The sequence below is a fragment of the Tasmannia lanceolata genome, unplaced genomic scaffold, assembly GCF_043159265.1.
Source record: "Tasmannia lanceolata isolate RefF3 unplaced genomic scaffold, GAP_Taslan_0.1 ptg000013l, whole genome shotgun sequence".
Lineage (NCBI taxonomy): Eukaryota > Viridiplantae > Streptophyta > Magnoliopsida > Canellales > Winteraceae > Tasmannia > Tasmannia lanceolata.
Genome location: NW_027518690.1, coordinates 45,827,783 through 45,899,871, shown reverse-complemented (window position 1 = coordinate 45,899,871; position 72,089 = coordinate 45,827,783). Strand labels below are relative to the sequence as shown.

The following is a 72,089-nucleotide window of genomic DNA, read 5'->3' as shown; positions in this document are numbered from 1 at the left end:
ACTATTCAAAAATACTATTCATAATTACTATTTATAGGTACTATTCAAAACTACTATTCATAATTACTATTTATAAGTACTATTCAAAACTACTATTCATAATTACTATTCAAAACTACTATTCATAGTAGGACCCGCTGATGTGGGACCCGCTGTTGTGGGACCCGCTGATGTGTGACCTGCTGTGGGACCCGCCGATGTGGGACCCACTGCGGGACCCGCTGGGACCCGCTGTGGGACCCGCGGATGTGGGACCCTCTGTGGGACCCGCGGATGTGGGACCCTCTGTGGGACCCGCTTTGGGACCCGCGGATGTGGGACCCGCTGTGGGACCCGCGGATGGACCCCGCGGATGTGGGACCCGCTGTGGGACCCGCTGTGGGACCCGCTGTGGGACCCGTTGTGGGACCCGCTGATGTGGGACCCGCGGATGTGGGACCCTCTGTGGGACCCGCTTTGGGACCCACTGTGGGACCCGCGGATGTGGGACCCGCTGTGGGACCCGCTGTGGGACCCGCGGACGTGGGACCCGCTGTGGGACCCGCGGATGTGGGACCCGCTGTGGGACCCGCTGTGGGACCCGCGGATGTGGGACCCGCTGTGGGACCTACTGATGTGGGATCCGCTGTGGGACCCGTGTAGTGCAAAGAATGAATAATTAAAAAATAAAAAAAATGAACTTACACCACAAGAGATCCAGGAAGGTGTTGACAGAGTCGTGCTTGTGTGGGGCCCGCTGATGTGGGGCCCGCTGGAGGTGGGGCCCGCTGGAGGTGGGGTGGAGGAGATGGGGATGATGGTGGAGAAAATAGGGGAGAATGATGGTGGAGGAAATGGTTTTGGGAGATGATCTCAAAGATCTGTAAAAAAAGATGGATCTAATGGTGAAGATGTGAAGGTAGGTGCAGGGTGACGGTTAGATCTCCGGCAAGATCGCCGGTGAAGGAGATTAAGAACCCCTCTCTCTCTCTCTGCCTCTCTCTCTCTCTCTCTCTCTCTCTCCAGATCTCCCCTTTTCTTTTCTTTTTTTCTTTTCTGCTCGAGAGGGTGAGAGAGAGTGGGAGCTGAAAACAAAGAGAGGATGAGGCCGAGAGAGCTCTGGAGCAGAGTCCCCCCAAACTTCTAATATTTGCCCAAAAGTCATCATTCCACCTTGGATCCCAAAATAATGATGATGTCTTCTCTTTGAAGATAGAATAATTCGGTGGGAAACTTTGACCACCGAATAATTCGGTGGGAAACTTCAATTGCATAGGAGTGGGCCCCACTAACCACTTAATTAGAAAAAACACAATTATATTTAATGGGCACACCCTCACCTGGTAATTGCACACCCATAAACAAAGGGGTTGATATTGACACACTCATTTTGCTCTTTTCTCATTCTCTCACGACGCAAATAAAATGGAAGTTGATATCCACACACCCATATTTGACAAAAGCACAAACTCTGCTTGTCCTTTCCTCAAATTTTTGTCCGAATTAATTATAATTTTGCAAAGGCGCTCTTGGGAATAGGAACAACTTCCCGGGAATTTCGCACCCAAGAATGGGCACTGGGTAAGTAATCATTCGGGTTTTCTTCGTATTTGGTTCTTGAACTTTTCGGGATCGGTTTTAGACACTTCGGGAACTTGATACTGACACTGATTCTTAGGGACTTCGAATTTGGCTCCGAGACTCAGATTTTAGGATTTATTCAATTTTGGGGATTTTAGGGCCTTGTCAAAATGGGGTGTCTACAGACCAGCCTGTGGACCCCGATCCGTGGCGGGCGTGAGGGGACGGGCCCCCGCGCGAGTCTCTCTAGATCGTCCACGTGAAGGAGAGCCCCACCAAGGAACTCTCGAAAGAGTGCCCCTCACAGCATGAGCGGCGATGTAAAGTGAGATACCTCTCGATTCGGGGACTAGCCCAGATTCGAGGCGTACCTTAAACAAAGAAGAGTCGCCATCCAAGGAAGTGGGCCCTGGATCCCATGCTGTGCTCTGTTGCAACGGATAACCAGAGATATAAAATAGGGTTCGTGCCTGATGACGAATGGGGAAGGGATTAGGCGCCCCCAATTCGCCCAAGTGCTAGCACCTGGTCTCTTATGCCATTTATTATTAATTTTGAAGAGTTTTGGGCGAAAATCATGCGAAATGGGAACGAATATCTCCGAGATAACGTCTAGCTAATCATGCATGTCTCGGAGATGAATAAGAAGCACACACAAAAGAAATGAAAGATATGTCGCCTAAGAATAGCTAGGTTATGAGTGCCATGCCTAATTGGTGTCTAAGTTCTGGTGGACAAGCACATGCATGCTACAGCTAAAGGTATAGGATCTGAACATGAAAATAAGAAAACACAGCAAAATACGCAACACACGACTCAACAAGACAAATCCTAAAATTCTAATGTAGGACTTGACTCGGACCAGGATGGCCATCCATCCTAGCTGCACTACGTATCCCGGCCTCGGGAAGAATCAGAGCCAACGTAGTTCGGTGTCCTATGCTAAACTACAATGCCTAAACCTCTAGGACCGCTATCCTAGACTCGATCAACTAGACTCGACTAGTTTTTAAAGCTTTTTGTGCGATTGCTTAAATTCAAGTGGATTGTAATTTTTAGGACCCTATATGCCCTAAATAATGCAAGTTGATTAGCCTTAGGCTAATGCAGGTGGGCCCTACATCCTATGTGTACCTAGGCTGTGCATTCTAAGGAAAACCATGGGTTGACTATATGCTTCCTAGTCTAGCCATCGATTCGACTAAATGTCTAACCGATCGACTTGAGGCCTCCTAACTCTAGGGACACTCACACGACAGGACACACCATATCAATACAAATCAGGACCGACTCCTAACTCTAAAACACCCTAAATATCTAGGACAGACTCCTAACTCTAGGGGAAGATCTTTTTGAAAAGGTTTTGAAGTTTTTTGTATTTTTGGGAGGTTTTGAAGTTATGAAAAATGGTGAAAGTTGTGAGAAATATTTACAAAAATGGTGACTGAAAATGGTGAAAGGGTGTAAAAATGGTGACTGAACTCAGGGTGCCAGCAGCACGCCTGAGCTGCCTACGTACCCCTCAGCTAGGGATCAAGCCATCCGTAGTTCGGACCAGAATTCCTAACTACTCTGCACATGACTCAAGATTTTTTGAGATTTTTGATTTTTAAAATGTTTTTGGATTTTGAATTGTTTTTGAGATGTTTTTGAATTTTCAAGTGTTTTTTGGAATGTTTTTGTTGTTTTCAAGTATTTTTGAAATGTTTTTATTGTTTTTTTGACACCAGAGAATAAAATCCTATCATCATACGGGTAGGGAGACTTCTGGAATCCCGCAAAGGTTGGATAGCATCCTATGCTTTGCGGGGGAACGAACAGGAAAATAACTCGGCAAGGGTTGGACAGCATCCTATACCTTGCAGGAGCGGGTAAAGATCACAACTTGATGGGAGGATGGACAGAATCCTAACCCCTATGATGACAGGAAAAATTCCTGGACTGACTGAAGGACTGACTCCTGTGCTGAAGACTGTTATAATTACTATACAAGATTACTATTCAAAAATACTATTCATAATTACTATTTATAGGTACTATTCAAAACTACTATTCATAATTACTATTTATAAGTACTATTCAAAACTACTATTCATAATTACTATTTATAAGTACTATTCAAAACTACTATTCATAGTAGGACCCGCTGATGTGGGACCCGCTGTTGTGGGACCCGCTGTTGTGGGACCCGCTGTGGGACCCGCTGTGGGACCCGCCGATGTGGGGCCCATTGATGTGGGACCCGCTGTGGGACCCACTGATGTGGGACCCGCTGTGGGACCCGCTGTTGTGGGACCCGCTGTGGGACCCGCTGTTGTGGGACCCGCTGTGGGACCCGCTGATGTCTCTCTCTGCAGATCTCTCTCTCTCTCTCCCTCTCTGCAGATCTCTCTCTCTCTCTCTCTTTTTTCTCTCTGCAGATCTCTCTCTCCCTCCCTCTCAGATCTTTCTCTCTCTCTTTCTCTTTTTTTTCTCTCTGCAGATCTCTCTCTCCCTCCCTCTCAGATTTTTTTTTTTTTTTTTTTTTTTTGGATTTTTGAAAATGATACTCACAAAGATAACATGGTGTGTAGACACCCCATTTTGACCGTGCCCTAAACCCTTCCAATTTTATGCAAAACCCCATCAAACCAATGCTTTAGGACTCCAAATTTCTCCCCAAGGTAAGTTAGGGTCCCAGCTAGGTCCCCGCAAAATTTCGTCAAAATCCGAGTACGTTTGCCTAGCGAACGAGCAGAGAAAGGACCGTAGTGTAAACCAGAAAAGGGGGGTGAATTATCCTGGAACGGTGCAGAGCAGATTTTGAATAAGACACGATTGGATGGTGCGCCCATCAATTTTTCCGCCAATAGTGCGCCCATCAATATTGGTAGTGCCAATATCACCACCCTGTTTTTATAAAATAAAAAAATAATAATAATAAAATAAAAATCGATTTTACAGAGAGAGAGAGGAGAATCGTCGGTTTCTTTTACATATATAAATATATATATATAATATAAAATAAAAACCCATCATGATTGTCCCCCCTTTTTTTCTTTTCTTGAGCCCGCACCTCCCATTTGACGAAAAAAAAAAAAAAACAAAAAACCATCATCACTGTCCCCCCCTCCCTTTCCTTTTTTTCTTCATTTCCCCCTCATTTTCTTCACCTACCACCCCTCTTTCGTCAAACCAGAATAATATAAAAAAAAAAAAAAAACCATTGGAGGAGTTCTTCTGGTCGCCAACCCTCTGCAGACAGAAAAAAAGAAAAGAAAAGAAGAAACGACAGTAGAAGAAAAACCAGAGGGGAGAGAGAGAGAGAGATCTGCAGAGGGGAGGGGGAGAGAGAGAGATCACCAGAGGGGAGAGAGAGAGAGAGAGAGAGAGAGAGGAGAGATCTGTAGAGAGAGAGAGAGAGGGAGAGAAAGAGAGAGAGAGAGTCTTCTCCTCCGGCAACCCAGCCGGAATCCGGCGAGGCCAAACCCATTTCCGACCGACCATCCACCGATCACCTCCACCGGCATCCACATCTCCTCCACCCCACCTCCAGCGGGCCCCACCTCCAGCGGGTCCCACATCAGCGGGTCCTACATCAGCGGGTCCCACATCAGCGGGCCCCACACAAGCACGACTCTGTCAATACCTTCCTGGATCTCTTGTTCCTCCTATAGCTGGCGTAAGTTCAATTTTTTTATTTTATAATTATTCATTCTTTGCACTACACGGGTCCCACATCAGCGGGTCCCACAGCGGGTCCCACAGCGGGTCCCACATCAGCGGGTCCCACATCAGTAGGTCCCACAGCCGTGGGTCCCACAGCGGGTCCCACAGCGGGTCCCACAAGCGGGTCCCACAAGCGGGTCCCACAGCGGGTCCCACATCAGCGGGTCCCACAGCGGGTCCCACAACAGCGGGTCCCACAGCGGGTCCCACAACAGCGGGTCCCACAGCGGGTCCCACGTCAGTGGGTCCCACAGCGGGTCCCACATCAATGGGTCCCACATCGGCGGGTCCCACAGCAGGTCACACATCAGCGGGTCCCACAGCGGGTCCCACAACAGCGGGTCCCACATCAGCGGGTCCTACTATGAATAGTAGTTTTGAATAGTACTTATAAATAGTAATTATGAATAGTAGTTTTGAATAGTACTTATAAATAGTAATTATGAATAGTAGTTTTGAATAGTACCTATAAATAGTAATTATGAATAGTATTTTTGAATAGTAATCTTGTATAGTAATTATAACAGTCTTCAGCACAGGAGTCAGTCCTTCAGTCAGTCCAGGAATTTTTCCTGTCATCATAGGGGTTAGGATTCTGTCCATCCTCCCATCAAGTTGTGATCTTTACCCGCTCCTGCAAGGTATAGGATGTTGTCCAACCCTTGCCGAGTTATTTTCCTGTTCGTTCCCCCGCAAAGTATAGGATGATGTCCAACCTTTGCGGGATTCCAGAAGTCTCCCTACCCTTATGATGATAGGATTTTATTCTCTGATGTCAAAAAACAACAAAAAAAACATTTCAAAAATACTTGAAAACAACAAAAACATTCCAAAAACACTTGAAAATTCAAAAACATCTCAAAACAATTCAAAATCCAAAAACATTTTAAAAATCAAAAATCTCAAAAAATCTTGAGTCATGTGCAGAGTAGTTAGGAATTCTGGTCCGAACTACGGATGGCTTGATCCCTAGCTGAGGGGTACGTAGGCAGCTCAGGCGTGCTGCTGGCACCCTGAGTTCAGTCACCATTTTTAGACACCATTTTTACACCCTTTCACCATTTTCAGTCACCATTTTTTGTAAATATTTCTCACAACTTTCACCATTTTTCATAACTTCAAAACCTCCAAAAAATATAAAAAACTTCAAAACCTTTTCAAAAAGATCTTCCCCTAGAGTTAGGAGTCTGTCCTAGATATTTAGGGTGTTTTAGAGTTAGGAGTCGGTCTTGATTTGTATTGATGTGGTGTGTCCTGTCGTGTGAGTGTCCCTAGAGTTAGGAGGCCTCGAGTCGATCGGTCAGACACTTAGTCGAACCGATGGCTAGACTAGGAAGCATATAGTCAGCCCATGGTTTTCTTTATGTTGCACAGCCTAGATACACATAGGATGTAGGGCCCACCTGCATTAGCTTAAGGCTAAACAACCTGCATTAGTTAGGACATATAGAGAGTCCTAAAAATCACAATCCACTTGAATTTAAGCAATCGCACAAAAAGCTTTAAAAACTAGTCGAGTCTAGTTGATCGAGTCTAGGATAGCGGTCCTAGAGGTTTAGGCATTGTAGTTTAGCATAGGACACCGAACTACGTTGGCTCTGATTCTTCCCGAGGCCGGGATACGTAGTGCAGCTAGGATGGATGGCCATCCTGGTCCGAGTCAAGTCCTACATTAGAATTTTAGGATTTGTCTTGTTGAGTCGTGTGTTGCGTATTTTGCTGTGTTTTCTTATTTTCATGTTCAGATCCTATACCTTTAGCTGTAGCATGCATGTGCTTGTCCACCAGAACTTAGACACCAATTAGGCATGTCACATATAATCTAACTATTCTTAGGCGACATATCTTTCATTTCTTTTGTGTGTGCTTCTTATTCATCTCCGAGACATGCATGATTAGCTAGACGTTATCTCGGAGATATTCGTTCCCATTTCACATGATTTTCTCCCAAAACTCTTCAAAATTAATAATAAATGGCATAAGAGACCAGGTGCTAGCACTTGGGCGAATTGGGGGCGCCTAATCCCTTCCCCATTCGTCATCAGGCACGAACCCTTTGTATCTCTGGTTATCTGTTGCGACAGAGCACAGCATGGGATCCAGGGCCCACTTCCTTGGATGGCGACTCTTTCTTTGCTTAAGGTGCGTCTCGAATCCGGGCTAGTCCCCGAATCGAGAGGTATCTCACTTTACATCGCCGCTCATGCTGTGAGGGGCACTCTTTCGAGAGTTCCTTGGTGGGGCTCTCCTTCACGTGGACGATCTAGAGAGACTCGCGCGGGGGCACGTCCTCCACGCCCGTCCCGGATCTGGTTCCACACTATCATAATTTGTAATAATATAAATATGATATTCATTTAACAAACTAATAAATATTAGAATTAATCAACTATAATCTAAAACAAATATGTGATAATCAAATAATAACGCATTTATCAATTTAATCTAGTTCTCTTCCATCTCCAATATACAACGAGAAAGGGAGACCAATATGATACAATGAATTTTGGTGAAATATTAAATTAATTAAAAAAAACAGATTTTTTGAGTCAAATTTTGGAAAAACTGAAATTTCGACCGAAATTCCGAAATTTCGGCCGAAATAAATGACCATTTCGGTTTTGGGTGGTTTCGGTGTCGGTCTCCACCGAAATCCGAAATTTCGGATTTCGGATTTCGGTTCAAATTTAAAACCATGGCCGTGGCACATGTTCATGTACTCGATGTTATCTTGAAGGCCACATCGTGGATTACTGTTATGATCTTCATCTTGAGTGACAACCCCCTCGGATTGCGGGCCAGGCTTCAGTTGTTTCTTCCAATGGCAGCGAGCGTTCCTCCCTCCATTGCCTCTGCCGAGCATGCCGATCCCTTAGTTGTTTCTAAGGCCAATTGCCTGATTATGATGAGTTCTTATGGTATGAGGACAAAGGGACTACCTCTCTTGTTTTCATTCTAACTTTGCGGCTTCCAATCATATGACGTAAGTCTGGCATTCTCTCTTCCTTCCAGCCTTCTCTTTTATCTCCCGTTTCTGTAACTTTATCTAATGTGACTAACTCTCCTACTCAGCCTATTGGTGGCCCATCCAATGTTAGCAGTCAGATCGATTCTCACCCCTGGCCCTGAGAAGTGGACAACGCCGCTTTGCCCTGGCTTTGGAAACCCCATCGAAGTAGAATTCCCATCCCATCTCAAAAGTAGGGCAGCCTCTCTCTCCTCTGGTCTTTCTTTATCCTCAGTATTATGTGTTCCTCCATTTCCTTTTAATTTACTTCCTATTAGCTAGTTAAAAAAATCAGCCAGTGACGAACAAATTATATTGCCTCACCATCGAAGGTGCATATAATCGGATTTGTAAGTGTATCAGCTCAAAGAGGAACATGAAACAAAAGGTAGAAGCATGACAGATAAACAAATATTGTACACCTAGAAAAGTAGAATCCACCTGCAGAGTACGAAAAGAAACAATGTTATCTCATGAAACATGAAAAAATAACAAACAGTTATCAAAATTTGACATACCAATTGCAAAGGGGAATGTACGAAATAATCCCAAGCATTTAGCACAGTGAATCAAGATCAATTAAAAAGAAGGTCAGGTGCCTTTACTTCTATAGAGAGCATGAAAAAAGAAAAATCAAGCAGAAGAAAAAACTACCAAGAAGCAAAAACTCTAACTGAGGACTGCGAATACTGAGAAGGCATCCCTCAGCCATCCCAATGCCGCCTGAAAAAGTGTTCGGCATGTAATAAAAACCCTTACCACCGGCCCCAATGCTGCCTGAAAAAGTGCTCGGCATGTAATAATAACCCGTACCACGGGCCCATTGCGGCCTGAAAAAGTGCTTGGCATGTAATAATAACCCATACCACCGGCCCCAATGCCGCCTGAAAAAGTGCTTGGCATGTAATAATAACCCGTACCACCGGCCCCAATGACACCTGAAAAACTGCCCGGCATGTAATAACCCGTACCTCCGGCTCCACTGATGTTTCTACCGGAAGACTTCATATTGTCGCTCTGGTTCAAGAACAACAATCCTCTGTCATTGAAAGGAAATTTGGAAGAATTTGCTATGGAAAGTGGATCAGAGATGAGACAGATAAACAAATGCAGAACCCACCAACAAAAATTTCGAAAAGAAACAATGTTATCTCATGAAACATGAAAAAAATAACAAACAGTAATCAAAATCCGACAAATAAAACTACCAATCGCAATGGCGAACGTACGAAATAATCCCACCGCAAGCATATCAATTAAAAAAAGAAGGTCAAGTGCCTTTACTTTTATAGAGAGCATGAAAAAGAAAACAGTAATAAGAAGCCAAAACCCTAACCGTGATCTGAAAATACTGAGAAGGCGCTCCAATGATGTTGCTGCTGGAAATCCTCATACTGTCGCTCTGGTTCAGGACAGCCAAGTTGGAAGAATCTGTTGTGGAAACTGAAACAGAGCTGAGATTTCTTGGAGAGGGCAAGTTGGAAGAATCTGTTGTGGAAAGTGGAACAGAGGTGAGATTTCTTGGAGAGGGCAAGTTGGAATAATCTGTTGTGGAAAGTGGAACAGAGCTGAGATTTCTTGAAGGGGGAAAGATGGAAGGATCTGTTGTGGAAAGTGGAACAGAGCTGAGATTTCTTGAAGGGGGGAAGTTGGAAGAATCTGTTGTGGAAGCGACTGGAGGAGGGTTGCTCCCTTCGTTATGAGGGTTAGGGTTTTGTGCAGAATTCTTGTTCCCCATGAAGAAGAATCGAGAGAAGACGAAAAGAAAACGAAGAAATGGGAGATGGGAGAAATGCCCGCGAGAACGAGAGAGCGGGAGAAAAGTTCGTTGGGGGTTTTTTTTTAAAGAAAAAAAAGTAAAAAGAGCCTTACAAAGTATGAAAATTATACTAAAGTCCCTCTCTAATACGAAATTTTCGCAACGGTCCATAACTGTACATTAAAAGGGAGGCGCATCATCCTACAGTGGGGGCGAAAAAAATCAATGCCCTAATTTAAATCACCAGGGGCAATGTTTATCTAGAACCGTCCATTTGATCCCAACACTCCGACCTATAAAGTTTTTCATAATATGCAGTTTCTCATAGATTGTAGGGCTATGATAATCCTATGGAAATTACTTTTGGGGCACAACCTATGCACGTCGTGGCCCATCAGATGGACAATTTGGATCATCCTATGGTGTGGCCCGTACAATACTATTTGGAAAAAAATGGACTATACAGGCTTAAATCATATAAAATCTCTCATTTATAATGATATGCCTCTAAATAAGTTATAATCGTATTATTCCTGTGCCCATTTCTTCCATTCTCATTCGCCCATTGCAATTTACCAATTTACCAAACCATCCTGTTAAAGCTTTGACTTACATGATTCTACATTCAGCCATAAAACCGATTTCCCTAGCACAACTATAAAACGTAGGACCACTCTTAAATTGAGGGTTTAATTTTAATAAACTCCTGAAAAATAGAATGGGGACTTTTCCTTGTGGAAAACACTTCAAAAATAGGATCCTTTGATGACATAGGCTATCCCCGGCCCAATTTTTAGGCCGGGACTATTCCATACGGATGCGCGCAATCACCCGTAAACCGCGCACATCGGGTAAGCCCGGGGTATTTGAACTCGCGACAATGGGGAGAAAACCCATGACTTTAATCCAAAGAGCCACACCCGCAATGAGGAGCAAACCCATGATTATTCAAAAGATAAAGACATGGGGAAAATGACCGAAGATTTCTACATTTTCACCTTATTTTTGAATTTCGTGGGATGTGAGCTCACATTCTTTTCTACTTCAAAAAAAGTAAAAAGCTGATTTGTATTTATATGTCTTCAACCCAAATAATAGAAATTTCGATGCTGATCATTTAACCACGCGACAAAAGCTCTAGTTTTATGCAAGGTTTTAAATTCCGGTTTCAGGGGTAATTTTGGTCCTTGCCGAAACCGAAATTTTGGCCGAAATTCGGTAGAAGCGCTCGAAATGTCAGTATCTTGGGCCGAAATTTCAGCCGCAATTATCGAAATTTTGGCTGAAATTCTGTAAATAAATTAAAAATTAATATTTTATCAAAAATTTCCCTGAAATTTCAACCGAAATTTAGCAATTTCGGATTCGAGATGTTTCGGTTTCGGAGAACAATTTCCAGCTAAAAATTATCCAAGGAAGTGAAAATTCCATCACTTTTTTGAATTTTGTAGCTTGGAGATCATCGAAGGACACCGGAATGTGATTGGAATTATAGTTGAATTTTTTTCCAAAAGGCTCTGTTCACTCGCGTTCCCGGGAGACAAAATCCCGGGAAAACACCCCTTTTTCCCGAGAAAGCTAAAATTCGCTTGTTCACTTGTCTTCACGGGATTTTGAAGGAGCCTAGGTGGATAATGTCACATCTAACATGGAAATTGGGAAAAATGATGTGGGAATGAGTTTTTTCTCACAAGTGTGACATTCCTTTTCCCTTTATTTTGGTCGGATTTGCTTTCCTAGGAAAACTAGTGAAAAAAGTGGGCAAGCAGTTTCTCGGGAAACCTTTTCCTGCACAATTCCTGCGCAAGTGAATAGGTGCGGGAAACCTTTTCTTGCACAGTTTCCCTGGATTTCTTTTCCTAATGCCACATCAGATTCCTGGGAAACCTTTTCTTTTCCTTTCTCGGGAAAACAAGTGAACAGAAAGAGAAGTTGTGATGGATAAGGAATTTTTTTTTGATGACACAAGGTATCCCCACCCCAATTTTTAGGGCAGGACTATTCCCTATGGATGCGCTCAATCACCCGGAAACCGCACGCATTGCACAAGCCCGAGGGAGCATACCCATGACTTTAAGCCAAAGAGCCACACCCGAACGAGTTTAGATAAAGATTTTCCGGCCTCTTCTGACGCATTTCCGACTAGACTACCAGAAAGATCAAGCTGTGGAATCGGAGCGGCACCCCTCAGATGTTCGAAGACAGTCGACTTTAGAAGTACTCTTTTGTTCTTTTCTCTATAAATTTTACTAGTTCTTTCTCTGATTAACAAAAGGATAAAGACCCTAAATTCCAAGGCCTTCCATAAGTTAATTAGGATTAGGAATTAGGCTTTATTTTCACGTTTAATATATTTAAATTCCAACTCTTCTCTTAGATTTCTTTTTCTAAGATTGTGAGAATTAGGGATGAAAATCCTTAATTCCCATGATAGATATAGGGAAAGAAATCCACAATTAATAAAATTGATTAGAATTAATATTTTCCTGAAAGGAATCTATCAAAAACAATCTGAAACAAACAGGGTGGATTTTGAGTCCAAAACTGACTATTGGACTCAAAATTACATTTATGCCATGTTCATTTTGGATTTTGATAATTGATTTTATCCATAACTGATTATTGGAGTCAAAATTTTGTCCAATAATCAGTTATGGACTCAAAATCCAAAACAAAAGGGCCCAATCTTTCCTCTCACTTCATAGGAGATCTACACTCGAGATAAGAACTTGAGACTTCCTATGACTGTATTTTGGTCACTGCATTTCAGTCCACATTGTTCTTAATCTGATTTTAGTTTGCCCGCAATTGCAATCACATTATGCAGTTCTTATGAAAATAATCACGACTCAATCTCAGTTTATCCGAGGGCGATCAAACAAGTTAGATGATCCAAACCAGCTTTTGGCCAACAGAAAATAACAAGTGAAAACTCATGGACCTTATACTGTTGTTGTGTCTTGTGTGGCTAGCTTATGTGTCTTTTTACTCTCCTACAATGATCCCTTGCAATGTAGTCTTGGCTATCACTTATCCACGGCGTGGGTGATAAAACCTGCATCTGGGGCCACGATTGCATGTGCCATTATTCCTGTAGGAGATACATAATGGTTGACCCTGGAACACAATCTCACAATCAATCTTCCTAATAATCACTAATAATATGACCCAGAACTATAACTATATTGTGATTCAACTTGTAAGAAAATGATATCACTAATAATCAATAATAAATTATCTACAAGTCTTATGCAATATTACAAGAGAAGTAGGGAGGAATGCTACAACTGGAAGCAAGCTTATTGTAATGAGATGAGGCATGCCCATTATTACATAGTAGACACTACCTTTTGTTGTTATGGACCTTCCATCTGATAGGAACCATGTTGGATCTCCAATGGACCAAAAATCACACCAATCTAAAAACCCAAACAATTGAATGTGGACAGTGAAAAAATATGCATAGGCAATGGTTCACATTCAACAGCAGAAAATACATATTATTAGATATTAGGATAGCCAATTGGCTTGGGATCCTGCATAGGTCCTAACAGATGGGCAGAACGGATGAACCAAAGGTGGGTCATAGGCATACGTCATTCAATCACAATGGCCTCTCTAGTGAAGCATTCCTTAAAGAATAGGAATAGCTTACTGTAATATTTTTTAAAATTATATAAATGCATTGTTGAGAATACATGCCTCTCTTCTTGGAAGGCCTGCAAGAGTAAGTTCCACATTGTGTTGAGAGGGTTGAATCGGCATTGATGGTGTTGGTGTCGAACGATCAATGGAGTGATGGAACTTGCAGCTTGTACCATGCCTGCACTGTCCATTTCTCTCATAGAACTGGTCAAATCAAATCAAATTAAAATAAGAAAGAAAATATAGCCATGAAAAAAAAATATACGGATAGAGATCATTGATAAAAAAGAAGCATAAATGCTCTGGGAGCTTGTTTACAAAAGAACTTGAATGAGAAACAAGGCTTCACAGAAATGAAGGAAAAATCCCCACTATTAAGTAGCTAATAACCTAATAGATTATAGATTCAAAATTTATACATGGTTTTGAATTTTCACAAAATGAATGTAAGAACAATGCAGAACGAATTTCCCAAAACCATATGGTTGATGCCATATGAACTAGTAGGCTCTCAATTTTTATGAATGTGTACTGCAGTCTCTAAACAAAAATTTTCTAAAGGATTCATTAGCCGACCCCAACTAGTTTGGGACAAAGGCTTAGTTGAGTTGAGGTGAGTTTTTTCTGCAGTCTCTAAACAAAATTCCATGACTTATTTTTTGCCTAGGCATCGTGTAAAAGTCTGATGGCACTTCCAAATGAGTTATTTCTCCAAATTACATGATGCTAGTTATAATAAACTTGAATATCTGACCTAAACATGTGAAACAAATATTGGATATCAAATTGAGCACTATAATACACAGATGTCTTCATACATACATCACATTCCTTCTGTCCTTGCCACTGAGGGTGGACTGCTTGCTCTAATCCCAGCTGCAACAGCAAAAGGAGATAATTTAAATTGGCAATCCAAGATAAAATTGTTATAATGTCAGTTGAGACTCTTGAAATTCTAAACATTTCATTATTGACATATCCGTAAGAAATAAAGCTTGAACAGTTGTTCTATCTCTCAAATAAAAATGTTTAGGGTTAGGTGTGGGAGGTGATGGGGTAGAATAAAAATGACAGGAACACCAAATAAAAATGTTTGAATTTTACAATTTACCAGTGTTTGAGCTTAAAGGGGATCATTGTTAGGAAGAATAAAGGCAGCAGGATTTATGGCTCCAATGGGAAGATTAGTGGTTGGAGAAGAAACAATTGCTTGCTCTAGAACAGCAGCAATTGGCAGATTCATAGCTGGAAAAGTTTCCAACGAAGAAATTTTAACAATAAAGGTTACAGAAAATAAGATCGGTAAGATCGGTCTCATGATCCCCAATAATATAGTTAGTTAGTCACATTGGACACAAAAAGCATACCCGGTCATCCTGTCCAGATGATTATAACTGAATGTAGTGTTATATTTGCATATGAAAATTAAAAAACTGAAATCAAAGTTTTAATATAATTAAATGGTTGAGAAATTGTCTAGGCAATGACAAACAATGCACATTTCGTTGTTACTCTTGCAGAAAGGGCATGAGTTTAACCTGCCAGTGTTGAGGTCGAACTGGCAATCCACTACAACGTACAAAATGTAACAACCAGTGGATGAGAAACAAAGATACTTGCATCTTAGTGATTCACGCCGCTAATCATTAAGGAAGAAAAACTAATTATTAAAATCAGCATTTTCAGGATCAATTGCCATGGCCAATGCTTTTTCTTAACCAAAATGGCCTCAATAACAAACAAATTAGCAGCATGATATAATGATTTCCCAAACTAGCTGGAAAGAGTAACATTTGAGATTTAAAATGAGAAAGAACGGGAGGATAATCAGACAAGTACAGTGCGACAGAAACAAATGACTACTAGATACATGTTACAATGTTCTGGAAATGTTGCGCATGACTGCTTTAGAAATATAGGCAAGTAACTAAGATACAGATTGCATACTGGTAAAAAATTTGAGGAATTGTTTACTAGTCTTATAGGCAATTCCTTAGAATTATGCAACAATGTCGAGGTGGAAGGAACAGGCAGAGGTGTTTCGGTCGAAATTTAAAACCATGGTCACGGGGAACAAAGGTGATTCAAATAGTTCTACTTCCTGCTTGAGCACACCCTCCCTAGTTAACCTGTCTGCTATCCCATTAGCTGACCTTCTGTCATGCAAAATTGAAATAGAGGAACCTTCTATTCTATCTTTGATCTCGTAAAAAAAAGCGGTAAATCTTCATGGAGGAACTAAAGATCCCTTTAGCCACCTAATAACATTGAGGGAATCACCCTCAACTATCAATCGATCAATTCTACTTCTTTCCATTGTGATGTTACCGTTATGAACCAGCCTTACCTCCGCTTCAATAGCATCCGCTATCCCTATAGCCCCTGAAAAGGCTCATGATACCCTCCCTCCCTCCCCCCGAGTCCTAAAACACCTCCAATTCCTGCACAGGATTTCCCATACTCGACCCCATCAAAGTTGAATTTCAACATCCCATCGGGCGGGGCCTGCCATTGCTGCACCGCCATTGGACGAAATTCATTAGTATTGCATATTACCATCAACCCTCCCAAAGCTCAAATGCCGAAACAAAACGGAATGATGGTAGAAATTTAGCCCAAGCAATCGTCAAAGCAATGATTTTGATGAACATAAATTAGGATGACTTGGCCACTCCCTCAAAAACTCTATCATTTCTTTCTTTCCAAAGTACCCGCACAGTAGCTAGAAGAGATAGCGACCATAGAATATTCTCTTTTTTCCTCCATGGAACCAAGGACCATCCTTCCAGTAAGTCTTGGATATTGTGGGAAGACCAAATGTATTCCAAACCTTGACAAGATACCACCCCACACCTCTCTAGCAAGTCTACATACAAATATGATCCACTGATTCACTTGCCTCGATGCACAGTGCGCAATGATCTGCAACCCCCATGTTTCGTTCCCTCAGAAAGTCCACGGTTGGATCCGACCGCGAAGAGCCGCCCAACTAAAAGTGCATACCCGGAGGGAGCTTTGATCTTCCAAACTTTTGCTTCTATTGGGAACACAAAACAAGGAGCCAATTGGTTGTTAAAGGATTTGACAGTGAATACCCCGGTAGAATCCCAAATCCACACCCTTGTATCTGCCCCGGAGGAACTGATGTAAGTACTTTCAAGTAATTCAAGTAGTCTGACCATAGATAGAATTTCTCTGTCAAAGAAGTTTCTTCTAAAAGTTGGTTTCCATATCCTGTCTTTTATGCTCTCAAAACAGTCCTTCATCATAGCCTCCTTATTTGCTACAACTGAGAATAGATCAGGGAACATCTCTCTTAAAGGAGATAAGAAAAACCAACTCATATCCCATAATTTAATCATGTCTCAAGAATAGATTCTGTATCTTATACCTCGGTTGAAACTATAACTCATACGCATAATATCCCACCATACATTGACCCGTGGTTTTTTAAAACAGTATGTTGTCTTCCAATGACTAGGTTATGCTCCGTACTTATTTCCTCTCACCTTAGTCCATAAATGCGCCTATTCCTCGACAAACCTCACTTACCCAAGAGAGAATGGTTTACTTCCTTTATTTCCGTGATGCCTAATCCTCCTCCTTTGGTTGGTTTACACACATCGTGCCAACTTACTAATGCAATACCCCTCTTTCCGTCCGATCCCCCCATAAGAACCTCCTTTGAATTTATTCGATGCGATTGACCACACTCATAAGGCACTTAAACAAAGACAAATAATAAGTGGGGATATTAGCCAAAATAGCCTTAATAAGGATACCCTGCCTCCCCTCACTACAAGGTTCCTTTTCCAAGTCTCTTCACTGCTAACATTTTGGACTTTGTGAAATTAGATCTTTGACCAGTAGCTAATTCATAGCATCTTAGAATCGCTTTAAGGTACATTACTCTCGACGGATGGGGAGAGCAAAATAATCAAGTGTCATCCGCAAACTGCAAGTGAGAAACCTCTACTCCATTCTGACCAATTCCGAATCCATCAATCAATCCTTGCAATCTACCTTTCTCCATAAGGAGGCTCAAAGCCTCAGCTCCTATAACAAAAAGAAAGGGAGATAACGGGTCACCCTGGAGGAGTTAAAAAAACCTTTTGTAGAGCCATTAATGAGAATAGAAAACCAGGCAGAAGACACACAACTTCTTATCCACCGTCGCCATCTAGCACCAAAACTCATCTTCCCAAGCATGTGACCAAGAATTCCATTCTACCCTGTCGTAGGCTTTTTCCATATCTAATTTACAGACAATACCCCTTACCCCTGTTCTATAAAGAAAGCCCACTGCTTCGTTTGCTACCAAGGAGCAGTCCAGAATCTGTCTCTAGCTAACAAAAGCATTCTGTGAGAGATAATGGATGGAAGAACTACACTTTTAATCGCTTGGCAAGAACCTTTGCCAGAATCTCATATAGGCACCCAACCAGGCTAATTGGCCTGAAATCTGAAACCTTCACTGGCCCATTCACTTTTGGATAAGGGTTATAAAAGGAGCGCCAGTGCCTCTGTGCAAATCCTGCCTCTATGCAAATCCATCCCCTCGTGAAACTTCTAAAAGAATCTCAAAATATCCTCCTTGACAAAACCCCAACAACTCTGGAAGAAAGCGAGGCAGAAACCATTTGGACCTAAAGCCTTATCTCGGGCCAAAGAGAACACCCCCTTTTCCACTTCTTCCGAGAAGGGATTCTCCAAAGTCCTTCTATCATTCTCTCCTAGGACTTTAAAATTCACATCTTCTAACAAAGGTTGAACTATCCTCTCCGAAGAGTATAACGATCTGAAGAAGTTCAAGATTTCACCAGTAGTCTCCTCTTTGTTATAAGAAAGGCTTCCATGTATTTTTATGGCCTCAATTCGATTCCTCATTCTCCTTGCTCTAGCAATACCGTAGAAGTAAGCCGTATTTTTGTCACCCTCTTTCAACCATTTTACCCTGGACTTTTGGCGGCAAGAAATTTCTTCCTGAAGGAATAGTCGTTAATGTTCTTCTTTAACTCTCCCCATATCTGAAGCCAACCCTCTCTCTTCAGCCTCTGATATTTCCTTATTATATTATGTAGCCATACCTTCCTTTTTCAAAATCTCACATCCTCCTTGAATTCTAGTCCTTTAGTCTTCCTTTGACAAAACAAAGTTTCTTACCAATCACTACATCCGCTAGTCCATCTACAACACGAGACACCCACCATTCCCCCATCATATCCTCTATCTTCAGCTCTTCCAAGAATCTGAAAGGGTATGGACCCCATGATTCCAGACGAGGATCAAGCAACAATGGGCAATCATCCGAGACTGAATGGGCAAACGCCTTTTGACACACTTCAGGGAAGAGGGATAACCAAAGAGGGCATACTGGGAACCGATCAATTCGACTCCTCTGCTAAGATTCCTGGCCCAAGTGAATTTTTGCCCCGATCAAGGGGATATCAATCTGAAAAGGCCACCAAGTTCTGGCTCGATCTACTACTCCCGAGTCATTCCCCAGTGGATCTTATTTCATTGAAGTCCTCCCCTAACCACCACGGATGAGACCATTTATTTCTGACCTCCACAAGAACCTCCCATAAATATCTTATCTCCTCCCTGGTTTCCCAATCTTCTGAAGTACAATTGATCCTCTCTCTCGATGGGATTTACTAACCGAACTATCATAGTTAACATCCGATTTTACTCTGGCTAGTTCTCGTAGCATCTTCCTAATGCCCTCAATGCTTAATCTTCCTGTGTTGCTTCTCTTTGTATTGTTACCGGCATGGTTTCAAATTTCGGTTTCGGTAGGACCGAAACCGAATTTTTGGCCAAAATCCAACGAAATCCAATAAAATAATATTTAATCTCATACAAAATTCCAGCCGAAATTTCATGATAACATTAAATAAAGAAAAAAATTGAGATTTTTGGGTGAAATCCCTTAAATTTCGGATGTAATTTCAGGATAGTGTCGAAATTTAGGAATTTTGGTCGAAATAAGGTAACAATTCGGGTATCCGAAATTTCGGATTTCGGTCGAAATTTGAAACCATGGTTACCGGCTAAATACTGGACAGATGAATATTATTCCAGCCTGAACGAAAATGTGTACCTCATTCAATCACAATGGTGTCTCTAGTGAATCATTCCTTAAAGAGGAGGAATAGCTTACTTTGATCTTTTTAAAAATTATATAAATGCACTGTTGAGAATACATACCTTTCTTCTTGGTGTCCAACGATAAATGGCGTGATCGTACTTGCAGTTTGTACCATAGCTGCACTGTCCAGTTCTCTTATAGTGCTGGACAAATCAAATTAAAATAAGAATGAAAATATTGCGATGAAAAAATATACGGAAAGTTGATAAAAAGAAAGCATAAATGCTCTGGGAGCTTGTTGACAAAAGAACTTGAATGAGAAAAAAGGCTTCATAGAAATGAAAGAAAAATCCCTATTAAGTAGCTAATAACCTCAATAGCTTACAGATTCAAAATTTATACATGGTTTTGAATTTTCACAAGATGAATGTAAGAACAATGCAGAACGAATTTCCCAAAACCATATGGCTGATGCCATATGAACTAGTAGGCTCTCAATTTTTATGAATGTGTACTGCAGTCTCTAAACAAAAATTTTCTAAAGGATTCATTAGCCGACCCCAACTAGTTTGGGACAAAGGCTTAGTTGGTTGAGTTGAGTTTTTACTGCAGTCTCTAAACAAAAATCCATGACTTATTTTTTGCCTTAGACATCGTGTAAAAGTCTGATGGCACTTCCAAATGTGTTATTTCTCCAGATTATATGATGCTAGTTATAATAAACTAGTATATCTGACCCTAAACATGTGAAACAAATATTGGATATCAAATTTAGCACTATAATACACAGATGTCTTCATACATACAGCACATTCCTGCTGTTTTTGCCGCTGAGAGTAGTCTGCTTGCCCTAATCTCAGCTGCAACAGGAAAAGAAGATAATTTAAATCGGCAATCCAAGATAAAATTGTTATGATGTCAGTTGAGACTTTTGAAATTCTTAACATTCCATTATCGACATATCCATTAGAAAGAAAACTTGAACAGTTGTTCTATCTGTCAATGGAACACCAAAGAAAAATGTTTGAAGTTTTCAACTTACCGATGTCTTAGCTAAAAGAGGATCAGTGTTAGGAAGAATAGAGGCAGCAGGATTTATGGCTCCAGCAGGTACTCCTGGTCTATCTGAAAGAGATTCACTGGTAAGGTTAAGAGGGTCCTGCAAAAACAAGAACCCAATCAGGATAATATCCTAAAAATGATTGTGCAGACCAGATAATGCCCGATAAGGATGGTTATATTTGGAACAGACCAACTGCTTCAAGAAAAAAGTATATGAAATACAGAACAAAACATAATTAACAGAAGCAGGAGCAGAGATAAGAATGGGGATGAATGGTCTCAGCAAGATTCAGATCACCTTTCTAATCAATTATGGAGAAGAAAAACTACTATTGCGCAGAGTATTTAGAAGAAAAAAAATCAAATATAATACAAAAAACAAATTTACAACTGATAAATATGAGATGCAAGATTATAAAACAATGGTAATATTGACAAGTTAATGGATCATGTTTAGTACATGAACAGGAAAGAAGACTCAAAAGAAATTAAAGAGGATAATAAACTGAAATAAAAATATATATATAAATACACATTATTATTTTTTCTATTACACAATTGTTTCTTGGGTTTTGCTTCTTGCACATTGATCTCATTTTTTCAACAATAAAACTACCAATTGATATGCATATAGTACAAAATAATCCGAAACATTTAGCACAACGAATCAAGATCAATTAAAAAAGTCAGGTGCCTTTACTACTATAGAGAGCATGAAAAAGAAAGATCAAGCAGAAGAAGAAAAAAACTAATAAGAAGCCAAAAGCCTAACCTCTAACCGCCTTTTGACACCGTGAACGGTGTGGTCTCCATTGCCGCTCCGGGCAGGACATCGACGCCAGACCCCGATGTCTGCGAATACTGAGAAGTTGTCCTCGCAGCAACTCCAATACCGCCTGAAAAATTGCTCGGCATGTAATTACTCACACCACCTCCTCCACCGATGTTAATGCTGGAAAATCTCATACTGTTGCTTTCGTTCAAGAACGACGATCCTCTGTCAAGAAGAGAAAAGTTGGAAGAATCTATTGTGGAAAGTGGAACAGAACTGGGATATCTTGAAGAAGAAAAGTTGGAAGAATCTGTTGTGGAAATTGGAACAGAAGTGGGATATCTTGAAGAAGAGAAATTGGAAGAATGTGCTGTGGAAAGTGGACCAGATCTGAGAGTTCTTTCATCAACAAAAGAGCTGAGATATGTTGAAGAAGACAAGTTGGGATTATGAAGCGGATCGGAGCTTGAAGAATAAAGGTTAGAAGAATGTAATCTGGAAATTGGATCAGATCTTTGATTGCTTGAAGAAGGAAAGTCGGAAGAATATATTGCGGAGAGTAGATCAGGACCAATCATTGAGTCCTCATATGCATGTAGATCTGCCATGAAAGCATTGTTGGGTCTTGGGTTAGGGTTTGTGCCAGAATTCTGGTTCTCCATGAGAGGGAGAATCGAGAGAAGAGGAAGAAGAAAGCCAAGAAATGGGAAAGGGGAGAAATGCCCGCGGAAAAACAAGAGAGCGCGGGGGGGAAGTCCGTTGGGGGAGTTTAAATGGACGTTATGATTCACTGTCCTAAAAGGAGCTTTACAAGAAAGACCCTTACAAAGTATATAAATTATAATAAAGTCCCTCTTTAATACTAAAATTTCGCAACAGTCCTCGATTGTACATTTGCACTCTCTCTCTCTCTCTCTCTCTCTCTCTCTCTCTCGGGAAGTTTGGAAAGAAATTTATTTTCATAATGTATTGCTTTTCCATTGTTTAATTACATATGAAAAAGAAAAGTAATTTAAATCACCAAGTGCAATATTTATCTATGGAGAGCCTTTCATTTATAATGATATTCCAGTGAATTATAAGCATATTATTTCCCTCTAAATTATGGAAATGAAAAAAAAAACTGGGAAAAAAAATTCTGAAAGAAATATTTTTCCATCCTCCTTTGCCCATTTCAATTTACCAAACCACCCTGTTAAAGACACGGTTTTAAATTTCAGTTTCGGAATGTGTTTCAGTCTCACCAAAACCGAAATTTCGGCGAAATCTGACAATATCTTTCTACGGCTATTTTCTAGGGTACAGAATTTCGACCGAAATTTCAGTAATTTAGGCCTAAATTTCAGGATAATATTAAATAATCATCAAGAAATGAGATTTTTGGGTTAAATCCCATAAATTTCTGACAAAATTTCGCGATAAGCAAAATTTCGACCGAAAAAGTCGAAATTTCAAATTTTCGATCGAAATAAAGAACCATTTCAAGTATGGGGCATTCCGATTTCGGTTTGAACCAAAACCTGAAATTTCAGATTTCAGTCGAAATTTAAAACCTTATACGAAGATCCTGTTCGTTTCAGAATGTGGCCGCCAATTGTTAGGCCCAAACCAATTATTGGAATCAAAATAAAACATGATTGAGTCCAATAATCGGTTTGGGGCTAACGATCAGTCCTCATAATCTCAAGCGAACAGGGCCAAAGTGTCCACCTGTGATTTACTTGGTTCTACATTCAGGCACAAAACTGAGTTCCCCATCACAGCTAAAAATGTAAGGATTTTGTTACGTGCTTAGATTGGCCCACTTAGGTAGAATAAAATATTTTATATTTTTTGGATTTATCTCTCTAGTTGTTGCTATGGATAAGAGTCTTAGAGATTAGGTTTATCTAGATTAGCTTGGGTAGGAGTTTTAAGGGAAGTGGTAAGTGGGTATTCTATTTACTTGGTTCTACGTTCAGGCATAAAACTGAGTTCCCCATCACACAGCTACAAATGTAAGGATTTCTTCCATCCTTAAATTGAGAGTTTAATTTTAATAATATCATGAAAAATAGAATGGGGACTTTTCCTTATATTTAGAATAGATAAGGAGAAATGATACTTGCATACACACAATCAAAAACCTCATCTCAAACATGCATGTATATATACATGAAAAGAGTGGAAATGTCTTTGAAAGTTTTTATACGAAGAATTGAGGGAGGCTAAAGTCACAAGCCCCACACATGACATTTGAAATGTCTTTGAAAGTTTTTTTAATATAAGTGGGATGCAATTGGAATCTATCCATTCCAGATTTTGGGTGCCCCTCTAATCTTCAATAGTAACAATAAATACAATTGGGGCTCTAATAAGTAATGCTCCATAAATTTATAATCTCTTATATCATATTGCTAAGTAAGGAATCAACAATGTTGGGATTGAGCCTCTAGCTTAACGGTCAACCAACCATTTTCCTATGTTGTTACCATGTACTTTTTTATTTCTATTACTTAATACTAAAATTCAGTGATATATAAGTTTTAGTGATGCCTTGTTAGGAAACATTGCCTAATGTGTACATGGGTAAATATTACATGTTATTCAAATAGATATAATATGTAGACGCATAGAAAACCTTCTTTAATCTCTTCAATGATCATGCACTCTAGTGTGGTAGTGGCAACGATATTAATGGCATATGCAAGTAGGGAGACTCCAGACTAGTAGTGGCAGTAGAAGGTCATTGGGTTTTCTTCTTGCTAGAATGGCAGGTATGAGACATGGGTGAGCAGGCAAAGACAGAGAGTTGAACGAAGGAACTGCCATGTCGCTAGGGATAGAATGAAAAACAACACCTATTTCATAATTAATTTTCTCTAATATTGTATATGAATGCAGCCACTAGCAATATTAATTATTGGAGCTTTAATGTAACTCACTTCCAATTGCAGCAATCCCCCATTTATATCACACTTTATATCGTAAGGTACAATCTTCAAAACCATAAACACCCAATGCCCCTATGTGGAGCATGCCCCAAAAACTGAAAATTCCATGGGTAATAGGAGCCCTCGAGTGGAAATAGAAAAATGGGGTAAATGATATTTTGAAAAAAAAAAAGGATGCTAGTAAATGGAAAGTACTTGAGAATATAAAGAACGGAAGGGACTAAAAAGATAGGGCAAGTTTGTGTGTGTGTGTGTGTGAGAGAGAGAGAGAGAGAGAGAGAGACCAAAAATATATATGAGACTGATAGGAACCAAAAAAAATCTGTTTGTAAGGTTTTAATTAACCGTAGCCAGGCAAGTCTTTCTATATTTCGACACATCCTCATCGCATTGTCGAAAAAAGTGCCAAGTAAAATGGTAAAAAGAAAGTCACTTGTATAAAATGGTGAAAAGAAAGTCACTTGTATCTATTATCTGTTACTTATATATAAAGCTGGATGTGGTATGTTGAGGGTGTGCCACGTGGCACCCCCTCTGCAAACCACATCCAGCTAACGCAAACCGTCCTTTTTTAAAACACAAAAAACCCAAACCGTGGTGCTGCGGTGTTGCCACGTGGCACCCCCTCTATAATAGATGTGGTACGCTGAGGGTGTGCCACGTGGCACCCCCTCTGCAAACTCATCCCGCCCTTTTTTCTTTTTAACGCAAAAAACCCAAACCGTCCTTTTTTTTTAAACGCAAAAAACCCAAACCGTGGTGCTGCCACATAGCACCCCCTCTATAAGCGAATTTTTTTAACCAGATTTTTTAAGAATTTTTTTTTTGTAGGAATTTGCTACCCACCATCGCCGAGGCTACAACTCGCATGTGCTTACTTAGAGGTGCAAAGATTGGCCGAAGTACTATTTGTGCAAAGGTGGCTAGCAATAAATCTAGCAAAAAATAATAATCATTACGGCTATGTGAAAAAAGATTGGCAGAATACCGAGTTTAAAATGAAAAATTACGGACAAATGGAAGCAAAGTTGAAAATTTACGGAAAAAAATACCAAAACAATGTAGTAAAATATGACAATTACGGAAGAAAAACTACAAATAAAATCTACACGCATTCCAAGATATATCTTTCAATCATATCATATGTCCTATTTATTTAATTAATATTAATAAATATGTAAACAGCATTCCAATCACCATTCAACAAAAAAGTCTATACCGATGCGAATACCAATCGATGCGAATAGGTAGCTATCATTTAATCAAACATTACGTCTTTTCAAAAATGCCTCTTCCCCTCCACCAAATTAAATACATTTCAGCAATGCATCCTTCTATTCCAACTTCAATATTCCAATCTTAGAAACTTCAATATTCCAATCTATAGTCCTCCACACCATCTTCTCCTTGCCTCTGCCTTTCGTCAATCCCATATCTGTTTCTTCTAATTTATTTTGCTTCGGATCTAAGATTATTATCAGACACAGGTACTCTTTTATTGTGCTAATTTATGTGCAAAAATATTTCAGAAATATTTCAGAAAATTCTTATTCCAACTTCAATATTTCAATCTAGAAACTTCAATATTCCAATCTATAGTCCTCCACACCATCTTCTCCTTGCCTCTGCCCTTCGTCAATCCCATATCTGTTTCTTCTAATTTAGTTTGCTTCGGATCTAAGATTATTATCAGACACAGGTACTCTTTTATTGTGCTAATTTATGTGCAAAAATATTTCAGAAATATTTCAGAAAATTCTTATTCCAATCTAAAAACTTCAATATTCCAATCTATAGTCCTCCACACCATCTTCTCCTTGCCTCTGCCCTTCGTCAATCCCATATCTGTTTCTTCTAATTTATTTTGCTTCGGATCTAAGATTATTATCAGACACAGGTACTCTTTTATTGTGCTAATTTATGTGCAAAAATATTTCAGAAATATTTCAGAAAATTCTTATTCCAACTTCAATATTCCAATCTAGAAACTTCAATATTCCAATCTATAGTCCTTCACACCATCTTCTCCTTGCCTCTGCCCTTCGTCAATCCCATATCTGTTTCTTCTAATTTAGTTTGCTTCGGATCTAAGATTATTATCAGACACAGGTACTCTTTTATTGTGCTAATTTATGTGCAAAAATATTTCAGAAATATTTCAGAAAATTCTTATTCCAATCTAAAAACTTCAATATTCCAATCTATAGTCCTCCACACCATCTTCTCCTTGCCTCTGCCCTTCGTCAATCCCATATCTGTTTCTTCTAATTTATTTTGCTTCGGATCTAAGATTATTATCAGACACAGGTACTCTTTTATTGTGCTAATTTATGTGCAAAAATATTTCAGAAATATTTCAGAAAATTCTTATTCCAACTTCAATATTCCAATCTAGAAACTTCAATATTCCAATCTATAGTCCTCCACACCATCTTCTCCTTGCCTCTGCCCTTCGTCAATCCCATATCTGTTTTTTCTAATTTACTTTGCTTCGGATCCAAGATTATTATCAGACACAGGTACACTTTTATTGTGCCAATTTATATGCAAAAATATTTCAGAAATATTTTAGAAAATTCTTAGAATGAAAGATACTACTATCTTCAAAGAAGCATGCAATAGTTCAAGGGTGATTTTAAAAATTCATTTTAGATATATAAATTTTGACCCATATAATCCCGCTAAATGGGTGATCTAGACCATCGATCCATCAAGTGTAGTTTATTATTCTGCCAAGAAAACGTAGACCGTTGATTTCGCAGTCGGATAAATGAAGCTCCTGTAAATTCGGAAAATGTGTCCCGAAGTCGGATAACTGATTTGTGGCTGGAAGTGACTTGAGAAAACATAACCCGTAACAAAAAAAGAAAGTAAAGAAAACAAGGGAAATGATACACTGAAAAACCGTTAAGGTGAGAGGAGCATAAGAGCAGCGTAATCCGAGGCCCACTCACCTAAATGGCTAAATATCAACATGATCTAAAAGGGCCCACGCCTTTACACCAATCAAGCATTCCTAGCCACTGGATTGGGATCCTTGAAGTGGACTAAGATTATGCTGAAATTAGGCAAGTGGGCCCAATCATGCTTCTCATCACATCTCACCGTAAGTACTTCTCACAGTATTGTATTCGTTAAATAAAGGAAAAATGTGTACTTTCCCACTACTTCAGCCTCCTTGCACATGCTGTGAAGCAGAAGCAATTTGTCTTACCAGTAAAGAGATAGCCAAAAATAAAGAAGAGAAATGCTTCTGACTTTAGTTCTTTCTCCACACTTCTTTAATTCTTCTCATTCATTCTCGTTTGAATCTCGTCGCTCTTCATCTTTCTTCCAGATCCATGACTCAATGTCTCCAAAACGGAGATTCAGATTCCAATCTACTCATCGCCCTAGCAAGATCAGATCCTCTTCCTCTACTGGAGATCCCCAATTCTCCCCTGTTGAAGTTGGAGAAGATAAGGTACTCTTTTTTTCTTTTCTTTTTTTCAATTTGCTTTTATTGATTTTATCTTTACGTAACGAATCTCTGTTTTCATTTCTGTTAGAAGCTCTGATTTCTGTTTTATGTTAATAGGTGAGATTTTATTATTGAAATTTGAAATTTGGGTGCAATTTAATCCATTTGGGTGTACACCCTAATTGTGTAGAATATGTGTAGCCAAACTCCCCCCAAAAAAGCATTGAATATTGTGATCTTTCCTTCTCCAACTTGTTTCTTCATTAAAACATGTTCATGTTATTATTCCTAGCTCCCTCAACTCATCTGAAGCTTTTAGTGTCAACTCTTTTTATCGCCATATTGTTCCTAACCTCTCCCCCGAGCAGTTGTATAGGGTTTGGAGCATTCCAGCATTGCCTAGAATATGTGCCTTTGGATGAACTACATGCCAGGATAAGATCCTTATGGTTCACCAACTGCAAAACAGTAATATATTAATTGTGGACCATTGTGCCCCTTGCTTGGACGCGGGGGAATTAGTATTAAGATACTGCTCGACAGACATTTGGAGCAGTATCTTAAGGAGATTCGGGATGGCATAGGTGTTCCCATCTCGGCTTTCCGAATTACTTGATAGCTGGTTGAATGCGCCTTGGCCTCGAAGAGGGAAGACCCTTTGGAGGTTAGTGTTGCTAGTGACTGTATGGGTCATTCTCTGGTCCTCTCCTGGGCCCTGGTATGGTGAAACTAAACTTTGAGGGTTTGAGCATTGGAAACCCCAACTCGACTGGAATCGGGGGCCCCTTGGAGTCAAGTTTGGATTTACTAGGTGGTCATTCTTTGGTCCTATTGGAATCAAGGACTCTAATGAAGCGAAAGTAAGGACAGTGTTGCAGGGCATCATGCTTATAGAGAGGTGATTTGAATAGATAGATAGTGGAAGGAGACTCCCTCTATGTGATTGGATGGCTAGATAGGAGAGGTCCCTATTGTTGGAGGTTTGCAAATTTTATTGAGGAGATCCAGGGTTGAACCCTGGAGGGGTTCCAAGTTTGCTTCCGTCATATCATGAGATCGGCCAACAATGAAGCAGACTGATTGGCCCAATCGGGGGTGGACAGAGATAGTTTGGAGTTCTTCGACTTCTTTCCCCTTGCCTTTTCATTCTATTGTCGTTAGCTGTCGCTGCTTACTTTTTTTTGCTCTTTGCTTCTTGTATTGACCACCGCGCTCATTTTTTTCCTCTCTTTAAATGAAATTTACCATCATTCAAAAAACAAAAAACAAGTTCCTGTTATTGTTTTTTCAGGGAAAGAAAGGATAACTAATACCACCAGAAATTTGATACTTGACCTAAAAGAAAATTTCATGTAACAATTCACTAATTCAGTCATCTAGAGGTCTGCTTTTTGACAATATTTTGCAGCCTTTATTTAACTTATGCTTGCCACTCATTGGCATTGTTTGAGAGCTCATGATTTCTTTGTCAGTTTTCAGTCCAAGGTGGAGCTTCAAATTTTTCGCAGTGTGCTTGTTAATGGTATTGGGACCCTTTTGACACTGAAGAATATGAAATTGAACGAACAAATTTATAATATCAAAACTCTTGTCATTGCCTCTATTCTTTGTTTGCCTACACAACTGCTTAGTGATTCAGTCCTTGGCAACTCATTAAAGCATTTTGATGCTCGCATTCACTTGCAAGTTATTATATTGCATAGTTGTTTGCAAACTTCCATTCCAGTAGTTTGTGTCAAAAAGAGTTGCCTGAACTGCACAACGATTATCATATCATTTCACTTTTGGTATCAGGATGCCACACCTTCAAGCTCATTGTATTTGGTTGACGATGCCTGACAAAAGGTTTACTGGTCTGAATTTTTCATAGTTATGATTGTGTTTCTTGCTTTTATTCAAAGCATATAAACTTGAATTTTTGTTCATAACTTCTGTTTCTATCTCTTCCACAATCAATTCGAGGATCTCCATGGAATTTATCTTTTTTTACCTCAGTTCTCTTTGGTTGTCATCTGGAATAAATTCCTTGTGTGTTGTAAGTAAGCTTATAATCATCTATTATGCTACTACAACAGGATGGGCAAAGAAAGGGTCCAGATCTTGAGACACTTTTTAGGAGATTTTGGAAAGTTGCTGCTCCATATTGGTCATCAGAAGATAAAATCCAAGCTAGGATGAGTCTTGCTTCTGTGTTTGCTCTCACCTTGGCAACAACGGGAATTAGTGTTGGATTTAATTTTCTTGGGCGTGACTTCTATAACGCACTTGCTAGTGAGTAACTTGGTTTAATTTCAGTTCGTTATTTTCTGTTAATTTGCTTTTACATATTTCTATTTGCACACAACTTCCACTGGCGTTTTTAGACAACTTATTGGCAGATTAGATGTGTCCTCTCTAATTAAGTGGTATTTTTTTGTTCGCATTTATCACCCAAGACAAAGACCAAGAACAATTTACGAAGCAGCTTCTCTACTACCTCGGGGCTTTTGCTGGAGGAATTCCGGTGAGCATATTGCTGCACTCTTGTAGGTATTGCTCTACAAGCCATATGAAAACATTTTAAGTTGACTTTTTTTTTAGAAAAATATGTTTTCTGTGGACTCCACATGTTTGTTTGACTATCGTGGTCCCTTACCTGAAATATGGAACAACGGATTTTTTTATTTTTTTTTGAGCTGCTGATATATTATCCATCTATGAAGATGTTATTAGATATCACTCATTGGTCATTTTAATATATATTATACCATCTCAGCCCTCTTGCTTTCTTTTGTCTCTTGCATAACGAGAACTTGTTCCCTGCTTATTACTCTTAATTTTTACTGTATAGTACTTGGATATCATGCTTAAGTTCCATTATTAGTTCCTTTGTCATGTTCCTCTCTTTATAAGTTTCTATTTTTTCTCCTTTTGTTCTGCAGATCTTCGTTTTAAGGGACTACGCAAGAGAAACACTTTCTTTAAGATGGAGATCTTGGATGACAAGCTATTACATGCAACGCTATTTTAGGAATCAGACATATTACAGGATCCAGTCCCAATCGATAATTGATAATCCAGACCAGCGAATTGTTGATGATCTTAGTTCCTTCACTGGAACAGCACTTTCATTTTCTTTAACACTCTTCAATGCTGCTATCGACTTGATATCATTTAGTAACATTCTTTATGGTATCTATCCACCGCTATTTGTTGTACTTCTTGTTTACTCGCTTGGTGGCACTGCTATAAGTGTATATCTCGGACGGGTAATTCTTCTATAGTTCTATCTATTATCATTACATTTTTTTAAACTTGCAAGAAATTGTTTTATCAATAAATTTGTTATCTGATTGGTCACACAAAACAACCTCCATTCTACTTTCAGGGGCTAGTCACTTTAAATTTCATGCAAGAGAAAAAAGAAGCAGATTTCCGTTATGGACTGGTACGCATTCGAGAAAATGCTGAATCAATTGCTTTCTATGGTGGTGAGGGAAATGAAATGCAACTTCTACTGCAGCGTTTCAGCAGGGCTTTTGAAAATTTAAGTGTATGTATACAATCTTCTTTTCAATTTTTTTCCTTACCATTTGTGTTTGAATGCAGAAAATTTAAGTGTATGTATACAATCTTCTTTTCAAATTTCATGCATTTCCATTTGTGTTTGAATGCAGCGAAGTACCAATATTAGCTGCATTGCTTTATCTATGCTTTCCTTAAAAACATTGTAGGGTGATTGATGCTCAATCATTTGTCATAACCACTTTTTAAAAATTTCTAAAGTCAATCATCAACTTGCTTGAGCTGAATCTGTTTTCCTTTGACCGAGTTCTCATCCAAGTCCTAGTTTGGCCCCACCAAGTAATCATAATTCCTTTGGCTTGCCTGAGTTAATGCAAAATTGATTGTGTCATTCATTGACTTGCCCGAGTCGACTCGATTTTATCATGGCAGAGTTCATATTCAAGTCGATTTTTTAAACACTAATCATAACTAAAATTTTCAAGATTTTCTCTGGGAGAATATAATAATCTATTACTCCCTATGATCGGGATCAGCAGGTTAATCCCCTCTTAATGCAGCCTCATAAAGAATACAAACTGCCATTGATACATAGCACTTAGAAAACCCAATATGCACATCATAGTGAAATAAGAAAAAAGACACAGCCTTTATTCAAAAGAAAAAAGAAAAAAGACACAGATAATGCCTTTTTGGATAACCCCAAAATCTGTTCTTATTTGCAAATAAGATTATTTCAATGTATTACAACCATTATTTGCATATAGGATTGTATGCAAATAAGACTATATGAATATAAGATCATATGCATATACTTTTAGGGGTATCCAAAGAGGCCCGTTGGTAAATATTATATAACCAATTTATCAGTTAACAGTTGTCCTAAAAAAGGAGCATAGAGAAAATGCAGTTTTCCCCAACAGAGATCTGTTGCCAATCTCTAGTACAGGCTTGTTTGTAAGTTCCAAAACTGCTGATGTTAGGAGATATATTGAAGGTTATTGACACCTCTTTGGAACTCTGTGATGAGTGGCAGTTGACAGTGATGTATTTGACATATGGAAATACGATGTCAGCTGATGTCAAATGCATAAGCAATATATCTTGGGTCGAGGTAAAAGATGTAAAAAGACCATAGATGGTGACAGTCCAAGAGTGGCATATGATCAGATGAGGTGAATTAACAAGCATGAGTGATTAATGCCTAGTGATAACCATTTGCATGTTTATCGATAAGGTGAGCTAGCTTATCAAAATCTGACTATAAAGTAAGCCAGCTTATCAAAATCTGACTATAAAGTAAGCCAGCTTATCAAAATCTGACTATGTTGTTGGGACGGGCTCAGCCTTGGGGAATCCAATTGTGCTGGGAACCTCACATTCACTTGTTCCCTTTGACACCTTTTCCTACTGCTTGCAAAACAAACAGGTGGCAAAGTCCTGTTTGTAATTCTTCTTTGTCAATGCATAACCATGCGGGGACCAAGCAGCCCCAATGTGAAAAAGGTTGGTTGAATAGAGTCAGATTCTTCGTACGGCATTGGTAAAATGACAAATTTTTTGACAGTCAAGAAAATGTCATCAATATATTGTAGGACATCAATAAAATTTAAGAATCACATGCAAGTGAACAAGGAATTTGAATGGCTATTCCAGGAGCCAGTAGAGAGGAAAACATCCCAAACTCCATAAAACTAGGCTCACAACCATAGTTTTAAAACTCCCCCAAGTCGGCTCCCTTTTCCCTTGGTCGTGTTCTGCGTTTTGCCACCGCTTTCCACGTAAGCAATAAAAACTCCTTTGAGTCTCCCAAGTTATGACCGCAGTAACTGAATACTCAGCCGCGTCAACCACGTTCTTGGCCGCGTCCGCATCAAATCGACAAGGATTTTTCTTCTCTGCATTTTGACCCCCACCCGCATTTTTAAACACTGCTCACAACTGTTTTTTGGAGAACTTATAGGGTTTATATAAATAATCAATCAATAATACAGGAGAAGTTGAACCCACTAGAATATTTGGACGTAGTATTCCATGTGAAGGTTCCTGTGAGCAAACGTGTTCTTGGTTTCAACTTGCCAGAGTGGCAGGAAATGCAAGACTAGAAACGATGACAGAAAATGCAAGACTAGAAACTATGTTATTTTTCATTTGTGATTTTCGAACGTCGAGTTACTAAAGTGCAACACATTCCCATTTTAGGAATATTATTTTTTTCTTTCAAACATTTTGTCCCTCAGTAAGTATCAAAACTAGATCAAAACCTATTAAAAGCTTTAAGATTCTATACTGACTAAAAATCAGTTTAAAATATTTAAAAGTGTATATTTTTTCCTGTTCTTACTTTCTTTTAATTTTCTTATTTATACTTCCATCTGAATATCCAACATGGATATCTAAATCTTGCTTGTGTTGTAGGAAGTGAAAATAATGAAAAATTGTGTAAATTTGTATACCGCTTGAATAAATCTTGCTTTACAGTGCACAATCCTACCCTGGATACATGCTCTCATTAACACCTACTTGGACAAACCATGTCAAAATAAATATTCTATTGAAACACTTTATGTTTATAATACACCTTTCTTTATCTGCTTCTATTTTTTGTGCTTCCACTCCTTTTCGGTCTAATACGAACCGATTTTTTTGGTTTGTACCATCTTTATTTTATTTTTCTTGTTTGTTTTGCAGAAATTGTTGATTTCTTCTCGAAATCTGGAGTTCTTCACAAATGGTTATCGGTATCTGATTCAGATTCTTCCTGCTGCTGTTGTGGCTCCAATGTATTTCTCAGGAAAGATTGAGTTTGGAGTTATTAACCAGTCTGTTTCTGCTTTCAATCATATACTTAGCGATTTTTCTCTCATTGTATACCAATTTCAGGCAATCAGTGCCTTTTCAGCTATCATTGATCGACTAGGTATTATCTCTTTTTTATCTCATTTTTGTGCAATACATAATTATAATCTGATCCTCCCATGCATTCTTTGTTTTATATACTTCTTATTTGATAACTAACTTGATCCTGCTACATATATTTGTGTAAATAAGAGAAATTATTTGGCATTGAACTGTATCAAGGTGATGCAATTTACATGGCCACTTTCTTATACTGGCCAGTCAAAGAATAAAATTCTCCTGCAACAGCTGATGATGGTGATCCCCAATGGAAGGGAAGGGTCGGCTATAAACATTTCTTTCTTCTGTCTATGGTTTTCCATCCATCGTTTTTAATCTTTTTCATTTTCTTAGTGGTAATTTGTTTCCATGCTGGTTTATTTTTTAAATGTTTCCTTGTTTTTCCAAATTATGTAGTTATGCACTGAATATTCTTCTCTTCCTCTGTTTAAAATATGTATTTCTTACTATGATTTGTGGACACGGCACGAGTGTTGCGTGTCGACAAGGACACGGAGTGTCGGACATGGCAAACTCCCAAAATTTAGAAACGGGGATATGGCTAAAATAGAAAGTACATATAATCTTGATTTGTGGATATAGATTTGTGTGCCAAGTTTCGATGCGGATATGGGGTGTCTGACATGGCAACCCTTAAAAATCTAGAAATAGTGGCACTCCCATACATGTACATATATAAAGTTACCGACATTTCTAGCAGACATTTAAAATTGTCGAAACGAGTGTCGACACATGTGGACACGGGTGCACGACATGTGTGTCAACAATAAATTCAAAGTGTCGGCCAAATCATAGATTTCTTATGTCTTATGCTGTGGCTGTTTTCGTAGATATGCATTGATATTTCATTGATGGAGTCCCATCTTCCTGTATTCCGGAAAATTGAAACGCCTTTAGCATACTTGTATATGCTTTTTCTTTGCACCTTCTACATTTCATCTTACCTTGAACATGGAAACATTAAGGGTCAGTACTTATATTGAAGTACCCGGATATCGTAGATATGTGTTACAATTTAATTGTCCTGTTTAAGTGTTCGAAATGGAAGAACACAGTTAGATTTTTCTCTGTGTTAATCAGAGAGCTTCTGAGAGTGAGATGTTTCACTGTGTTGGTTAGGTAACTTCTGGAAGTAAGGTGTTTCTCTGTGTGGTTTACCTTGGGAATTGAATGATCTGTTTATGGACATGAACTGTCTTTGATGGTTGTTCTTACAGCCCAAGCATGTGTTGGAAGATTGCAGGCTGTTTTGGACTTTATTTATTTATTTTGAAATGGGTTTTGGACTTTATTTATTTTAGTTGGATTTCTCCTTATACAATTTCCAGGTTGTGGATCTTTTGGGTGTGATGTTTTTTCCCATTCTGATTTTTGGTGTTTTTGGAACACTACAATGTTGTGTCTCGAATCACAAACTTCCTTGATTTCCTCCTTTCACATGAAGGTTTTGCTAATGTGATGTTTTCCTTCCTACGTATTATTTATTTTACTAGCTCCCATTTCTTCATGCTTTGGGAGTCGTATGTTGTAAAACTTGGTTTGCATAAAGGAAATATTTGGTTTCTGGTTAGACTTTATAGTCGTCAGACCAATTTATGCCTTCTGCTCAGCAGGTTTCAGCGAAGTAGCACCATGATTTTCTAATGGCTCCCCTGGATCCTAATCCTCTGCGTAATTTGGGGTCTTGACACTATGACATGTTTCCATGAGTGGAAATGGATGGATATGAACTATTCAAAGAGTTCATGCCACTTAAGCCATCAAACTTTCCACCCCCTTGCAGCATATTATCCATGCTAAACCCCACTTAAACACAAAGTAAACTCCAAATCTAAGACAAATCTAACTCTTCCACCAACTAAACTCTTACTGAAATAATTTTTTGCCAAATCAAGGATTTGGGGCTTCTTGCAACACACACACACACACAGATATATATATATATATATATATATATATATATATATATATATATAGAGGAAAAGGTTTGTACGCTCGAGTGTACCAACCTTATGGTACACTCGAGTGCCCAATCACATGTGGGCCCACCTTTTTAGGATGATCCAAAGCATTCATTTGAAAGGCCCTTATATAGATGGGGTGTGTACCAAAAATCAGCTTCATAGGATCATCCTAACCCATCCACTTGTGGAGGTCAAAATGGACAGACACTGTTTTTCCACAAATCTGCCCATTTTGCCATCAACTTTGGAGGGGTTTGGATGATTCAATGGAGCTGATTTTTGGTACACACCCTATCTATGATAGGGCCTTGCAAATGAATGCTTTGGATCACCACAAAAAAATGTGGGACCCATGTGATTGGGCACTCGAGCGTAGCATAAGGTTGGTACGCTCGAGCTTACAATCCTTTTCCTTATATATATATATATATATATATATATATATATACGCTAGTAAAAAAACCCGTGCAATGCATGGGACGGGAAAGCAATGTGTCAGAATATTTTGAATGGTAATCCAAAAAAAAAAAAATAGCCCATCTTTCCGTCCGTCAAAATATGTAAAATAAGATCATTAGTCAAAAATACATTAAAACTATTGAGATTAAAATTATTTAGAATAGAGAAATTAATTAATTGAGAAGATTGCATATTAATTAAAAGGTTATAAAATATTTGAAACTGGTTGGTTCTATTCTCAAAGATTTAAAATTTAATAAAAATAATAATGTTTAATCAAATAATAGGTGTCAAAAAAGGAATCACTCATAAAACCAAAATAAAGGAGGGAAAAACTCATCAACAAATATCAAACCCATTAGATTGTGGATCAGAGTCTCTCCTCAATATGTAAACCACAGTAGTTGACTCCAGAATCAACAAAAAATAAACAAAGAAGCTTTAAATAAAGCTAAAGAGAATTGTAACGGAGAAAGAAGAAACATTTACATGTGAAAAGGATGAGGGTGAAGAAGCTTGAGTGTTAAAATTTAAGGAAGTGAGGATCCCAAACCTAAAAAGAAAAAGAAGATATTATGAATCAAGAAAATTAGTCGTGAGTAAAGGACTGAATGTTGGAATTGAAATTGATCTTAGAAATTACTCAAGATGAGTGCCAATAAGACATTGGAATGCTGCTAATCGTGTGAAATATTGCCTACTCTCCAGCAGCTGCATTTCCATTTCCTATTATTAGAATAAACATTAAATCAATTATTGATTTGAAAAATGGGATATTAGCACAAGATTTTACCTATTAACAGCATTCCAATGTCTTACCGGCACTTAACTTCATAGCTTCTTGGACAGTATTCCCATATTGCATCCTTCAACCTTGGTTGCAGGCTCGACTAATATAGATATCCGGTCTAGGTCAACTAAATGTAGTTGTTGACCCAACCTGCTCCATGGAACCTGAGGAGATGAAAGGAAGTGTTGAAGAGAGAGGAGAGACGATTACATAAAGTAGTAGATTATTTGGTCCAATTTTACCGATCTTAACATCATTGAAATGCTACTTAAAAGTGAGCTGGAATTACCATTCATAAAAAGTGAGCTGGAATTAAACCTCCAACCCGCATGTTGTTGGACAGAGCTCTTATACATTGTTGGGAATACCAAAAAAGTTGCTAAAACCATAATATGGAAGAATAGGAAATTTCACCAGCTGCTAAAACAAATCAAGTTTAGAGGTTTGTGGTTGTGGCATTCATTTGATAGGCATCATTAAGGAATACATTCGACTATAACCAACAATCATCTATGCGTACAAAAAGAAACAGAGAATCCTCTCTTCTTGGATTTTATCATCTCTCCAATCCCTCGTCCATCTCCCCAACACAGTTAGATGAACCAAGATAGAGGGTGAGTAAAAGAACAGATTCATTACAGAAAAAGCTTACCAAGAATTTACATCTATAGGCATCATAAATACTGAAGAATAAGTTGCTTTAATTATAGCTAAAAGAGAATGGTAATGGAGAAAACAGAAACATTTACCTTTAAAAAGGATAGGAGTGAAGAAGCTTAAGTGTTAAAATCTAAGTGAGGATCCCAAATCTGAAAAGAAAAGGAAGATATTGTGTTATGTATATTTTCTTATGATGTATGTGGGGTTAGTTAGTGCATAGTAGTGGGAATGTGTTTTAGTGTAATAGATATTAGTTATGGCTAATGTGTTTAGGTAGTGGTTGTTACGTGCCTAATCGGCCGTAACGGAAATAAACAAAATAGAAAATAGAAAATAGAAATGAGGGGAAGAGAAGTTGATTCGAGGCAACCGGACCTCCTAATTGCTCGATTCGAGAGGAACCATGACTCTCCTAGAACAAAGTCTCCTTTGTGCTGTAAAATTCTTCTCTCCCTCCATTTCATTAGATTACTACTACATAAATACAAGAAAGAGGGAGTACCACATCACAAGCACACCTACCCACTAAGAAGACACATCATAAATAACTAACTCCCACTACCTAAACACATTAGCCATAACTAATATCCATTACACTAAAACACATTCCCACTACTATGCACTAACTAACCCCACATACATCATAAGAAAATATACATAACATATTGTGAATCAAGAAAATTAGTTGTGAGTAAAGGACTGATTTTTGAAGTTGAATTATAAAGAGAAAAGTTGTGAAGGGTGGATATTGCCAACGGAAAGCATTAGAAAAATTAATGAAGGAAGAAGATATCTTGGAATAATAGCTTCTAAAGTCTTTTTTTTCTAGCTTTTTTATTTAAAGCAATGTCTTTTGTACAAATAAGCACCACTGCAATCTTTAGTAGCCTATTTAGAAAGAAAAGAGTAAATGAATAAAGAAGTTATTCGATTTGGTGGGAGAAATAAAGAAAGACTTTAGTTAAATAAAGAACAGTTGGAGCAAAATCCACTTTCCAAAATAAAGATAAAAGTCAAATTTCGAAGGGAATTAAATGAGAGACTCAAAATAGCATATTTCAATTTTGAATAGCAGATTTCAATTTTGCAAGAAGACATCAAAATCTGATAATTTCAAAGGGAAGTAAAGCTGAGACTAATAAATTGCTAAAGATGCCCTAAAAACAAAAGGAAGAAAAAGAAGGAACCCTAAATCCTCTTTGGAAAATTGCCTAATCCTGTGGGAATAAAAAAGGCCCTAAAAACAAAAAAGAAGAAGAAGAATTGATTTTCTGGAAATACATGAAATCCTAAATACTCTTTGCAGATAAAGAAGCCCCTAAACACCCTTAAAACAAGAAGAAGAAGAACACCAACAAAAGAAAACGAAAAAGAAGATGATGAAGAGAGGCTCTACATGGTAAGTTTAAAGCTAAAAAAACAAATCCCTTCCATAATGTTTATTTTTTTTACCTGATTCACCAAAGGTGAAATAGATCTCCAGATAAGAAAAGGGAATTTCTGAAAGAGAAGAAGAGAAGCTTAGATTTTCTCATCTTGACACCAAGCAGCTGCACGATGCCGACACAGAGGAAGAGAGAGATGAGCGTGACCCATGGAAAGACAGAGGGAGAGGAACAGCTTTGCCAGTGCAGAGGTCGGTGGTTGTTCTCAAACCAAATCCAAGAGATTAAATATCTACAGTTCCAGAGAAAGAGACAGACGCTCAAAGCTCAGGATCAAATACGCCTTCTGCAACCCAAAACTACCCTCCTTTTGTAATCCAAAACTACCCTCGCATATAGATGTGGATAGGCATGTGGGGAGGACACCAAACAGTAAAAAGCAATAACATAGACGTGTTAAATTCATAGAGTTTACCAATAAAGCAAAACAAGTTTTCCTTTTCTCTTCTGCTATATATATATATATATATATATATATATATATATATATATATATATATATATATATATATATATATATATATATATATATAGAGGAAACTGTTGGTGAGCTTAAGCGCACCAAACTTATGGTGCGCTTAAGCTCCCCAATCACATGGGTCCCACATGTTATGTGGTGATCCAAACCATTCATTTGCAAGGCCTTATGATAGATAGGGGGTGTATAAAAAATCAGCTCCATAGGATCATCCTAACCCCTCCATTTGTGGAGGACAAAAAATGGGCAGATTTGTGTCTGTCCATTTTTGTCCTTCACAAATGGAGGGGTTAGGATGATCCTATGGAGCTGATTTTTGGTACACCCCCCATCTATGTAAGGGACTTTCAAATGAATGCTTTGGATCATCCTAACAAAGTGGGCCCCCATGTGATTGGGCGCTTAAGCTCACCAACAGTTTTCTCATATATATATATATATATATATATATATATATATATATATATATATATATATTTTATTTTATTTTATTTTTCTAATATAGAGAAAGGGTTCCTGCAAAGCCCACACACACAAAATGTGGGCCCCCACCCTGTTTTTGCAAACGTGTGCAGGTAAGTACCTGCACACGTTTGCAGGAACCCTTTTCTAATATTATACACACACACACACACACACACACACACACACTAGTATTCCGGGCCCATATTATGCATGGTTATAAAATGGTGGGCTCCACCATTGACTAAACCCCTACTGAGTTCAATTAAAATTCACTATAAATCATAAGAAATCAAATGGGCTTGATTCCCCAACTTTCAGTCAGTTGTGATTCCTCTATATGTCCCTACTGACATCCGCACAACATCATTGGTACAGTCGGCTGGGATTGTGTTTTTATTTTTTTGCTTCCTGCTATAAACTTTAAAGGGACGGTGAGAAGGTGATCTAGGTGCCGGTAGGGCCTGTGGGTCTGCTAGAATCTCATCATTATTCCTCTTTTATAGGTTATGGGCTTTGTATGGTTCTACTGAAGTTCAATTTATGAGGATATTGATTGTGGTTCAACAAGCCAGGCACTTGCTTCACTTTAATTTACCGATAGATGTGTTTGTTTATGAATTGTACAAAATATACCTGTAGCATGGTAGCTCTTCGCAGTTTGACATGAGGTCTTAAAAATTTAGTTAGCCATGGATGAGCTGCCATTTAATATCTATCAAAACACATCTTTTATCTTATCCTTTTCAGTGATGTGGATACCTTCACACAGGTGAGTTTGACGATGTTCTGGATAGCGGTGACTCTTCATCTGTCTTTGACCCTCTGCAAGAGATCAGCGTGCTGTATAGTGATGCAAATATTACATCTTCCCTGCAATCAAATGGATCTATACCTACGGAGGAGGGCCGTAGGTTACTGGAGATTGAGAACTTGACACTGCAAACCCCGAAAAGTAAAACTACTCTTATTAGGGACTTATCGCTAGAGATCAACAATGGGGATCACTTGCTGGTGAGTGGTTTTCGTTGTACTTTATATTTCCACTCTGCACACTATGATCTCCAATATAAGAATAGATTATCTGACAGGATTTTATTCATTAATAGGTAATAGGCCCTAGTGGAAGCGGTAAGACTTCATTATTAAGAGCCACGGCTGGTCTTTGGCGTACTGGCAAGGGGAAGATTACATTCTATATGAAAGATGCAGAGGAACCCCAACTGCCTGTTTCATTTGTAGAGGAACATGAGAAGTTCAAATACAAAAGAGCTAGGGGCATATTTTTTCTCCCCCAAAGACCATATATGGTATTGGGAACACTTCGTCAGCAGTTACTTTATCCTACATGGAGTGTTGATTCACTTCCCATTAAGGAGAACTTTCAATCAGCCGGTATGTATTTTATAACAAATTGTGTTACCGGAAAAGTTGGAACAGTTCGTACAATTAGCATTGTGAATCCTGCATTAGTGTAAAGGAAGGAGCTCATAATCTTTATTATTTTATTTATCCCTGAGTCTGATTTATTCTTTAGCATTCTTGTAGACATCATAGCCTTTGATGTTGAATCTGGCCTTTCTGCTCAGGTTCTTTTGTTTGCTATTTCTGGTTTACTTTTACGTCATATCCATTTGAGTATGATATTTTCTGGTTTATATGAAGTGATTATCAGTTTACATTCATATTAAACAATCACAACTCTGCACTTGTATCAGAAACGGCCAACTCTTTTGATATTGTTTAACCATTTGGTTTTACCTTAAAATGACAGTCAAGCATATGATACATTTTAAATATTGCTTTCAACTGGAATCCTCATTTGTAACAGTTACTCAACTTATATGGCTAGATTCTAAATTTAGAACACCGTTGGGAAAACTTACAGTAAGTCTTAAATCTTGAAATTGTTGTATATTCGATTCTAGGGATCCCACTTGAGAAGTGTCTGCGAAGCAACATTTCTGTATTTTAACTATCTTTCAATAAAATTTTGCCCATTTTTCTCCAGGGAGTGATAATGTAATTAGATTAAACACTGGAATTACTAGGGATGTATTAAGGCACATTCTCAAATTCTATATCTATTCTGGCAAGATTGACTTATCGTACAATAGTTCTGAGTTGGTTTCTCATGAGGAACTTATGGCAGGTTTAGAAAGCTAATGTTAAATTTGATTTCACAGCTTCACTGCCTTTCTTATCGCAACCAATGAACACATATGCGGGTGAAGAGCCTAAGAAACCCACAGCAGATGATCTGATCCGGGTTCTAGAGGATGTCCGCCTTGGCGATATTGTATCTCGTTTTAATGGTCTGGATACTGTGTGTGATTGGGCCAGTGTCCTTTCACTCGGTGAGCAGCAGCGTCTTGCATTTGCCCGTTTGCTTCTCTCAAAGCCAAAATTGATTTTATTGGACGAATCCACAAGTGCTTTAGATGAAGCTAATGAGGTATACTAATATAGATTTATGTGCATCTTTCTATGTTACTTGCGTACATGAAGGATCTGGACTATGCTCTTAGTGTAGCAGCATGAATATAACATCTGTAGTTGTCTGGGTACGAAAGCTCAGGAAATTAAATTAGAATAATTTGCAGTTCTTTATTTGCTCATAATTGTATTTCACTAATAAAACTTTTTTTCATATAGCAAAAATAGAAGTTAAATTGCCCCATGGCACAGAAATATTGCAACATAATAAAATGCATTGAAAATTTCCTTTTTCTCTTTCTGTCTTTCATACTTTCAAATTTGTAGAAGAATAATGTGTGTGTGTGTGTGTGTGTGCGTGTGTTGGGGGGGGGGGGGGGAATTCTTGTATTTTCCCTTTTTCATGAGTTAGGGATTTTCGACCCAACAAATTACTTTTCCCCATCTTCTTCTCTTTTCTTCTTTCTTCTCCAACTACATCTAAATCCTATGTTTCCTACCTGTTATCATAGCAAGGGTTCCAACCAGTTTTTTTATGTTCTTCTCCTTCGAGTCTCTTTTGTGGATCGAAGCATCACAGAGGGGTAAACCTCTCTATGCTAATTTATATTTACCCATTCATGTGGCTGTATTGTCAAGTCTACATGTACAAATATATCTACCCTGTCTACACATCTAGGGGGTTTTCCAAAACAAGATATAAATCACTTAAAACTGATGCATAGTCACAGAGTTACGCTCTCTAGGAGGTCAGTATGTCTGGACTTGTCTCGACCTGGATTCTCCATCGCATCATGTGCATGCATCTTTTTTAGGTCAAAATCAAATTTTGTCACCTGTACTGCTGTTTTTGCTTGTGATCCTTTTTGCTTGTCTGGACTTGGCTCGGTTGCAGTATCTGTACTGAATGCTAACGTATGTCACAGATCATTTTTAGGTCAAGTAATGTGATCCTTTTGGCTTGGTCATGCCAACAAGGCTGGGTCATTATGGTTCATAGGGCTGCCGGAAATGTAAATCACGGATCATGTGTGTCTATGGAGGCTTTAGGTGACCTGCTAATAGTTGGTTTTTGGAATGTTGCATGTTCTGAATGAACCTTAGCCGCATTCAGATGTATTTGGAACATTGAAATTTTTTTAGGGCAAGTAGCTGTAGACATATAATAATCAGATTGGGTATAATTTTTAAAGGGCTAAATTTGATCCTTTAATGCTTGATAGGTCGTACTTCGTTGTTATGGTGGAATAAACCAACTGCTCAAGATAAGAAATCACCTGCTGTTTTCTTTTCAAAGATCAAAATCCCTTCAATGCTGCTGTGGCATCCTAATCTTGTTCTTCAGCAAACTCAAGATTGATTCCTAAAGCATATTCACATTCTCCATTCGTTGTTTATGGGTTTTTTCATTCAGTACAAGTTTTAATGAATTATCATATCTACACCCTACTTTTCGAGATTCACTTGAAAGAATCATCCTTCAGCAAACATGTTTCTTCCAAAAAATTGATCTTCATTTCCTATGCTAATTACCCTTATCTATACATTCTGTATAACAAGTAATCCTCTAAGTTGATACTTTTCAGCTGTTTCAGTCAACGTATTTACATCTTTAGTCGATCATCTTCATATATCTTGAAATTCAAAACCTAATAGATTTAAATACAATATTTTCTTAGCCTCCTACAAGATATAGTTTGATTTAGATTTTTTTTTCATTTATTTCTTTCCAGAGTAGTGAAATGCTAACTGAGTGTGTTTGTTTCTATCACATTCAATTAAAACAGACTTCAAAATGTTATGAAGTCATTATGTTTGCCATGTAGAGAGCTTCATCTTCTTACAGGTCCATTGTTGTTTCTTTCCAGGCTCATCTATACAAGCAGATTGAAGCTGCGGGTATAACATATATCAGCATTGGCCACCGGCGAACACTCTTTAACTATCACAACAGGATCCTACGAATATCCAAGATGGATCCAGAAAACAGTAGCCAACAAAACTGGGACCTCAAGTCCACCAACCAGGCCACTACCCATGAACCAGCAAAGCCGACACTATAACCATCTAAAGAGAAGGAGAGGCCCTTGCATAATGAAAGCACAATATGTGCTTTGTCCCATATAAACCTTTGGCTTTCGCACTCTGGTCCCTGCAAGAGAGGATCATACAAGTGGGAACGATCCCTTTCTGAATATGAATTCGGCCAGGTTCACCATCATGAGACGTGGTTGGATTCGTCATTTCTACCCATGGAGGGATGGTTCATATCAGGTGGGACTAAATTCTTCCTGATTATCTAGTCACAGCACATTTTACAAATTTGATTGTTGTTTTTAGATGTTTTTTTACACAAGCACGTATATGTACATCTCCCAGCCAAATGAACAACAAACATTCCTAGGTAAATTCAGTTAAATGACAGCTTTGGGTTTGTAAGGTGCTATGTGCAACATTTTTCTGCAGGCAATGTAAAAAAACTTCTGATACTTGAAAATGGAACAAATGGTGAAAATGGAACAAACATTCACTCACTGTTGCTGTGGCAATACTCCAGAGCATTGTCGAAACATAGCATGAGGAATTATTGACCTAGAGATTTTTTATTTTTTTTTCCTAGTATTTTTTTTTGTGTGTGTGTGTAGAGATTTTTTTTTTCGAGTTATTATTATTGTGTCTATGTGTGCGTGTTTTGATATTTCCGCTAAAGCTTCTTGTCTGTTAGTATTTAAAGGGCTGTCAAAAGGTTATTACAGTTCCCAAAAAGCTCTCACAAGCCAATTAAAAAAGAAAAGACAAGCTAGGACCTTGCATATCATTTCCCTATATTTATAAATACTTTTATATTAGGTCTATTACATATTATCGTCTGATGAAACCTTGTATCTCGTATTGTCCGTGGGCCGATACTGAAATATTGGCCAAGAAAGATGCTAGGATTACCAAAGCCTGCCTGCCAAAAGGAATGGGAAATGCCAATAAGTTGATCTTTGTGCCCTTTGCATAGCGGCGGGAGAATCTATCAATCATATATTTTTGTACTGTACTTTAGTTAGGGAGGTTTGAAGTTGTATCGTAGGCAGATTCGGGATGTTCTGGCTTTTCCCTTCTCTTTCTGTTCTTTTGGAAGGTTGGTCTTCGGTGCCTTGGAAGAACAAATGAAAATTCCTTTGGAACATCTCTCTTCTAGCCACTTTGTGGGTGCTTTGGAAAGAGAAAAATGACAGTTTTTTTTAGTATCAAAATCTTCTTCTTTCCTGTGTGTGAAAGTCATTTCTTTAACTATATCATGGGTGAGAATTCTTCCTTGCTTTAAGTTTGTATCAGCCTTTGATCTTTGGAATGGTTGGAGGGAGATCTGCTTCAGTGTTGAGCGGCGTCCTTTGGTGGTGCAAGAATGGGAGCCTTCCCCCTTGGCTTCCTCAAGCGTAATTTTGATGGATCTAGTATGGGTAATCCCGGCGCATTGGAGGAGTTCTTAGGGATGCGGGTGGTGAGGTCAGTTGGCCTTTGCAGGACCAATTGGGGTCTCAGATGCTAATGAGACAGAAATTCGAGAGGCTCATTAGGGGATAAAATTTTTGGTTAGAGGTTCTCTTGATCGGGTGATTGTGGAGGGAGACTCCCTCAATGTCATCCCGTGTCTGAAGAGCTCTCTTATTCCTCCTTGGAGATTTGCTTCGTTTTTTTATGAGATTTATTATATCGTGGGAGGGTCTTTGATCATTTTCACTCATATCAAGAGGTCAACCAATACTGTGGCAGACAGATTAGCTGAAGAGGGAGTCCTCAAGGCGGGCCTCGAGATGTTTGACTGTCTTCCTCCTTGTTTTTTTTGCTGTTTTTCTTGTTTGTTTGTCTCTGTATCTTGATCGGTTTGAACACCTCAGTCTTTCCTTTTTGATGAAATTTGCCACCATTCAAAAAAGAAAAAGAGGTAACCCAAGAAATCAAACCCATCACCATACATGAAACTGACCAAGATTTCAACATTGATACAAGGGAAGAGTAGCCCAGGAACAGCAAAGAGTCTTGGTAATTTGGCAGGACACAGGCTTCAAATTTTACTAACTTGACATATATGTGGGCTTTTGTCTTCCCTTTCTACCCATATAGGCATGAAAAAGTAGCCCACTTGGGAGAAACTTATAAACTTGAAGGAGATCTGTGATGGATCCAAAGGTTTCCTAGTTCTTTCCTAGTTCACTGCTTGGAGATTGTAACTAATTACTGACTAAATTACTTTTAATGCAGACTGGTGAGATCTTTTCGAACTGACAGTGAGTGGTGCTTTTTCACTTCCCCAGAAGGCCAGAACACTGCAAATATACACTGAATTGTAGTGTAGTTGCGGAGGAAATATAAGATGAGAGGATGTGAGGGTCATGTGCCAGATCTGAAATGCATTAATTTGTCTGAGGATGATATGCATTTGTTAAATGGTCGGAAGCTTTTCAGCTATGTCTGGGATTCATGTGTCATGTGCCAGATCTGAAATGCATTAATTTGTCTGAGGATGATATGCATTTGTTAAGTGATCGGAAGCTTTTCAGCTTTGTCTAAGGGATTCATTAAGGGTAAATCACTGTAACGTGCTGAAGAGTTTGAAAATTTACCTGAAAATGCTACTTGTTTTAAAAACTCTTATAAATGTTATTTTTGTAGAAAAACAGAATTCAGGGACGATAATGCCATTGGCTTCGACTAATTTTAGCTTCTAGTAACTATTTTAGGTTCAAGTAACTCATTTTTGGCCTCGAGTAACCCGTTTTAGCTTCAAGTAACCTATTTTGGATTCGAGTAAAACTATTTTTGGCTTCGACTAAGCATTTTTAACTTCGACTGACATATTTTTGGCTTAGAATAACTCATTTTTAGCTTCGACTACCTATTTTGGCTTCAACTAATCTATTTTTGGCTTCAACTAAGCATTTTTGGCTTTAGCTAAGCATCTTTAGCTTTGACTAAGTATTTTTGGCTTCGACTAATCTATTTTGCCTTCGACTGAGCAGTTTTTGCTTAGAGTAAGTTTTATTGGCTGTGAGTGAGCTATTTTTGGCTTCGACTAAGTTTTTTTTTGCTTTGATTAAGTCATTGTCCGCTTTGACTAAGCTGTTTTGCCTTCGACTAAGCAATTTTGGCTTCAACCAAGTGTTTTTAGCTTTGATTGAGCAAATTTTTGCTTCCACTAAGCTAGTTTATAATTCGAATAATGATTTTTAGCTTCGACTAACCTAATTTTGGCTTCTACTAGACTATTTTTGCTTTGACTTAGCAATTTTACTCAATTCACTTTTGTAGTACTACTCTCTCTCTCTCTCTCTCACACACAAACACGAACCCTAGTTTTCTAGAAAGAATAAAGGACCCTAGAAATCTAAAAAGTGAACTATCAAAAGAAGTTAACTGATTTTAATCGAATCAAGGGACATAGGAAAGAAAAACAAGCGAACTTAACCCCAAAACAGAAAAATCCTTGCAGTTCGCAAATGAAGAAATAAATTATGAGAAATAAACCCTAGAAGCATGCATATCTGTTCTTTACAAAGGAAGCAGGGATTTTAGGGTTTTGGTGATGGCGATTAGAGAATGTGAATAGAAAGCCTAATCCCTATGGAATTTTCTCTACTGCCGCCGGAGAATCGCATAAAACGAAGAGCATATTGAGTGGACATGCTACCGGAGAGAACCAAATCGCCGTAGACGAGTTGCAGAGAAGCAACTTGCATTTTTGGGTCTTTTCTGTTCAAGGAGAAAAAGTAAATTGAGGGGCATTTTTGTCCTTTAAATTCATTTCTTTTATAAAATAGCATTTAATAGAGTTCTTTCAAAAATCAAAAGGCCGCATTTTCCTGTAAGTTTTTCAAATCTGCAGCATGTAACAGTGAATAACCCATTCATTAATTTCTCTGACTCTGAGGATGATATGCTTTCCAGATATGTCTGTGGGATTCCTTCTTTTCGCTTTGATACTGGCACTCCCCTGCTCGTAATCAAGGTGCTGCCATTGATACTTGATCCACCGACAGTGGACTTTATAAGATCAAACATACGACACCCATCATATGGTTACAAATAACCCATTGCTATAACTCCGTTGGATGTAAAATGGGGGTAAAAACATACGATACTTTGGAGATGATACCTTATTAATTAGCTCTGTTTTGTTTGAATAAATTTCATAAGGTGGTTGTTTGGAAAATTGAACAGAAGTGTGTGTAAAGAGGGTTTTTGCTTCTGGTTTGGTCTATCCATCCCTTCTTCCAAAACCAACATTAGTTAGAAATAATTAAACTTAAACTCCTTTCTCTATATCTTGCATTAAAATTACAACTAATAACAGTGCTAGAGCAAACCAAGCTCAAATCAAAGAAGCCCATCCTAATGAGGGGTTTGTATGAAAGTTGCAAACCGCAAACCCAGTTGCAGAATTCTGCAGGTATAATGCACAACTGCAACTTGCATTTTTAAAGAGGTTTAAACTCTAAAGACATCAATTTTATTCTGAGAATTAATCAGACATTATCAACCCAGTTGGGAAAGAGGTAAAAAAGTGCCATTCAAAAAATGAAAAACAGAGGTAAAGAAGTGGGAAAAAAGTAAGTCCAGAATCTCAATACCAACAGTCACAAGATGAACTAAAAAGCATGCTCTCATTTTCCTTAAATACTATGAAGCTATTATTTAATGTACAGGGAAAGCCATAAGGTCTTCATATAATTAAGAGTTGAACCGGAAAAAAAATACAATCAAGGATGTTTTACTGCCTATCAAAATAGGGGAAACAAAACATCCTAAACCCAAAATAACACCAGGCCGTTCCGTGATAAAAGCCCGGAATCAGGCTCTGTGCAAGTATCTATCAGTCCCTCGAGCTAAAAACCTCTTCCTTCTCGACGACTGTACAGACCACTCCAAAGGGCTGCTGGAAAACCCCTTATAAAACAGACATGTAAAGAAGACAAGCAAAGGAAAACATACTACAAAATGACCCCCTTATAAAAAGCCCCTGTGCTTCTGTTAGACATGTACGCCATTACCATTGGAGTATAAGCCGCCATTGAGCGATCCATTGGCAGGCTTCTTTGCACTTCCATTTTGGCAGGCCTTTGAGGGTTTTCCATTGCTTGAGTAATTCTTCATTGTCTCCTTGCTAACATGGCTACAAGGTTGCATAACAGATTCCAACTGACCGCAGGATGCTGCTATAAGACCTGTTTGGTAGCCACTATCAAGGTCATTTTTGAGGAACAAAATAAGTTGATGAGAGCATGATTGTAAATATTGATAAAATTTTATGGTTAAGGATCTACTTAAGCAATTCTTCTGGGAACATTTGGAAGAAAGTCCCAAAATTACAATTCTAATCATTTCTTTCACAAACTTCCCATCAATATTGACCTAAAGTGGTGGACAAAGCAAGACCCACTGAAGGTTGCCTTCATATATCTTGTGTTTAGTTTTTCCTCTTTTCTAAGTCATCTACCTTCCCCATTGCTGTTTTTCCTTTCTGTTCTATTAATAAAGTTCTGTTTTAACTCAACAGATTATCTGACAGGATCACAGGATCACTGAAAGTCTGAGTGCTTGGCACATATATGTATCACCATTTATATCTATGCCCCATGCTATACAAAAGCAATCAAGAGTATAGCTCATGGCATACCCATGAACCACAGACCAATTGACATTAACAGATCAGTGAATTTAGTCTTTCCTCGCTAAACAGAATTAAGCAATAACATAAGTTAATCGTCAGTATTCACATCCTCTAAAAGCACAGACATCTAAAAATGGTCTTAATGTAGATAAAAATGCTTGATCCAAAGTACAAGTAAAATGCTCTAAAGAAGAGATCAGGGTTATATTTAGAATTATAATTTAGATGAAACATTCGTAAAGTAAAGAAAGATGAGCAATCTTCCATCACTTATTCCTGAAAGAGATTCCCGATGAGTAAAGACAATACCTAAGAAAAGTGCAGAAGGCTTTCCAGGTCTTGACTTGAATTCAGGATGAAATTGAACGCCAATAAAGTAAGGATGACTATGTAGTTCAAGTATCTGCAGAATCAAAATACTAAATAAAATAAGAAATTAAGAACCACCACCACAAAATGAATCATCACAAATTTGATAAGTGCAATGGAAAATTTTAACTACAGAAGATACATACCTCCATGCGCCTGCCAGTTTCATCTTTGCCAACAAATGAAAGACCAGCCTTTTCAAGTTCAGTGATCATATCAGGATTGACCTACACAAATGGAAAGTAACTTTCAAACACTATGAGAACCAAACAATGAATTACCTTGACATAAACAAAACATATAAGGGTAACATATCTAGCATGCAAAATCTAAATGAAAATCAGATTAAAAGGGGAGAGATAGATGTATCTAGACACAAACCTCGTATCTATGTCGATGCCGCTCATCTATATAGCTGGCGTTTCCATATCTAACAAAGAGAAGAAAAAACAGTGAGGTTACATATACTAGTTAAATAATAGAAAGAGTTGACTAAGGGATATGCTAGTCCTCACAATTTTGCAGATTTACAGTTAGGACTCGGGAAATACGTCCTTCTTGATCCAAGACGCATAGTGGCCCCCATATGAGTTTTTGAACCCTGCATATGTGATTTCTATGGTTACGTGGAGGACTAGAGATTCACAGGTACAGCCAAACGAAAGAAACTTTCTATAAGGAGAACTGTAAAATCCAAATCCACCTCTGGCATAAAAATAACACAAGGATTTTTAGTCTCTGGCTCAAACTCTGTACTGTTTGCATCTCGCAGGCCAAGAATGGAGCGTGCATACTCAATGACAGCAATTTGCATCCCCAGACAAATGCCGAGATATGGTATGTTGTTTTTCCGGGCATATTTTGCTGCGAGAATTTTCCCTTGAACTCCTCGGTCTCCAAAACCCCCTGGAACTAGAACACCATTTGCACCCTGAACTGACGAAATGTTAAGAGCCTAGAAGAAAGCCTATTAATTGTACAAAAACAAACTGTCGAATGTTTAAATTTGTGTACATTTGGACACAGCAACAGCAAAATTGGAAATTTAACCCCTACAAACTGGCTCACTTTTCAAATATTCAAGAAATAAATAAATAAAAGTGGCTCACCTTCAAGAGATTCCATGCAGCTTTATAAACATCAGGTGTCTGCAAATAGAACAGAATTGTCAAATTGTTAACTCGAGACAAGATCAACATGAATTATGAGGCACGAAGTGAAGATCAATAAACCTCTTTTGCAGTTGTATCTTCAAGGTTAGTAGCCGGGACCCATTCCACTATAAGTTTCCTGCGGCAAGCAACAGAAGCATGCAAAAGAGCCTGCAAATAGGTAGGTTTTATCAGTGGGAAGGAGTCTAAATTGGAGTTTGAAGCATCCCATAATCTTAAGATGATACTGTATACAGACACGATATTTATAGTAACATGCACACTGGTAAAAGACCAGCAAGTCAAAGTAAGGATTTAATATGACTTGTTATAAATGAAAAATAGGAGCACACAAAAAAGTTAACAAGTAAAATGATTTGCTTTGCGTGGGGTCCATCATATCAATGGAAAATTAGCAGGAAAACTTCTAGCATAGTTCTCAATTCTGTTCAATATTGGAAGATTGAACAGTGCTTAGGGTGGTAATAGAGAAGAAATTAGAATCTCTCTCTCTCTCTCTCTCTCTCTCTCTCTCTCTCTCTCTCTCTCTCTCTCGGGTTGGGTTAAATTGAATTTTGATAGACACAGCAAAGGGAATCCGGGACGAGTTCGCATTGAAAGAGCATTTAAAAGGATAGCAAAAAAAACAGGGTACTTAAAAAAGAATTCTATAGAGGCACAGTTTGATGTTATGCAATACTTCTGGGGATGGTTGCCTAGGTAACTGGTATGCCTGATGGTGCATTTATGGGTTCACAATACATAGTTGCTTGCTACAACTGTAATGAATAAATTTTGCTGCTCTTAGTCAATTTTGCCTTGGAGCCATTTAAAATTTGCTTTTGCAACAAAATACACATTTACATGTAAGTGAAAGAAAAGACTAAAAGAGCTACTGTGAATAGGTACTTAAAAATTACAGTACCACTAACAAGGCATGCACAGTATGCGTCTAGATAGTTTAGAGAACTAATTAAAAGCTCCCAAAGTCAATCATCGAATACCCTAAGTCGACATAGTTTTATCTACGTTGATTCTCATCCGAGTCTGAGTTTGGCACTACTGAATCAATCAAAAACCCCTTTGACTTGCCAGAGTCTACTCAGTTTTACCTTGTCTGAGTTCTCGTCTGAGTCCAAGTTTTTAAACACTGGTTTAGAGTAATAAGGACTGATAAATGTGTTCACCTTCAGCACAGAGAGGTAAGAATCTGAAAGGCCAGTATATTTCCCGACCATGGCAATTCTGACCTGTTAATCACATCACATTTCAGAATTATTAGCAACCACCACATGAAAATTAAAGTCCCTGAAACTATAAACATGGAAAATGTTGCGAGCTACCGGTTCATGCAACATGTCACAAAGTTGTGCCCTAGTAGTCCACTCCTCCAATGATGGCCTCTTAGCAACACTGCCATTTAATGAAATATAAAAAAATCAACAAGGCTGGAGAACTAATTACAAGAAAAACTAGGTTAAACAATTATAAAGTAATTCAACCCAAGAAAAAAAAGTGATATTGTAGATGAAATGTGGTCAATATACAAACCCGGGAAGGTTCAGCTCTTTCAAAATTGCTTCATGTGCTTTTTGATCCTATGAAAACAAAGCAGCACATTCTTATTATAAAGGAGACAGCAACTTTTGAATATAAACCCGAGTGACATTTCTTCTGACAAGGAAAAATTGGTGATTAACTACTCCATATTTATTTCCACCTTCCTTATGAAAAATCTGTAAAATATGACCTACTCTTAATAGCAAAGGAATGTGCCAAATGTTTGAAACGTCATGAAGAGTGACGATATTTGCAGCCTGACAAAGAATGGTTTCGAACTGGTTAGCATTTCATGAATCCTGTAAAAAATTACTTTAAGGAAACATATGGAGTAAGCATCAACATCCAGATTACAGTACCGGGACATGGCAAAATTGTGAAAGTTTTTCTTTCACGTTCTCCTCCAGTGGCTGTTCAAGACATGGAGTAAATTGTTAGATTGCCACTTTTCACTATATATATATATATATATATATATATATATATATATATATATATATATATATATAGAGAGAGAGAGAGAGAGAGAGAGAGAGAGAGAATAGAGTTCCTGAGGGTGCCCTCATATAAGCTTATATGAGGTGGCTCTCACAAAACATAAGGGGCCCACATTGTTAGGATGATCCGAAGCATTCATTTGAAACGTCCCATCATAGATAGGTTGTGTACAAAAATTCAGCTCCATTGGATCATCCTAACCCCTCCAAAAGTGGGGGCAAAAATGGGCAGATTTGTGGACAAAACGTGTCTATCCATTTTTGCCCCCACTTTTGGAGGGGTTAGGATGATCCAATGGAGCTGATTTTTTTTACACACCCTATCTATGATGGGGCCTTTCAAATGAAAGCTTCGGATTATCCTAACAATGGGGGCCCGTTATGTTTTGTGAGAGCCACCTCATATAAGCTATATGAGGGCACCCTCAGGAACTCTATTCTCACATATATATATATATATATATATATATATATATATATATATATATATATATAGAGAGAGAGAGAGAGAGAGAGAGAGAGAGAGAGAGAGAGAGAGAGAGAGAGAGAGAGAGAGACCATAGCACTACGGCAGGCTAAGATGTTTGGTGTCAATCCTAGTCCCCTTAATCCACGAACACTATGCTGAGTTGGCTTTGTTTTCTGAAAGTGGAAAACACGATGACAAAACCTATTAAACCTGATTACTGTGCTTATAAGGCAAGTAGTTGCACACAAAAGACCCAAATGCTTAAGCTTGCCACCAGCTACAGGGGACATACCCACAAACATTAAGATTTTCCCAAATTACACAGAAACGTAAACAAGTTTTTATTATCTACCTGCTCACCAACAACATTTAAAACAGGCACAAGACTGACATGAATCAGGCAGAAATTGCCAGTGCCTGAAAGAAAACATCACGGAGAAGATTAGAACTTTGTGGGATATAAATGCATGGGGACCTCTAAAACCATTTGGGTTGAACAAAATCGCATACACAAACTCCTTACCTACATGATAAGAAAACTGGCCCAAAGCTTCAATAAAGGGCATCGATTCAATATCCCCTGCATCAACAGTGTCGTTATTTTATATGACCATTAAACAACAGCCCATGTACTGCATGCTTATACAACAATGGGAAGCATCTAACACGGATGTGATGTATACAAATTGATAAAGACACCACTAAAATTTTGTCATTACCTATAGTCCCACCCAATTCTATGACACAAACATCAGCTGGGCCTTCTTTTCCATCCACAGGTATCATCGCTACACGCTCAATCCACTCTTGAATTGCATCTGTAATGTGGGGGACAACCTAAAAATGGCCAACCACATACAAGTTCAGTGTCATGTCTAAGCACGATAAGCCATGATGTGAAAGATCATAACAGAGTGATGATGATAGCAAAAACCTGAACAGTTTTCCCGAGATAATCTCCCCTTCTCTCCTTGTCAATAACAGACTGTATCATTCATCACATACAGCAAGAAAAATATTAGTAACTTCTGAAAATGTAAGAACACGGAGGACTGGGCAGACATAAAGTTGTAAACACAAGCACGCCATTTCATTCTACTGATGAATACTTCACAATAATGGCTCAGGGAATGAGTATCATAAGATTTTCAAATCCCATTGTGTTGTACCTGGTAAATCTTCCCAGTGGTGATATTGTTGTCACGAGTCAACTTAATATCTAGAAATCGCTCATAATTTCCAAGATCCAAATCAACCTTCAAAACACAAACAGAAGTCAATGTTTGGAACTGACAGTAATTTCCTAAAACCATTTAACCAGGAAAGGGAGAAAGCGAGTAGAACAACAAATCAAGTATGGTTTACTTTCATAGTTTCATTGTCTATTTAGATTTGATATGAAAGAAAAATTTGTGAGTATCAACAGAACTGCAACATGTTCAACTCATAGGATACTTGTTGCAAGGAATACAACCATCACCATCATACCAAACAACAGAATAAAAAGACCCAATTGAAAAAAAGAAAAAGCGGCAACATGGATTGACATGGAACCTTCAAAAAGAGCTCCTCCATTTGAGATCATAACCTTAGAAAAGCTTAAGTACCATTCAAACACTTGGCAGACCCCGATTATTAGACATACATAATAGACCTACACTATCTACCACAATAACCCTCATGATGATGAATTTGGGAGCAGAGACATCCTTGTTAACTTAACAAAGATAAACAGTACCAAAAATCTTCATTCACATCTTGTTCCAAAATCTTATGCAAAATCCAAGAAAAACACAAACCCTATAAAGACCCAAGCACTCAAATATCATGAATCAAAGTGAATAACAATGACCACATAAATACCACTCCAAAAGAGCATTACCTCGCCCCCGTCATCTAAGACGAACACCTCCCCATGCTCAAAAGGGGACATTGTTCCAGCATCAGTGTTCAGATATGGATCTGCGCACGTAAATTACACAGAATAAGCAGATAAATCTCAGTTGATGAAAAGAAAAGGAGTCAGAAACAGCTAATTAATCACCCAAACAAAACAAAACCAACAACAAGATATATATATAAAAATAAAAATAAAAAAAAACTAATTAACTAAACAAAACTCGAATCTCTACATTAGCCCATAACTTCAAACAAAAACAAGAAAAAAAAATCCAAAAAAAAAGAAAGAAAAACAAAAACAAGAACAAGAACAAGAACAAAAACAAAAAGGCCCTAAAACCCTTAAGTTGATAATTTTAGGGTTTAGAGCTCAAAAGCCATAAAACCCTCTCTCTTATCAAATAAAACAACAAAAAACAAAAAACAAACATAGAAATCCAAATCCCGTCTCTTCTTTCAATCAAAAAAATAAAATAAAATCAACAAGTAGAAGAAGAAACAAACCTATCTTAATGGAAGTAACACGAAGACCACAAGCTTTCAAAATGACTCCGATACTGCTTGCCGTCACCCCTTTCCCTAACCCACTCACAACACCTCCAGTCACCAAAATATACTTCATTGTTCTTCCGATTAAAACCCCAACAAATAACCTATTTCCACCCAAATCCAAAACAACAAAAACCAAAAACAAATAACGTCAATGACAAGCTCACAAATAAGAACCCAAGAAAAAAAAAAACAAAAAACAAAAAACAGAATGCATCTCCATTTCTTAAAAACTCATTAAACCTTGGATTTGGAGTTAGATTTGGATTTGGATTTGGATTAAGCTAAAACGGAAGAAGGAGAGAGAGATGAGGGATTTCTCTATGTGGGGCTTTGGAAAATGCAAAGAGCGTGTTGGGAAGGGGAGTGAGAATAAGGAGAGGGTTTGGGAAATATAAATACCCCACAAAAGCCCGCCCTTTGTCTTTGTTTTTATTTAGAGGGAAGATTTTTTCAGTTACTGGGTTTTCTTTTCTCACTTTGCTTTCTTTTATTTTTGGCCTTTGCACCGTCTCTCTCTCTCTCTCTCTCTCTCTGTCTCTCTCTTTCTATGCAAGTGTCCTAATTAGTCACATTATAATTTAATACGTTATCCCTTACTTAGGTTACTTAGACCTTTCTCTTTTGGCTCTATGTATCTTCATTTTTTATTTCTATATAGCCTCGGCTTTGGCTTTGGCTTGGCTTGTGAATTTAAGTCATTGAACACCTTCCTAGTGTTTTTTTTTTTTTTTTTTTGGGTAAAATAACTGACTTAGAGAAATTTTAGAAATAATTTTCCTTTCCAAACTTTTGCAGAAAATTCATGTCCTGTTTGGATTGCAAGAAGAATAGTTATATGATTATGGTTAATTAAGAGGGATATCATTACAAGTGGAAGGTTCCTTTAAATAAAATTTGAATGGGGTTGGTTCAAGTTATCTTTTCCAGAAAATTCTTGCAATCCAAGCAGAGCCTAGATCAACTAGGTTGTGATTATAGTGGTTCTCTACCTTCCTCTTGTGGGAGGGATTATTGGGATCACCCCATGTCCATTTCTTGATATGCAGGCCCCATTGTTTTCATAATGGTGGGTCCTATTGGGGCTGTTTTCCATGGAGATAGCATGCTCGGGTTTATTTTATCCTAGGATAGGCTTGCTATCCTCCGTTTGTTTTGAGAAGAGCCTTAATGGGAAGTGTAAAACAAAAGTAAGTTCATCCAATTAATCAATTTTGAGCCCAAAACTGATTATTGGACTCAGATAATTTTGAGTCCAATAATCAATTTTGGAATCAAAATCTCTTCTAAAAAATCAAAACTAACATGGCCTTAGAAATCCTATACAACATTTGATATTTGAATATAAGTCTATTGAGAATAACATCCTCCATATAGCCATTCAAAAAAAAAAAAAAAATCCTCCATAAAACTGTCAAAATCCAAAAAGAAATTCCTCTCTTCATTCTGTTTCATTTTTCTTATTTTAATCGTCTTATCTTCTAGAGAGAGAGAGAGAGAGAGTAAGAGAGGCGGAGGTGGTTATCGGAGCTAACTCCACTTGTGTATATTAGAAAAATATCCCTATAATTATGTAAAAAAATTTTAGGTCATGTTGGGCAATCACAGGTTTTTTTTTCCATGAAATATTAGTTTATCGAGTGTTAGGGAGTGTGGGAGATGAAGAGACTTGAGATCGATCACATAACTGTGGAGAGGGTAATAACTAATAAGTTGTTATGAAGCAAGAGAAAATTAATTATATTTTGATTAGAGTTTTTCTTTGGGAAATGATATTCTCACCCCCTACAGTACGCATTCGCACCCCTGATAACGTAGGTGAAAATATCATCGCTCTTTTCTTTTCCTTGTTTTAAAGCCATTTCTCACCCACTCCTCACTCATGCCCTCTCTACTCTTTCCTCTCACACTCCCTATCCCTCTCTCACCACTTGATAAACATTAATTTTTTAGGTACCCTACCAATACACCAAAAGCTCTTTACCTGATTGAACGCACTAGGCAAGGCCTTTAAACCTGTCCCGTACTAGGTGTCCCACCCAGTCCCATACCTAGGCAGGCCCCACTCAGGACCCTAAAATAATAATTTCTTGGAAAATATTTCATGGCAGCCAACACATGGCCTAAAGGGGATTTTGTGATCCTAATTATATGCCTGACAAATCCGAATTTTGTAAGTATGACCAAAACTAATGAAGCAAAATAGATGAACGGTGCAGATCATGCTCATGTCATGTGAGTCAGTGAGTGGCCCAAATCCCAATCTACCAGTCTCATAGGAACTCTCCCACACTTCTCCCTTCACATGTTATCACTGCTCTCTCTCTCTCTCTCTCTCTCTCTCTCTCTCTGCACATGCAAATGTCGTTACCGAAATTCACGTGGTAGGGTTTGCAGGGAAGGAGAAAATTAGCTTCTCTCACACTAACAGTGCAACATGAGAGAGAGAGAGAGAGAGAGATCTTGTTGAAAAAGATGACGAGTGCATGGATTTTTATTCTCCCCAACAAATATCAGAGATTTCTTAGCACAGTCCTCCACCGATAGGCCAAAATCTCCTTCCCAAAAATGGACAAAAAGGCCTTTCACTCAGTCACTTCCAAGTAGATGCAATATTTCATTGCCTTAGTGCCTTACTAAGTTAGGAGGGCCTTTTGGAATGAATTAATATTTACAATCCCTTATTTTGATACATACGTCCCCCCCTGCTCTTGTCATTAGACTCTTTGAGATTTGCTCTTTCAATTTACAGCCTGCAGTAGTAACAAATGACAAATTTAAAATAAGAGGAAGTCTAAACTTAAGGGAGCCCTTGCAAAAAAGAGGTGAAAGGGCTCCCCCATTGGGTGATGTAGTGATGTGCAGCCAATAGGAAAGCCCTTTCACCTCTTTTTTACAAGGGCTCCCTTCAGTCTAGAATTCATCTTAAAATAAAGAGAGCCCATTTATCTACCAAAATATGGAGTGTAACTATCACCACCAACTCCCTAGATTGAGGGTATTTTAGTAATTTGGTGCAATTTACCACAATTAGGGGTGCAACTAGGGTCGATTTTTAGGGAATTTAAGTTGAGCTTTTACCATAAAATAAGGTCAGGTTTGGATTCATTCCAATTCACTTTTTACCAAAAGTTCAACTAAACCCAACCCAATTACACCCCCACGCCCACAAATTTTAAGAGAACGACTACCCAAAAAGTCACTTTTATGATCAACTGATCAACATGAGACGGCCCATATGTGTGAAGCAACCAGTTATTCCAAAAGCTTAAGATGTTGGAGAAGGCGTTATTTAATCTTTAATACTTTTAACACTCCCCCTCACACAGGCGCGGAGCCAGGAATTTACAGTTAGGGGGGCGGATTAATTTACACTTGTCTGTATTGGTCATTGGGGGGCCATGGCCACTAAACTAGCTAGGCATGCATGTATAGCCATGCTGGAATTTTGCAAGTCATGGGGGGGGGGGGGGGGGGGGGGGGGCATGGCTCCCCTCAAGCTATATGTGCCTCCGCCCCTGCCCTCACATGTGGCCCCTTTTTCTTTGGGTTGGCCTACACGTGGCCCTACTTTTGGGTTTGGCCATTGCATGTCGATTTTGCTATCAAGGAGGTTTAAACCTAGGCATTTGCTCTCATAACATGTGAAACAACCAGTTACTCCAAAAGCTTAAGCTGTTGGAGAAAGGTGTTATCATTCTTTTATACTTCAAGAATATGTTCTCGTCTCATCTCAACAATACATCCAATGAATAACTTAAGGGGAGTGATAAATCGACTCCCATATATCTTAAAGCGACCCCTTTTAACGTAAAAAGAGCGTGCGAGTTGTACACTTGTATGGTTTTTAACGGCAGATGGCAACTTTATTCAATGCCCTAACATTTTGTTGAAGAAAATTAATGCCTAAATCGAACGTAATTCGTTATCTCCTTAAAAAAGATTTTGCCCCTTATAAATCTGCAAAAGGTAATCAGCAAATATGCCTCCAAAGATAATTTAGGCCCAGAAATTAATCTGTTTCAGTTACAAATTGCAGTTTTGTAATTCAAGCAAAACTACAGAAGTAATAGAAAAGAGAGAACGAATATGAAGCAGTTCTTTAAATTGAATCATAGCCCACATATTTATAACCAACCAATAGATACTTTCTATAGACATGTCTTTTTTAAACATCATCAATGAATAGACATGTCTATTGTCTTTTTTATTCGAATCAATGCATCTTTACAGAACATATGTGTCTGTTAACTTCCTACAGACATGTCTTTTCCGAAAGATCATCAATGAATAGACATGTCTATTAGAATCAATGCATTATTTCAGAACAAATGTATCTATTCATTTGAATAGATGCACCATGTCATAACAGATGTGCATGTTCATTCAAATAGATGCACAATTTCAAAACAAATGTGATTGTTGGTATAAAATCATGACTATTCACCAAATATTGCAATGCTTAGGTATAGAATCATGACTGTTCACTAAAGATTGTAACTTTTTAGAAATATTGCTATAGGGATTTTGAGAAATCCTAACATATTTTACATTAAAAAAGATTCATTTAGCAAGAATTTAGAACCCTAAACGAGATTTGATGGATCGAAGGCCTAAAATCATCCGATCAAAGTATTATCATTCAGTTTAGGTGAATGAATTTGATCATATAAATAAGACAGAAGTGGGACCCAATAAATTTCTTTTAGGAAGGAAGGAAGGAAGGAGCATAAAGGTGACTTTCTTTTTAGCATTTTCCTTTTAACAAATGGGTGGTCCACCAAATTAACAATTCATGTGATCCACGGTTCTCAGTGATGGAAATGACGAGAATCACATGTTGAGGATCCCCATGAAATACACCATGTGGGTCCAATCACTTTTCCTCAATGCGTGTGAGCTATTATGAGGAGCATGAGAATTGGTATTCCACTTTCCAAACATTCCCAACAAACCAACGTAAAAGCCACCAAACTACCACGAGAAATACAAACCAAGCCCCGGAAGAAGGGAGGAAGAACAAAAGTCCTTCGCCGGGGGCAGTTTCGTCATTCCAGTTACTTCCGACTCTAGAAGACTAGAAGAGCCAATTATCTAAAATCTCTTTGAAGGAAAGCATATTCTACGATGTTTTTCTCGGATGTACGACGCGCTTTCGGAAAGCAAAATTGAAAGTTTATCCCACGGAAAAAAGTATTATTATTGAATATTCCAAAAGGGAGCTACAACTTGAAAAATCCTTACATATGAAGAAAAGCATATATTCCAAATCTCCAATAGACATTTTTGTGTGTGTGTGTGTGTGAATGAGGGAAAAACTGGAAAAAGCCCCTTCAAAAAGATAGAAAATAAAAAAGTGAGGAAAAGCTCAGTTTCCGCTTAGGAAGCTCATCTACACGCACCCCTTCTTTTGATTGCCGCACCCCTTCTTTACTTCTTTCTTGAACCTATACCCATGAACCTATACCCCTTCTTTACTTCTTTCATGAACCTATACCCAATTTTATAGAAGAAATGCATGCTTTTTTGTTTCCTTTTCACCACCTATACCCATTATACATTATGGAAAATGATCTTAGGACGCGGGCAAGGGTGACATCTCTCTCTCTCTCTCTAAATAAACACACACACATTCTAAATAGGAGTAAGGATGAAAGCCAATGAAAGAGGTGTATCTATCAAAATAAGGGGTTGTAAATGCCAATAAATCCAACTCGGTCTTAGGCGTTGGTGGACTTATCTTGCTCCCGTCACCGATGTGACTGATTTGAGATGAATCAGACCTACCCACATGCCTGCCCGGGCACTAAAAAAGGATAAGAGAATCTGAGGTCATTGGATAATCTGTAAAGAAATAGAAAGTTTGTTCCTTGGCAAGTGATATATTCGCCCCTTTCCTTCCTCTAATGTATTTATGACTAATCTTTTACAGTAAAAGGGGTGCGCGAAGATATTTTGTTGTTGTATATCACGAGGATAAAGAGGGCCTTATTCGCATATTATCTTACATTGACTTTTAAGCTAAAGTAAGGTCATTGTGTTGTGGAGATGAGAAAAGGTTTGTGCCTTCTCCTTCCAAGAAGGAAGTTGAATTTCGAAACTTGTAATTGGAGGAGAGTGGAAACATTTCCTTTTGTATGTTGTGTTTTTAAAACTCCAAAGCAGACTTGCTTTTTGGAAATTATTGGGTGTTTGGAAAGTGGTGGTGAAATTTCAAGGTTTGTGGTCGTTATCATATTTTAATCGAGATGGATTCTGTAGTAATAGATTGTGGGTTCTACTTGACCTATCCATCCTCAAAAAAGTCATAGTATGTTGGCCCATCTCATGTCACATCCAATCAAAGATTGGACGGTGATAAAGATCAAGATTTTGATTCTGTACTGATGGAAGTGGGCCCTACTTCATGTGTGCATATGCTAAAAAAAATTTCTAGGGAATCCTGGGTCTAGTAGGATTGCAAATTTCCTTGAAATTAGGTATAATTTTTTTTTTAATTTTATTTTGGGGGAAAAGGGAAACAAAAAAGGGCTGACCAATCGTTAGAAGCCTTATTTTCCATGAAAAAAATTCGAAGATAAATTTTTCCTACACATATAGAAGTGATTGGAAGACTCATTTTTTAAACATTTTTCCTAAGAGTTTGGCAATTGTGACATGTATATGTTGTTGAGACATAAGTACGAGCACGTATTATGTAAAAATACAATGGGGCAGACCTTGCCCGGGGATCCAGACCATTCATTTGTTGGGCTCCATAAATATAAATAGACCGTGCCCCAAAAATTATCTCCATAGGATGATCATAATCCTTCTATCTGTAGAGGCCATCTATAATGTGCCTTGCTTTACAATCAGAGTGTTAGGGAACATCCCATGGGGACAGTTTTTTTTTGTTTTGGGCACGACCTTTTTATGTTAGGCCCAACAAATGAATGGTTTAAATCTTGGGAAATGATATATTCACCCCCATTTCTTCCCAGGGCCACTCCCTCATTCTGTAAAAAGAATAAAAGAGTAGTCATAAATACACAGACGGTGGTGATATTATTTTTAAAAGTACCACCTGGGGACCCAATACATATTTATTAAACTATATACGTTGGGGCATTAGGTACATATGTTTAAATGTTTAATGATCGGAAACGTTTGTGTTGTGGGCCACCACTACTACCCCTAGGCAACATAAATTCAATGCTGAATGGGGATCTTCAAATATCAACCTTTATTCACATTTTTTGGTGAACTAGGGCTAGATCATCCAATGATAGTGGGGCCACGGTGATCAACAAGATCAACGGACCTAATCCCTTGCCACAACCGTAGACGTGGCAGTTCTAAACAGTTTTTTCTCGTTGGCCATTTGGTAGATACGACAAAATAACATGCATGGTTTGACTATACACGTTGGACTTCACGTGTTTTTCTCTTCTCGTGCCGGCCAAACTGGTAACTGGTCTGAGGTATATCGATATTCGCGAAAAAAAAAAATCAAAATCTTAATTCGTACCGTGGGCCCGCGAGTAAAAGAGTGCCGCGAGTAGCCGTAGCATTCTGTCATTTCACGTATGCTCTCTTTCACGCTCAGCAGCCAACGTGTTTTTTTTTTTTTTTCAGGAAAGGAAAGAAAGAAAATGATCGGGGGAATGATATCAGCACAACCATTTTTTAATAATTGCACATAACCAGCTTGTCTTTTCTATTTTAATTGCCTTTTGAGAGCTTTTTGGGAACTGTAATAACCTTTTAACAACTCTTTAAATACTAAAAGACGAAATGCCTTAGTGAAAATATCAAAACATAGTTGTGCGGATATCATTTCCCATGACCAAACAGTCTCACTTTACGACTAGCTATTCAAGTCAAGCTTGTGGGCTATTAAAGGGATATGTGAGGTGAGACATTACCAAATTGTAAAGCAGATAAAGGAGGCCTTCAATGGTGGAAAGTGGAATGGCTTTTTTACAGTCTTTGTAAAAATAATTTGGACCGTCCATCTTATAGTCTCCATCTAGGAGATGTCACATGGGACAAACCGACAGACCACAGTCATCCAATAAGAGGATTGGAATGTGGGACAGCTGTGAGCTTTAGTTTTAACTTTCAATTGAGTGTTTCTTAGTCCAATAACCAATTTTGGATAAGAGGATTAGAATGTGTGACCGCTGTGAGCTTTAGTTTTAACATTCAATTGAGTGTTTCTTAGTCCAATAACCAATTTTGGATAAGAAGATTGGAATGTGGGACCGCTGTGAGCTTTAGTTTTAACTTTCAATTCAGTGTTTCTTAGTCCAATAATCAATTTTGGACTCACAATTGGCTATCATAATCTTAAATGCACAGGGCCTTACAGTCCCCCCAGCACACACACACACACACATAAACGGATAAAATCCCCCCTCTAACGGTTTCTGTGAGAATGTTTCACTGCTTGAGGGTAAATTCACCCCTTTTAACGTTTTTCTTTGCCTTTAAAACATAACGAATAACATTAAAGGGGGGATTTTATCCGGCAGGTGGGGTATTATTTTCGTTAAAATAAACATATTACAAAAATCAAAGAACTGGCTTTTCTCGGCCGAACCCAAAACAGGACTTGATGGATCAAGGATGATGAGATCTGAGTTCAAAATCCCTTGATAATAATAAAAAAAATCTACATGTAATGGCAACCCAAAAACGAGGGGCCAGACCGTAAGGGGGAGTGTTAAAGTATAAAAGATTAAATAATGCCATCTCTAACTGGTTAAGCTTTTAGAGTAATTGGTAATTTCACAAAGAGCATTTTCCATCTTTTAATGATATTTATTTATTGATTGATCACTTCCGTGGAGTATAAGTGACGTCTAAGAAACTTAAAGGGCAATTTGGTGAACCTAAATTAACAAATCTATTAAAATTTTACTAATTTCAGTCAATAATAAATGAAAAAAAGAGTAATTCACCTATTAGTAGCTAACCCAGAAGCCAAACTAGAGTATCCAAGCCAAGCTAAGCCGAGATTAATTAGGAGAATCTGAGAATGGATTATTCATAACCCCTTTTTAAAATTACTTAATCCTAATTTCCCAGTCAAACCACTTAATTAGACCAACCACCTTAACCAAAAAAGAATTACATCACACGACAAAAACATAGAAAAAAAGCACAATTACTTTCGTCCCTATTTTTTATGTCTTTTCTATTCCCGGCCAGTTGACTGAGACTCCGAGTAAGAGGACCACGTGGAGCTTTCTAACACCATCCACGCCGCAGACCCCCGTACCTTCGATTTAATCGCCATCGTCGATGAGGATTATGAGGAAAGTGGCTTTCCGGCAAAATATTTTAGAATTTCCACGTCAGCTATACGAGACACGCAACTAAGTTCACGTAAGCAGTCCTGGGAAGCCACGCCATCACGGCTTCGGTAGTAGTGGAACGGTGGGGCCCAAGTTTTTTTTGGTGTGGGCCCACCTGTTTTCTTGGTGTGGGCCCAGAGTTTTTTTTTCTTACACGTTGTCCAAGAAAACGCCATGAATTCGCGGCGCGACTACGGCAAAGAGAGGGAGTGACGTGGCAGATTAGAGTTTTTGTCGTGTAGTAACCGCAAGGACCGAGGGAGGGAGACTCGGGGAGTTATCGTCCGTTTTAACCGTTGCCACGTTAGTTACACGTGGTTAACCTTATCACGATACAAAAAATGTGGGCCCCACTAACGGTTGACAGTTTTGTTGTACGGCGGGACCCTATCAGTCTCGCCTGCTGCCGACCGAGCTCCCCCCGAGGAGGAGGTCAGCACGTGGCCCTTGATTTTTTTATTATTTTTGAAACGATGCTAGCGTCCATTGCAGAAGGAATTTCTGATATGTCTCACGTCAGACCAGCCACCTCGTGAATGGAGACAACAGCTATTGTCTCCATTCATGAGATGACTGGTCTGACATGTGACAGCCAGCCTCGAAATTCCTTTCGAGATGGACCCTAGTAAATCCCACTATTGTCTCTTTTTCACATGGGACAGCCCCACTAGTGTAAAAGAGTTATACATGGTTTTCAACGGTGTCCGTAAAAACCGAGTTTTCGGTTAGTAGCTCACGAAATGTCAGTATTATCCCAAAATTTAGGTAATTTTGGCAAAAGAAATAAAAAAAATTAGCAATTTATCCAAAAAAAATTGCTGAAATTTCCAAAATTTGTTGACCGAAATCTTGGGTTTTAGTCGGAATTTAAATTTGCACCCCCTGTAGGATAATTTGCACCCCTTTAAAGGATGGTGTGTGGCAAACCTTTACGCTTTTTAAAGTTTCAAATGGTGCGAATTATCCTACAAGGGGTGCGAATTTATCATTGCGCTTTTTCTGTGTGCAGACGTACTGTTGATTTTAGACAAAGGTTTTAAATTTCAATTCGGACGTAATTTTGGTCCCATCCGAAACCGAAATTTTAGCTGAAAACCCGAAATTCGGTAACCGGCGCTCGAAATTTATTTTTTTGGGCAGACATTTCAGTTGAAATTCTGTAAAGGAATAAAAATATATATTTTATCTTAAATTTCGCTGAAATTTCTACCGAAATTTGGTACGTTTCGGGAATTTCAATTTCGGTGTTGACCGAAATCTGAAATTTCGGACCTTGCTTTAGACATCCAACTTTTGATATTTCCACCCCCAGTATTTTTTGTCAAGAAAGATAAAGGCTAGGTTTCACCAGATTCTAACCGCTACAGAAAGAGGGCATGTGAAAATCAATAATCAATATCTAAGTTGATGATTTTATTCTTTTAAAAGGGAGAAATACTTTAATTATGGTCTGTGGATGTGATTTTCTTAATTAATTTATTTCAACCATTTGGCGAGATGGGCTCTCTCTTTAACTCCCTTAATTGGAGGCAGATGGAATTAATTTATTTGGATAGGTTGAAAATCATCATTACATTTTTCATAATGTGTTATTTTTTCTTTATTTCGGTATGGGAAATGTCATGCAGATTGCATGTTCTCTTGAGAATACGGGCATTAGTTAAATTATCAGGGTAAGGTAACACAAGGCACCCACATATGATTACCAGGATTGTTGGTGGACCATAAAAATATGATGATCAAGCAATCTTAGCCATCCATGCAAAACTTATAAATTAAAGTAAAAAAATTAATGAACCAGTTTTTATAGTTTGACGCAGTAAAGATTAAACCGTAGTTACCGGAAACTTCATAGTTGGATGGGAAGCTCGCTTCATAAGCTAAGTTCTTCCCACTTCCCAAATTTAGAGGAAGCACTCAGATGCTTCATACGCATTTCCTCTTAATTAAGTGTATATTCCCTATTTAGTTGATTATTTCTTCCTAAAGGAATTAATATTTTCTTTTTTTATGCAGATCTTTTTTCAAAAACTTAACATTAAAATTTTTTGGCCTTGTGGCAAGCTGCGTGCCGACTGCCAACACTAACAACCGTTATCATGCTCAGGTCGCGTGATTATTTATTATATTATAAATAATCACCTAATATTATATTATTTAATAACATATTATAAAATTTCAGGTTTCATGAAATCTGATACATAAAAAATTTTTGGTTTATATTATTCTTTGGAAGGAATAACATGAAGGATCTGTTTCACGTTCATCTGCTTTTTCTCACCACCTTCTTCGATTTGTCAATGGCGGTGAAAATGCATTTTTCTAGAATTCAAAAACCCATATCAACACGCAAGAATCTATATACCACAACATAAATAAATTAATTTTTTTACCTTCAGTCGTGGAGTGATAAGTGCAGTCATTGACACTTAGAACCGACCTGGAATTGCCATCGTTGGTTAGCCATCATACTCGTACGAGAGATCTACTGTATAGATAAGACTATTTTCCTTCAATGAGATCTAAAAATGAATAATCTTTCTAACTTTTTTTTTTTTTGAAATAGAATCTTTCTAACTTTTTAAAATTCTCTTTTGACCACTAACAGAATATGTTAAGGCAATGTTTGGCAACAATGGTTTTTTTTTTTCCATGGAGTATTAGTTAATCAAGTAGGTGAGAGAGGTCTAGGGTGGGTGGGGAATGAAAAAAAAATTGAGACCCATGATTTAGGAGAGGGTAAGAAGTGGGGGGAAAATAAATTGTATTTTTCTTCTATATTCAAGTTCTGTGAAGTGATAAGTGCAGAGTCAGTGACACGTCGAACCGACTTGGAACTGCCATTTTTAGTTAGCTATCATACTCGTACGAGAGGTCTACTGTGCAGATAGATCATTTCATTCAATGTGAGATCTCAACAACTAGTCTTTCCCACTTTCCAAACTTTTCTTTTGACCACTATGAGAAGATGTTATATGGATTCTATGGTAAAACCCAAGTTTGTTGTCTTAAACCCGGTTCAAACTCGTATAGTAGAGATGAAAATGATATATAAAACCCTAGTTTGTTCTCTTAAACCCAGTTGAAACTCTTTCTAATCCTTAATTTTCAATGGCTTATAGGAATAAATTCTTTATAAGTAGCAGCTGTGTTTGATCTAGTAAGTTGCATTTTTATTAATCAGGGCTTAATCTCATTTTATTAGTTCTGTACTATTATAATTACTACTGTTATGATGTAAAAATGGTTTCCAAAACAAAATGCATCCAACTTCTTATGAATCAATAGGACACACCCTCCTCCCAATTCTTTATTTCTAAGCTTCTTAATATCATCTGGTCTAACAACTCATTAGGACCTGTTCGTTTTGGATTTTGAGACTTGATTTTGAATTCGACACTCATTATATATTGGATTCTAAATTAAACACATTTTGTCGTCCAATAATCAGTTTTAATTTGGAGAGAAAATCAATTCTCAAAATCCAAAACGAACATGGCCTTAGTAGCTGACTTTAACAGCCAATGAAAGAAGATAAAAGAGTAAAAAGAGGAGGTGTGCATCTAACAAAACGTGGGGTGGGGGTGTAAACATAATCTCCATGCACTGTGTTAGTTTTGTTTCATTGTTGATATCGCAATGCAGTTGGAATTGCATGTGGGTCTTTCTTGTTGTGAAGTTGACCTGCTAACTACTATACCTACCTAATCCTCATAACACATGATGGTTTCATGCTTTATGTGGGCAGAACATGTGGAAACCCTTCCTTACCTTTCTTTTCCTCATTAAACAAGAGACCACATGCCCTTGTTCTTCCCCCAAAACCATGCACAAACCCTAGTAAGATCTTCTCTCTTTATACACACCTTACAAAATCTTATCTCTTTACACAAATCTTTCCTCTTTCTAGTCAGTATGCTCTATTTCTCCATTTTCTTCTCTTTATACGTAAGTAACATTTTCGTGATTGGGTAAGCAAAGGCTGTGGTTTTGTTGGGGGGAAAGAGTGGAAAGTCAGATGGGAGGTTGTGTTTTTCACCTATCTTTGTTCCTTGTAGATAAGATTGAGTTATTGAGATTGAAATCTTAGAAAAAAGGAAAGGTGGGGTAGCAGATTCCGATTTGATGTGATGTGGGTTTCTTCTGTTTTGAGCAAGTGTTGCATGTGAAGTCATTTCTCTTGCGTGATCTAATGGGGCCCACCCCGACAACATTCTTGCCCCTGTCTACGTGTACCATTTGTGGTCATGACTCATGAGAGAGAGAGAGAGAGAGAGAGAGAGAGAGAAATTTAATGACGGAGATTGCCCAGGATATAGGGCATCAGAGAGACCAAAGGTTCAAAAAACATAGGGCCCACAAGAGAAGTTATGTCGAGTCCCCTCTCCAAACCAAACAATGTGACAGTTAAAACATGATTCCATAATTAGATATGGTCATTTGTTATACTTACTTTGAAACAACCGGATTAATCCAAAAGGTTAAGCTGTTGGAGATGGCCTCATTTTTTAGTGCTGGCCTACATGTGGATTTTTAATATCAACGGGTTTTGAACTCAGAACCTTTGCATACCATGTAAAACAACCAATTACTCCAAAAGCATAAGCCATTGGAGATGGTGTTTATACATTTAACACTTACAGCCATATGAAGGTCCTCTTTGGGTACCTCTAAAAATTACTAGCACATATAATTTAGCTCCATGTTTTTATAATGGGACGACTCACCTTGTTTTACCCTTCTCTGACTGGCTGCTGAGAGCCTTCTTGTGAATTGCATTAGCCTTTTACAGCAGGTTGCATGTAAACCAAGTTGAGTTAATCCCATTATCAGAACATGGTCGAGGCGATATCAGCTCCGACCATAAAATTCTTATATGCAAATGCTTTTGAAGTTTAACTGTGATTATTTGTAAATATTGTTTACACTAGTTCTATAAACATATAGTTAATGGCTTCCAAAGAGACCTTAACGTCCCATTTGCAGATAAGATTATATTAAAACAATATTATTTTACAAAAATCGCAATTTGGTGGGATCCAAAGAGGTCCTGAGAGGCCTCGAGGTACAATTTTGCGAATCAGAGAGCCAGGTCATGTTTAAGCCTATTCCTGGCTTATTTATGAGTCTAAGATGGGTTTTGAAAGCTAAACTCAATCTCAATCCATTCTAGCCTTACCAAGAAGCGAATCAGGGGTGGTCTATACCTTTTGTGGAGACATTACCAAAATATGAACTATTTCTATATGAAGATAAGCATGCATTTTTCTATGATCATATAAAAAATTATAATGATATAATAACTATAGACCTAGAACAAGTGTAATAATACTAGGTTTTGAAGTTGGATGTGCTATATAAGAAATGAAAGGAGATATGCAAGGTTCAAGACCAAAATGGAGAGACAGAGATAAGAGAAATGATGGTGGAGGAAATGGGTTAGAACATGGTACAGATGAGAATAGTACCAGCTTTTATTG

The 72,089-nt window shown here is 38.2% G+C and overlaps 2 protein-coding genes and 1 long non-coding RNA gene across 7 annotated transcripts; 1 reads left to right on the top strand and 2 right to left on the bottom strand.

Annotated features, from left to right (window-relative positions):
• Nucleotides 1–12,773: 12,773 nt before the first annotated feature.
• Nucleotides 12,774–20,929, bottom strand: LOC143890284 (uncharacterized). 4 transcript variants are annotated; one of them, XR_013255156.1, is made up of 5 exons: nt 20,813–20,929; nt 19,890–19,973; nt 14,502–14,555; nt 13,737–13,883; nt 12,774–13,151 (listed from the first exon to the last, which is right to left on the bottom strand). It is a non-coding gene; the product is annotated as an uncharacterized LOC143890284 (long non-coding RNA). The 4 variants fall into 4 exon arrangements; XR_013255155.1 differs by lacking the exons at nt 19,890–19,973; nt 20,813–20,929 and adding an exon at nt 16,027–16,544; XR_013255154.1 differs by lacking the exons at nt 19,890–19,973; nt 20,813–20,929 and adding an exon at nt 14,791–15,879.
• A 6,784-nt stretch (nt 20,930–27,713) lies between these two features.
• ABCD2 (ABC transporter family protein) lies at nt 27,714–47,685 on the top strand. Of its 2 annotated transcripts, XR_013255152.1 has the most exons (11): nt 27,714–28,000; nt 30,073–30,268; nt 30,433–30,500; nt 30,919–31,245; nt 31,365–31,529; nt 34,193–34,421; nt 41,451–41,692; nt 41,788–42,073; nt 42,865–43,133; nt 44,983–45,388; nt 47,369–47,685. XR_013255152.1 is itself a non-coding variant. In XM_077394914.1 (10 exons), the coding sequence occupies exons 1-10, from the start codon at nt 27,785–27,787 to the stop codon at nt 45,175–45,177; spliced, it is 2,193 nt and encodes a 730-aa protein (XP_077251029.1). In that variant the 5' UTR covers nt 27,714–27,784; the 3' UTR covers nt 45,178–45,663. The 2 variants fall into 2 exon arrangements, 1 of the variants encoding a protein (XP_077251029.1); XM_077394914.1 differs by lacking the exon at nt 47,369–47,685 and having other exon boundaries at nt 44,983–45,663.
• Nucleotides 47,686–49,748: 2,063 nt separating this feature from the next.
• LOC143890282 (uncharacterized) lies at nt 49,749–57,690 on the bottom strand. Its single transcript, XM_077394913.1, has 22 exons — nt 57,512–57,690; nt 57,224–57,372; nt 56,703–56,782; nt 55,990–56,076; nt 55,755–55,805; nt 55,540–55,657; nt 55,344–55,400; nt 55,173–55,237; nt 54,910–54,993; nt 54,214–54,264; nt 54,049–54,111; nt 53,846–53,892; nt 53,638–53,707; nt 53,482–53,544; nt 52,376–52,465; nt 52,253–52,291; nt 51,847–52,074; nt 51,659–51,744; nt 51,525–51,573; nt 51,290–51,370; nt 51,084–51,177; nt 49,749–50,328 (listed from the first exon to the last, which is right to left on the bottom strand). Exons 2-22 carry the CDS (start codon nt 57,339–57,341, stop codon nt 50,135–50,137), a joined length of 1,815 nt encoding a protein of 604 aa, XP_077251028.1. The 5' UTR covers nt 57,342–57,372; nt 57,512–57,690; the 3' UTR covers nt 49,749–50,134.
• Between the last annotated feature and the right edge of the window lie 14,399 nt (nt 57,691–72,089).

Excerpts from the sequence above, each read along its gene's own strand:
- ABCD2 (XM_077394914.1), top strand. The coding sequence starts at position 27,785 with ATGCTTCTGACTTTAGTTCTTTCTCCACACTTCTTTAATTCTTCTCAT. Across the intron at positions 34,422-41,450 it reads AGCTATCATTGATCGACTAG|GTGAGTTTGACGATGTTCTG; the intron begins GTATTATCTCTT and ends ACCTTCACACAG. Across the intron at positions 41,693-41,787 it reads ACAATGGGGATCACTTGCTG|GTAATAGGCCCTAGTGGAAG; the intron begins GTGAGTGGTTTT and ends ATTCATTAATAG.
- LOC143890282 (XM_077394913.1), bottom strand. The coding sequence starts at position 57,341 with ATGAAGTATATTTTGGTGACTGGAGGTGTTGTGAGTGGGTTAGGGAAA. Across the intron at positions 52,075-52,252 it reads CTGCATGGAATCTCTTGAAG|GGTGCAAATGGTGTTCTAGT; the intron begins GTGAGCCACTTT and ends TCGTCAGTTCAG. Across the intron at positions 50,329-51,083 it reads GCCTTCTGCACTTTTCTTAG|GTCTTATAGCAGCATCCTGC; the intron begins GTATTGTCTTTA and ends GCTACCAAACAG.